This window comes from Eleutherodactylus coqui, chromosome 3, assembly GCF_035609145.1.
Source record: "Eleutherodactylus coqui strain aEleCoq1 chromosome 3, aEleCoq1.hap1, whole genome shotgun sequence".
NCBI lineage: Eukaryota > Metazoa > Chordata > Amphibia > Anura > Eleutherodactylidae > Eleutherodactylus > Eleutherodactylus coqui.
The window spans coordinates 145,045,534-145,117,622 of record NC_089839.1 but is presented as its reverse complement, the minus strand read 5'-3'; the positions used below and the strand labels follow the sequence as shown (position 1 = coordinate 145,117,622).

The 72,089-nt window shown below is 40.5% G+C and overlaps 1 protein-coding gene across 1 annotated transcript; it reads right to left on the bottom strand.

Annotated features, from left to right (window-relative positions):
• Positions 1-13,460: 13,460 nt before the first annotated feature.
• On the bottom strand, positions 13,461-39,688 carry EMP1 (epithelial membrane protein 1). Its single transcript, XM_066596223.1, has 5 exons — positions 39,535-39,688; positions 18,208-18,318; positions 17,182-17,284; positions 16,720-16,863; positions 13,461-15,171 (listed from the first exon to the last, which is right to left on the bottom strand). The coding sequence occupies exons 2-5, from the start codon at positions 18,283-18,285 to the stop codon at positions 15,020-15,022; spliced, it is 477 nt and encodes a 158-aa protein (XP_066452320.1). The 5' UTR covers positions 18,286-18,318; positions 39,535-39,688; the 3' UTR covers positions 13,461-15,019.
• Positions 39,689-72,089: the final 32,401 nt, after the last annotated feature.

Below are 72,089 nucleotides of genomic sequence, written 5' to 3'. Positions count from 1 at the left end.
TACTGTAACCTTTCCTTTTATCTATCCAAGGTGCAGTCAGCACAATTAAAGGCAACCTTTCACCAGGTTTGACACTTTTCAATACGTGGCAGTCAGTAGGATAGCTTTCTAGGCTTGTATACGTTATGGTTCTTTAGCCCATCTTGGCTTTGGAAACTAATTTTTATACCTCTCATACTGTATGTAAATTGGGTTTAAACGGTTGGTGGGTGAACTCGGTTGGTTCCAGGCGCCTGCAGTTTTCAGTGTAATCCAGCCCCCCGCCTCTTAGCAACGCGGATAATGTCACTTACGTCATCCACAGGCCAATGTAGACGCCAATGTCCCAGAAGTCAGAGCAGGACTGGCACATACACCAAAAAGCCTTACCTGTTGTAAGCAGACTCATCAAGCGCCGTTGCCGCTTTGACTTCTGGGGCATTGGCATCTACACTGGTCCCTGGATGATGTAGGGGATGCCATTCCCGTCACTCAGAGATAAGGGGCTCTGGATTACACTGAGGAATGCTTGTGGCTGGAACCACTGACCCTTCGGACCTAATCTGCATAGAGTGTGGGATGTTTAGAAATTAGTTTCCAAAGGTATGGTGGGGTGTAATGTATATATGCTTAGAAAGCTATCCTGCTGTTTGATAACACTGGTTTATAAGGGTCAAACCTGGTGGCAGGCAAGCTTTAACATTTTTTTTTACAGTATACACAGAGCATAACCTTAATCTCCTGGACTTCAATGCAAAATCTGTAACAGGACCCCTATCTACAATTTATAATACAGGTGCCTTCTTTTGTGCCAGAGGGGCCCCCCTCAACACCAGGACCGATGAACAACATCCATCTCTGGACCTTAATTGCATAGGAAAACCATTACTGGCACAACTGGAAAAACTGTTATTTTGGTAGATGTAAGTATTTTACTGTGTAGATGTTCTTCTATTTTTTAATCTGTAGGGTCACATTTATGAAACTTTTTACACCAGCGTCTGGCATAAAAAGTTTTAAGTAAGCGGGCATTTGCAGAAAAATTTGCAAATTTTCCTCTTTCTCTGCTAACCACACCGCTTTGTTTTTAAATAGGGTGGGGCTTGTCGGAAGGGGTGTGGTCACCTCAGACCAACAAATTTATGCATAATTTACATACTCACACGGTGCACAGCACTGTAAGGGATTGCAGGTATTGGTTAGTGAAAATTGAATTCAAAAAGATTTTATGACTAGCAGTCCTGGAATATACAAAGTGGGCCGCTACAATGATCCCAGCACTGCACTCTTATGAAACCTGCTCAAAGAAAAATCTGTGTTGCCCATAGCAACCAATCACAGCCCAGCTTTCATTTAAACTCCGCAGTATAAGAAGTGAAAGATGCACTGTGATTGGTTGCTATTGGCAACACAAATTACAGGGGAAGTCGGTGAGTTTTTAATTCCCCCTAGTATTCGTCGCCTGGAACTGAAGAACGCTCATGCAAAATTTCACTCAAATCGGTCCAGAACTGTGTTTTTTTATACGACACAAATAATAAGACAGAGTTTGTGTTTTATATATAAGATATAGCCAGATTGGACCTGGTGTACATTTCTGAGATGGCGCACGGAGGTGCTGGGATGTGCTCCATACATGAAGAGGACTGTGCCTCTTCGTGTATTAAGTGCCCCGGGGAAAATTGTACCAAACTTGGCATTGGAAATGGCAGGCTTAGTGAATTTTCCATGTAGTGTCTAAAAGAAGATTGTTTGGCTAAATACTCCTGTTACTGATGCAGAAACTTACAGTGTGTTAACAGGTTACAAAATCGCAGCTTTTATTTTTAAGTGATTTTAAAAAATGAAATGACTAGTAATGGCTGAGTATGTGGTCATGTCTAAGAAGAATGAGAGTAGTTATTCAAGCCAACACTCCAGTAATGGTGGTAGGGCAGTGTCGGGTAGGTGGTACAGGAGAAAGTCCAAGCGAGTAGTCAAAAAGTGGAGTCACAACAGCAGTTCATGTTTATGTACACAGCCAAAACATGCATAATTAGTGAAAATATACAACTGCCATGGAAACCAGGGTGCTGTCCCTTTAATTCTACCACTCCTCACTCTGATCTGCTTGGTAGCCATGTGGTCTGTCTTGTGCTGCCCAACGTTTCTGGCAGCCCTAGAGGCTGGCGGATAAGATGCTGCTGAAGCATGACCAGGCAAGATGTATGTTTCAGGATCTGACCTATATTTAACTCATAGGAGATTTGAAAACAGAAATGCACAAAGATAAAATGTTACACCAAGATTCTATCATTTAGTTTCTGACCTTGTTCTGCAGTTCTACCTCTCTGTAGTATTCTACTATTAGGACTACAATGGAAGTGTGAGCCAAGTGTATGTTTATTTCAACATGCAGAGAGGGGAATGAGCTGCAGCTACACAACTCTGTCAGCGGCTTAACTTTATAGGAGCAAGACATGGACCATGTTCAAATCTAATATGCCTAGTCCTTCTGTCCTCTGCCATCTGCCATCATGAACAGTTTGGGAGGTCCCATTATGCATGGGATTTCCAGCAATACTGGGGCATTCTGATGAAGAGTATCTCATAACTATGGTCAACTCAAGGTTAGAGCTAAATGACAGAAAAGAATGTGATAATATTACATACTAACATTATACTCTACCATTTGAAAGAAGGTAATATACAATATGGATCCAACATAATGGGACATAGTCAGGGGCAGATTGGAAAACCAAAGTGGCCCTAGAAAAAAAACTATAAAGTGGCCTCATATAATAGGAGGGCCAAATCCAGCAGTAAATGTGAAACAGTAGTCAGAGCTCAAAAACCGCTAGCCACAGCCACAGTTGGTGGTAGGTTAGGGAAGCCTGTTGGGTATACATAGCTCGCCAAAGTAAATTTTCTATGAAGCCAGAACATGGTATAACTGGGGTTGGGGCTTGGGGAGTGGTATGGATTTAGGCACCACCTATATTTAACCTGTTTAGCCTCCGTGATGTTAATGAATATCATAGATTGGCTTGTCTTAAAACGACAAAGATATCCGAAACAAAGATGGCTGAACCACTTCTCTGCCTACCTGATGCACACTATACAGTTTAGTATGCAGTGATACAACCTTGCTGGCAGACAGCCAGGAAAATCTTGAACAACTGATACTAAAAGTTAAAGGAAGCGAAGAAGTGCCCTATACTTGAATATCAAGAAAACTAAGATCATGACAACAGACGGTAACGGAGCAGGAAAAATCAACATCAACAATGAAGAAATTAAAGCAGTCCAAGACTTCATCTTCCTCGGACCAAAAATCTACCACAATGGAGGATCAGGACACGAATTGCACTAGTTCGCAGCACAGTGTTAAATATGGTTAAGATTCGGAAAAACAAAGACCTAAGCATTGCAATGAAATGCCGGATAGTCAACACGATCACCTTTCTATTCACAACTTCTAGCTGCGAAAGTTGGACACTGAAGAATATGGACTGAAGGAAGATTGATACCTTTGAACTTTGGTGCTATAGAAAACTCCTACAAATTCCCTGGACCACCAAGATCACCAACAAAACAGTCCTAGACTACATCAAACCAAAGCTTTTATTCTGGTAGTCAGAGAAGCTTGTGTGGCTATCTTTGTTTCTGGAAAGGAGGCTTACTTAAAACATTTGTAATGGACATTTATGTCATGAGTCCTGTGCCTGCATGATAACCACAAGAGCCCTGTGTTGACTAACAGCCAGGCTTCCATGGCCAAAATCCAAGAAATATTCAATCCCTGTCATTTAAGTCCCTAGATGCTACGGCATCTAGGTGGTTGAATGGGGAGGGAGCTCCCTCTGGCACATTGGCCCCCTGCAAATATAATCACAGGATTCCGATGAGCAACTGTGCCAGCCAGAGGCCTAAAAAAGCCTCCAATCATGCCACAGCGGTATGCCAATTAGGATGAGCCTTCAGCACACTTTGATAGATATTTTGCAGTTTTAGGCTGGGGTCACATGGGATGGAAATCCCACGGAAATCTCGTGGAATGACCACATCGAAAAACCACGAGATCTCCACGGGATAAACGCAGCTTCAGAACTCACGGCCTTTAGCCGTGGGTTTTGGAGTGGTTTCGCTGTTGGCATTCCACTGTCGCTTTCTGTCCCCATAGAGAGGAGAGAGGCCGCTGCGGAAAAAAAAAAAGAAGCGGCATGCTGCGGAATTGAATTCCACACCGCATGTCAGTTTTCGTATGGCTTTGCCGCAACGGATTGGCCGCAACATGTGGACGAAATTCTTGCAAAATCTTGTCCACTTCGCTGACTAATTTCGAGATAAGGAGCCGCGGGCAGAATTGCCGTGCGGACTTTCCACATGGAAATTCCGCCCCATGTGAAAGAGCCCTGAGACTCACAGGGAATAATTCTTTGCTATACCGACTATACCAAAGCATTCTAAAAGTGATCAAATAATCACACTGTGATGTCCCTAGTCTAGTGGGACTAAATAAACAACAGAATATATGCTACTAAAGTTTATTAAAAAATGTGATTGTTCTCAGCAAGAGAAACCATGTAATCTTGTAGATATGATACCTTTTAATGGCTAACAAAAATACATGATGTAATAATAGCGAGCTTCCGAACCGACGCAGGGTTCTTCTTCAGGCTTAAATGGATTGGATCTGAAGAGGCATGCATATTTATACATACTTATAACATACATACTTATGACAAGGCACAGATATGGATGTGATTGGTTCGCACTTAAAAGCCTGAAGAAGCCTGAAGCCTGAAGAAGAACCCTGCGTCGGTTCGGAAGCTCGCTATTATTACATCATGTATTTTTGTTAGCCATTAAAAGGTATCATATCTACAAGATTACGTGGTTTCTCTTGCTGAGAACAATCACATTTTGCTCTACTGGCTAACACGGTACCAGATCTTTGTTTTCATTATATTAAAAAATGTACACAGTTAAAAAAAAATAAAACTATTTTTTGTTTTATACTCATTGTCAGAAAAAAAAAACAAGCACCTAGGAGGTTGTCAGAATCTAATGAAATTTTGAATGTGTAACATTGATATAACAAAGTCATTACACTATCAGGGCAAAAGGATAATTTATTGTGGAAGACTGACCCTTGGAGGGAGATTTTAGGACCACGCTGTACCACCTCTAGCTTGGAGACAAGATGTGATACAGGGGGGCATGGAGGTTATAGGACACCTCTGAAGCAGGAGCTGCAGCTACATCTGTGTGCTTTTTCTACTGAAAATGTTCTGCTACAGAATGAACCCTGTTATATCGCCACTAGCTTGAGTACAAGATGTGATACGGATGGGCATGGAGGCTCTAGTACATTTTTGTACTGCCTGTAGCTTGGATACAAGATGTGATAATGGTGGACGTGGAGGCTCTAGTACCCTCTTATACCGCCACTAGCTTGAGAACAAGATGTGATACGAACGGGCATGGAGACTCTAGTACACTTTTGTACAGGACTCTAGCTTGGATACAAGATGTGATACGGGCGGGCATTGAGGCATACAGCTGCCGATGGTATCTTGTGGCATATTGGTCCATATATGCTGTAACTGAGCCTATAGATTGTGCAAACTCACAGGCTGTCAAAGTTGGTAGACAAGATGGTCCCATACATGTTCTATTGGTGATACATTTGGTGACCAGGCAGCCAATGTTGTGGAGGCATTCCTGTTACACCCTTGCTGTGTGCGGCCTAACAATATCCTATTGGAGAAAGCCTCTGGGAAGCAATGTAACTGCTGATGTACTGAACATATTGCTGAGCTGTCATTGTCCTTCATACCCCTACGGGGGTGACTAATTGTCGTGTGCAATGGCCCCCCAGACCATCACACCAGCAATGGGGGCAGTGTGCAGTTACACAGCGAAGCAGGATTGAGGCACTTCCCCTGAGGTCTCCACACATAAACATGGCCATCGTCAGTGCCTAAACTAAACCTGAATTCATAGCTAAAAACAACCTGGTTCCCCTCCGTAGCAGTCCAGTTTCATTGTTCACATTACCACTGCAAACAGAGGTGATAGTAACCGGATGTCAAAGTCAGTACCTGAAGATCAAATGTCCTTTAGCCAAGGGCTTGTAAATAGTACTGACAAACACAGGGACCTGTAACAATGGCATCACCAGTCTCTAGATGGTGGACAATGAAACAGTTGAAACTGCTCATTCTTGTTAGATGATGAGATGATCCTCTCAACTAACGGTTGTCAAGGGCATCCTGACCCTGGTGTGTGTCATAACACATCCATTGGTCCCATCACCTACTAACAGTCTGGTCAGAAACAGCCCAGATAATTCGTCGATACGACCACCCAGATTCTAACATCCCAACAATGCCCCCTCTCAGACTCTGGTAATGGGGTGAAATCTCTTCTCTGTGTCGTAGAGGCGTCTAATGGTCAACAAGGTCTACACAAGCGGAAGAAGAGGTCACTACACATAAGGAGCCTCTGAGAGCCTTTTATAGGCCAAGGGGGGAACCACTTTTAGGGCCTCAGGTGACAAGACCGTTCATCTGATCAACCCACAACTGTCATCACCTGGATATCTGTCTGAGATGTAACTGCATGCCGAGTTTTACAGTAAAATGAAAAATCCTTCTAGGTGCTTGAATTTTTTTGAGAGTGTATTTTGTAAAAGTGAAAAAAAGAACTCACACAAATAACATGACCCTTATAATCTCCACCATACTGTCAGTGCCAAAAACACCTAATATCAAGACCAATGCCAGTAATAACACTATATAAGGATCAAATAACATCACTACATCGTGATTTCATATGACCACCTCACAGTGATCCAAAAATACCACCATATTGTAACTGAAAATAGACCATTACAAAAACACTATTACCAATAATAACAACACTATATGAGGGCCATATTATACTCCTAAACCGTGACCTCATAATACCACCATAGTGCTGTTAAAAAAAAACACTATGCAAAGACCATTATTATACAGTGACCATGTGATGATATGTACTAGCTCTACACAGGCGCTCTGCAGACTATATAAGTGATTACAGTACAGTTACCTCCTTTGATCACAAGGTGACACCCCCTCTGACTAGAATCATTTACTTTCTCTTTTCTTCTCCATCTGGCCCAGACCGCTGAGAAATGACTTCTGATCACAACTTGTCTCTTCAGAATTTGAATGACATCTTTGACTCCTGAATTTTCAAACCACCTGGCTCCATTTTCCAAACCTTTGCATAATTATTCAATCCATAGTGCTCGAGATAATATACCACACATGCCGACCTACACTGTAATAGTATCAACTTTTTTGTGTGCCCTGTAGGTCCCACACAGTAAGTGTCACTTTTAATGCTCCACACACAAGTAAAAATGCCCCACTCAAAAATAATGCCTTTTTCGTTCCCTTCATTTAGTAGTAATGCCCCTCTTAGGTCCCCACTCAGTAATAATGCCCCTCAGAGGCCCTCACTCAGTAATAATGCCATCATAGGCCCTCACTCAGCAATAATGCCCCACATAGGTCCTCACTCCAGTAATAATACCTCTCATAGTCATGAGCCTGCACTTGGTAATAATATCTCTCATAGTCATAGGCCCCCACTCTGGTAATGACGCATCTTCACAGGCCCACAGACTGGTAATAATGCCCCTACTAGTGCTGTGTGGACTCCAGAGGCCGGAGGAGTGGAGAAACACAGGTAAATATAACTTTTTTTTTCTTCAGTGCAAGTCAGCAAATCGAGTAGAGGAAAAATCTGCCCCTGCACTGGCTCCAGGACCCAACCAGCCCAATCGGAACTTTCCCAGCGGGTTCAATCGCCAATCCACCTCTGGACATGATAGCATTTCTTCAGTGACCCATGATAACATAGATGGCAAAAGTGAAAACAGCATGTAGGCTGTTCCTTGACTGTAGATGACTTATTGACTAATGTCAATATGTACCCATAGCCTAACAAAAGCTGGCACTTACTATGTATGATGGCAGTGCACCAAGGACACACTCCCAACCCTCCTTTACCTATTAATACTTCTTCAATGCAACATCTTCACCAGTTTGTATGTTCTCCCCATGTTTGTGTGGATTTCCTCTGCATACTCCAAAAACTAACAGGGTTATTTGGAATTTAGATTGAGGACAGGGATTGTTGTGTGCGATTATCTTGGACTGGGCAGTGGAATATGTTACACTCTATGACTATAGTAAGTCAGGAAAATCCAGATTTACTGACAAACGCATTGTCCATATCGGCAACATGTGACTTATCTATGGTGGTCATGTAAGAGGCTATTAAAGGGTTAAAATGTTGCCATAGGTGTGAACTGTGACTTGTACCAAAATCACCACATGTCAAATTTTGAGCACATTGGAACTGAACATGCTCACTAGCAACTTTCCAAAGACTGGAGTCTTGGTTATAAAAGGGACCTTTTTGTGCTGAGCCACAGTGGAGAGAGACCTGGAGTGCTGCTGAAGCTTGGCATAAGAGAGCAGAGGAGCTGCTGTCTATGAGGGGTAGCTGCTGGAGCTGCTAAAAAAGGACAGTGACCACTTTTGACCCTGGACTAGCCTGGATCAGTTGAAGTGAGTGCTCCCATGCGACATATTGTAAGTGAGGCTAGCATCAATCTGACAATAGGTGTGCATAATGAAGATTAAAGACAGTGTTTTGCTATAGGATAGATGGCTGATATCATAGACACTAACATCATACAAGTTTCCGCTACTTGAGCCTGGGTTATGGACTGTTAAACCCCTAAGGAGAAGTTGTGTCACTGTGCCACATAAATATATATATATATATATATATATATATATATATATATATATATATATATATATATATGTATAAAGCTGAAAGCCCTCACTGACTCACTCACTGACTGACTGACTTGCCAAAAGTTCTCCAACTTCCCAATGTCGTAGAAACATGAAATTTGGTGCAAGCATAGATTATCTCCAAAATAGGAAAAGAAATTGGGTCCCAACTCGATTATTCAATTCTAGCACAAAAGAATTGGCGTCAAAATTTAACGTACATAATCTAAATCACTCACTTCCCAATGTCATAGAAACGGGAAATTTGGCACGAGCATTGATTATGTCATAAATAGGAAAAGTTAATGGGTCCCAACTCGATTATTCAATTCTATGCGCAAAAGAATTGGCGTCAAAATTTTACGTACATAATCTAAATCTATCACTTCCCAATGTCATAGAAACATGAAATTTGGCAGGAGCATTGATTATGTCATAAATAGGAAAAGCTAATGGGTCCCAACGCAATTATTCAATTCTAGCGCAAAATAATTGGCGTCGAAATTTTACGTGCGGAATGTAATTTTCGCACTTTCCGGTGTCATAGAAATGGGACATTTGGCACGAGCATTGATTACGTCATAAATAGGAAAAGCTAATGGGTCCCAACTCGATTATTCAATTCTATGCGCAAAAGAATTAGCGTCCAAATTTTACGTACGGAATGTAATTTTCTCACATTCCGGTGTCATAGAAACGGGAAATTTCGCACGAGCATTGATTATGTCATAAATAGGAAAAGCTAATGGGTCCCAACTCCATTATTCAATTCTATGCGCAAAAGAATTAGCGTCCAAATTTTACGTACGGAATCTAATTTTCTCACATTCCGGTGTCATAGAAACGGGAAATTTGGCACGAGCATTGATTATGTCATAAATATGAAAAGCTAATGGGTCCCAACTCGATTATTTAATTCTAGCGCAAAAGAATTGGTGTCAAAATTTTACGTGCGGAATGTAATTTTCTCACTTTCCTGTGTCATAGAAACAGGAAATTTGGCACGAGCATTGATTATGTCATAAATAGGAAAAGCTTATGGGTCCCAACTCGATTATTCAATTCTAGCGCAAAAAATTAGCGTCCAAATTTTACGTACGGAATCTAATTTTCTCACTTTCCGGTGTCATAGAAACGGGAAATTTGGCACGAGCATTGATTATGTCATAAATAGGAAAAGTTAATAGGTCCCAACTCCGTTATTCAATTCTAGCGCAAAACAATTGGCGTCGAAATTTTACGTGCAGAATTTAATTTTTTTTTACTTTCCGGTGTCATAGAAACAGGAAATTTGGCACGAGCATTGATTATGTCATAAATAGTAAAAGCTAATGGGTCCCAACTCCATTATTCAATTCTATGCGCAAAAGAATTAGCGTCCAAATTTTACATGCGGAATGTAATTTTCTCACTTTCCGGTGTCATAGAAACGGGAAATTTGGCACGAGCATTGATTATGTCATAAATAGGAAAAGCTAATGGGTCCCAACTCGATTATTCAATTCTATGCACAAAAGAATTAGCGTCCAAATTTTACGTGCGGAATGTAATTTTCTCACTTTCCGGTGTCATAGAAACAGGAAATTTGGCACGAGCATTGATTATGTCATAAATAGGAAAAGCTAATGGGTCCCAACTCGATTATTCAATTCTAGCGCAAAACAATTGGCGTCGAAATTTTACGTGCAGAATTTAATTTTTTCACTTTCTGGTGTCATAGAAGCAGGAAATTTGGCACGAGCATTGATTATGTCATAAATAGTAAAAGCTAATGGGTCCCAACTCCATTATTCAATTCTATGCGCAAAAGAATTAGCGTCCAAATTTTACATGCGGAATGTAATTTTCTCACTTTCCGGTGTCATAGAAACGGGAAATTTGGCACGAGCATTGATTATGTCATAAATAGGAAAAGCTAATGGGTCCCAACTCGATTATTCAATTCTATGCACAAAAGAATTAGCGTCCAAATTTTACGTGCGGAATGTAATTTTCTCACTTTCCGGTGTCATAGAAACAGGAAATTTGGCACGAGCATTGATTATGTCATAAATAGTAAAAGCTAATGGGTCCCAACTCCATTATTCAATTCTATGCGCAAAAGAATTAGCGTCCAAATTTTACATGCGGAATGTAATTTTCTCACTTTCCGGGGTCATAGAAACGGGAAATTTGGCACGAGCATTGATTATGTCATAAATAGGAAAAGCTAATGGGTCCCAACTCGATTATTCAATTCTATGCACAAAAGAATTAGCGTCCAAATTTTACGTGCGGAATGTAATTTTCTCACTTTCCGGTGTCATAGAAACAGGAAATTTGGCACGAGCATTGATTATGTCATAAATAGGAAAAGCTAATGGGTCCCAACTCCATTATTCAATTCTAGCGCAAAACAATTGGCGTCGAAATTTTACGTGCAGAATGTAATTTTTTCACTTTCCGGTGTCATAGAAACGGGAAATTTGGCACGAGCATTGATTATGTCATAAATAGGGAAAGCTAGTGGGTCCCAACTCGATTATTCAATTCTATGCGCAAAAGAATTAGCGTCCAAATTTGACGTACATAATCTAAATCTCTCACTTCCCAATGTCATAGAAACATGAAATTTGGCACAAGCATTGATTATGTCATAAATATGAAAAGTTAATGGGTCCCAACTCGATTATTCAATTCTAAGCGCAAAAGAATTAGTGTCCAAATTTTATGTACGTAATCTAATTCTCTCACTTCCTGATGTCATTTTATATGAAGGAAACGTCGCATGGTTACCTCCACGTGGTGTTTCCTGGGTAACGCAGAGAACTATGCAAAATGGTGAACATATGTTTTTCCTCAGTATCTCTTAAGTAACCACGACTTCATAAGATTTTCCATGTGAACACCAGATAAACACCAGTACCAAATTAACTCGGGCGAAGCCGGGTATCTCAGCTAGTATATATATATCTCATAACTGGATATTGTGTAAAATGGTGCTGATAATAATCGAATGTTGTTCTTCTGGAATTATTATCTATTGGGCACAAAGTATTCTCTTTAGGCTTTAGGTAGCTATCCTAAGTAAGTTTGGTTATTCCTCCAGCTGCACCTATTCTGAAGCCTGCATTGCACAACCAACTGTGACAGTCATGATGTCCATTGTGATGTCACCAATGACCACCACAGCCAAGTGACATGTTGTCAGTATGGGCAAAACATCATCATGTAAAAGGAACAAGTTGGAGGGAATAAGCAGTTAGCTATGGTGCTGAAACACATTGGAATAGATAGGTACATCAGAATGTTAATACTGTGTCACGTGTCAATTGAAGATTACTGAACTATGTCGGGAGTTGTTCAACATCACTTTTCTGCATGGAAAATTGAATGCATATAGACTCTTCACAATTATGAATTGTTGGCATAAATATTCTGGCTCACACGTCACCTTTTAGAAAAGCCTCTGTTTGACTTGCAGTTATCTAGCTAGCAATATGTTGTATTATATTCAATCATGGCCACAAACCAAACTGTTGGCCAAGTATAAAAAAGGAAAACTAATGTCCAAACAGTATATAATTTTTTTAACATCACCTTTATGCAATATTCATTACAAATGATGCCACTGTGAATAGGAACATAGTTAATAGTTGTACTGTGATTACTAATAATAAAAGTTAATGGAATACCAAGAGAGACATTGCATTCTAGTTAGCAATATTGTATTTCAGTCTATGAATCCATTTAATTCTGTATCAAAATATTTACAATTAGTGCAAAATGTATATGTTTATTCCATTCCACATAAAAGCAAGAGTTCCATTAAATATGCAGAGTGCTAGTAGATTAGAGGGTTCAAGAAGAAACCTCATGTCTATCTAGTTAGTATGTAACAAGAAGTGACAAGGCTGTCAATAGTTTCCAATCACAGGAGAGAGAAATCCAAATATGTTTGCAAAATAAAAAGCAAAAGGATACATTGTAGTTATTTTGGTTTGAACTGTATGCTTTTGGCTGGTCCATGAAACTTTAAAGAGGGCCAGTTTGTTCTCCTGCCATGTATGGTAAAGTTTAATTGGGAAACACACAATGTTGCTGTTAGAGACGAATAAGAGGAATGCTTAAATACTTGTATGCCCCACGACATAACCATACTGGAACACCTGTTCTTTAAACATAGCTTTGTACACTTTCTATGTCATTCCTCTTGGAAATATATAATTTGACAACTGGGGGTTAACATTACTCTTGTCAATTGGGTGTGTCCAATGCAATGTGACACTGTCCAATCAGTGCTGCCAGTATCAGATTACATAGAGATGTATCCCATTGACAAGGAAAGGGTACATCTAGCTGTCAATTTAGGCTCAGTTCACACTAATGTTTTTACTTTGGCGGATCCTGTTTTAGAAAGACCGGAATTGTCTAAAACGGATGAAAAAGGATTGCTTTCAGGTTTGTTTTTTTCAGCCTCCAATTGACTACAATGGAAAAAAGGATGTTTTTAAAAAATGTTGATGTTTTCGTTCCGTTTTTTGAATTGAAAACAAAAGTTCAGCAGTTTGCTCTTTTCTACCAGTGGATTCTGTCTGGAGCCTGGCCGGCGACTCTACATACCTGAATTTACTGCAATAACCGCAGCGTTTTTTAAAAAAATATTCGTATTTCCTGCACAATATTTGTATTTCCCGTGCCATTGTCTAGCGATGACACCGGTACCTGTAGCCCATAGGCAATGTTAATTATCTATGGTCTGTGGGTCGGACGGCCATCATTGACTACAATGGAAGCCGACCACTCAGAGTCCGCGGTAGAAATTCGTATTCGCAAGTGTGAGCGTAAAAGCAAAAGCACATGCTTTTCAATGTCTGCGTTTTGCTGCAGATAATCTGGGCGGATTCCGTAATTGGAATCAGCCTGTGTGAGCCTGGCCTTATTCATACACTTCCATGAGGAATAACAGAGGAACTGCACAACACACAGTTCTAATAAAAGATACTCCAGAATAGTTTTTTCATGGGGAGTAAAACTGAGATATTAGGGGAGTAGGGGATAAATGGCTCTGAACACAAAGATGAAGATGGTTTTCATTCTGGTCTGCCAGGAATAATGCTGTATGATGTGATAGTTGTCGAATCAGAATAAACATTGATTTGTTTTACATCTACAATAATACAGGCTTTTTTCCTTAACCTCATCAGACTCTCCACCGTAATTCTTTAGAAATCCCTTTATTAACCCTATGTGACAATATATTCCGTATATAACCATTCAGAATCCTTTTACAGTAAAACTTAAACATGGAGATGCACTTTATTTTCACATGATACTTTATTACATAAGGCATTCTTGTGTAAATACAGTATGTTCTTAAAAAGCAACAACACTTTCTCCGAATAGCTGAATATGAAAGGTGTCGTTTTCCCCAGTATCACACGTAATACATGTCTGACCTGGGAAATGGGGCACTTTACACGAAGATAAACCAAACATGATATATGTGTTAACAATATTATTTGACTATATTTCGAATGACTTTGATATTGAGGTAAAATTAATGATCCCTTTGTAAACTTTCCTGACAGTAGGACCTTTGTGCCCTGGACACGTGGAATTATCTTTATTGGTCAACTAGACAAATGATATCAATTGTAGGTTGGGTTTTTGCACGCAAAAGTATTTATCATCACAAAGGTAAAACAGAAAAATATTGCTTAATTGTTAAAATGCAACAACCCCTGTTCTAACAAATTGAGTTGGCAGTTCAGGAGGTCTTGTACTGCAGACATGTAGTACTAGGACAATACCACAAGATGTCCTCAGTTCACAACCTGATACAAAGGTTTTGCACCTAAAACTAAAATAAATTAAATTAATAAAAAGACTTTACGTTGTTCGCAGGTCACACGTACTTCCCAATTTGTACCAGTTTTCATTTCAGTTAAAAAGCCCTAAATTTAGAAAACTAGAGGTTTGCTGCAACATATTGTTGCTTATACGTTAGATGGCTTCCCCACTGCCATTCTGCTTTCAAATGGGGGCAATTCTATTAAAAACGTAGTGATTTTTTGTGTGCCCTTCATAGACTATACCCATTGTTTTTGCCCTCTTGCCTATGACATCATGATGGAGCATTTATTATGTTGGCACACTGAGGATTCTAGTGAATTTACGGTTCACAGGCTGTGGGGTAGATGCAGATTTACTGGAAATTACTTCTTCCGCAGAACCATAAAGAGGATTGCAAGTATAAAGCTGAGGCAGAAACAGATCCATGCTAAAATGAAGCAATATGCTTGGTACGTCCCCCTTGTGTGTCCAAATCTGGCTGTGTAGATGGAAACTCCACAAAGAATACAGATGACTGGAAAAAAAGAAAAAATGGCTATCAGATTACATAATGCAGTGCTTAATAAATGTACTAGCTATGCGCCCACTTCTGTCTGTTAAAGGTTATTTTTGCTATTAGCTAAACTGCGAGCAAGGGCAAAAATGAATTAATCCATTCTTATTTTGCCCCTAAGTAACCAACCCTATAGTTGAGTTTTAGGTCACACACAGAGGGGGAGACAGTCTCTGACAGAGAGCAGAATTCATGGTTCCATCATTTATGACAAGTCATGTAAGTCCTGAAGAAGCAAAGCAGCCCCAGACCATTACACTACCACGAGCACCATGTTTGACTGTTGGTATGATGTTCTTATTGTGGAATGCATTGTTAGCTTTACACTAGATGTACGGGAACTCATGTCTTCCAAAAAGTTCTATCTTTGACTATTCAGTTAAGAGAATATAATTCCAAAAGTCTTGGAGGTCATCTAAATATATTTTGGCAAGTGCAAGACAAGACTGTGTTCTTTTCGGTCAGCAGTGGGTTGCGCCTTGCAACTTTCCCATGGATTCCATTTTTGCACAGTGTCTTATTGTAGAATTGTGTACACTGACTAAAGCCCCATTTACACGCAAAGATGATCGCTCAAAATTTGTTCAAAAGTTAGGGAGAATGACAGTTTGAGCGATCATTTTGCATAAGCTGCTAATGGGCACTAATGCCCATTAGAAGCTTATTAGCTTCATTTGCATGTAAATGAGCTTTCCTGGGCTGTATGCAGAGAACAGCAGGTGGTCTGTTATCTGCATGTAACCACCTTGTTCTGTTGCTGAAAACAGTGTTATCAGCGCTCCCATGGAGAATCACAGCGTGTGGTCCCTGCTATCAGCTGCCCGGCCAAACAATGGATTTTAAACTCAACATAAAATCATCATTCGGCTGAAAAGCAAACAATGGTAGCATTTACACGCAACAATTATTGCTCAAAAGACATCGTTTGAGTGAATTTTGAGAGACAATTGTTCTGTGTAAATGAGGGCTTAGCTGAGGCAACTGAAGCCTGCAGTTCTTTAGATATTCATCTGGGTTCATCGTGACCTCCTGAAGGAGTCGTTGATGCAATTTTGGTAAAATTATGATACACCAACCACTTCTGGGAAGGTTCACCACCATTTCAATTTTTCTCTATTAGTGGCTAATAGCTCTCACTATGGTTAATCAGAGTCCCAGAGCCTTAGTGTGACTTTGTATCCTTTCTAATCTAAGAATTCATGTAAAAGCTGAAGGGCTTGTCCATTTAAAGAGAGCCATGGACACTGAGACGTAACAACAGGAAGTGGATGCAGTTTTATTTAGTTACATATTTATGATCTAACAACCGGAAGAGAAGCCCTTGATTTTTGTTTTAAATGAAAGTTTCTGCTGGTGAGTATTGGTAGTAGCAGTAAAATCATACAGAGTGCAATGACCTATTCCTTTTAGTTTCATTATATAAGACTATAATCAAGTGCCCATATGATTAGAGGCTAACACAAGGACGCATTCCATTTATAGTATAGTCTGTATAGTATGTATACTCACAGCAGACAAACATCAAACCTCCAGTAATGTAAAAACGACATCCTTTTCCCAGTGTGAAGAGCTGCGCAATAAATGCCATCAATGAAAAGCAGCAGAAGATAATGGCCAGGATCATGAAAGATTCCACTGCCCTCATTGAAGGGTCTGCAAGAGAAGAATAATAGCAGTGGATTAGCTGGATACCAACAGAAGCTCTGGCCCTACCAGGCATCAGAGAAAAGTTCTAAACTTATGTGTATCTGATGATATACAATTATCTCATGGTCTGTGAACATTCTAGGAATAATCTTTCCATGATATGTACAGAAATAAATGTTGAATATATTTGGTTAGCCTTAGTGAGGCACTGTATGTAGAGAATATATAATGGTAAGATCCATAGCTGTAACCTATATATTACTCTTTGTTTGGTGGTGTCACAACGAGGCAAAAGTAATCAGAATAGTAACAATAGTTACTTACGCTGAGCACCGTCAATTTGGTTAAGTACGTTTACACATGTCCCATTGGTGCAATCCATCCATATTCCTTGTGACCAATTGCCTGCGGCATTTTTTAGCCAAACCTGGAACACAGAAACCAAAATATATACAAGTCAGTACATATCCTTGTATCTTTCATGTCAGTCAACATATCGTTTATATGAAACATTATAAGCCGCCATTTCCAAATTCAGATACATATTAAACCGTCATTTTGTAAAACCAACTTTTCTGAAAATATTACCAAATCGCAGTTGAATTTTTCTGGAGTTTTTTCTTTGTTTGTGAGTATGATCTGCACCTGCTCTTCTGTCTTTAGACAGGTCAATTAATGTAAACTATTGACGGCCTATTTGTAGGATAGGCCAGCAATAGTAAATTGTCAGGTGTCTGAAGTCCAGGACACCCACTGATCAGCTGTTCACTGGCCTGGTGTGCTTATGTAGAGATCTGATTTCTGCAGGAGGCAGACAGCTCTGTTCTTACTGCAGTGGCCCAGCTTGGTATTACAGGCAATCTTGTTATTCACTTCAATGGGCACTTTACTAGTAATATCAAGCCCGGCCACTGCAGTAAGAACGGAGCTGTCTGCCTCCTGCAAAAATCAGCTCAATACATGAACACACTATCCTGGCAAACAGCTGATCAGCAAGATTACTGGGCGTACAAGCCAACAATAGTTTACAGCTGGACAAACCCTTTATTATTATATGTATTATTTTGTCTCTGTTCCCTTTGATTTGTAAAGTGCTATAATATAATATGTTGGCGCTATATAACATTTTTTATTTTCATAGCAATGCCATATTCTGCAGCGTTCTACAGACATTCTATTGATTCACATCAATCATTGTACCCCCAAATTAGTAACTTGCTGGCTGAAATATTTTACAAGTTTCTCTGTTCATTCATTTCATCTCCATAGCATATTCATGCAAATTCGTAATACACTATTGATTAACATAAACACACAGGCAATTTATTTTACTACTGTTTTAGTACCTACATTGGAAATTGTGGCCACATAAAGCATGATGGTGACGGCGACATGAACCACTAACACGGCAGCTAGGATGACCAACATCTTGGTTTACTGCTGGTGATAACACAACAGGCCCTGAAGGAGATAGAATAATACTGATGATCTCACATGAATAATGAAGAATCATTGGACATTGTCATACATATTAATACATAGCAGAAAGATGTAGTAAATGACTGTGCCAAATACCCACAATTGCCTTAGCCATGCAATAAAACGTACTGTTTTTGGGTGACAGCTAACAAATATAGGTAAGGCCTAGCTAAAATAATTGCATAGTGGGTCATTGTGAAATATTAGACTAGCATACTCATTTGTCAGCTAATATACACAACCAATCATGTGACTAAACTCTAAAGTGCTCATTATGGTAATAGATAGACCACGCATGGTTGGGGGGTGGGGGGTTGGGGGGAGGCAGCGTTTTTCCTCTGGTACTTTTGTAGCACAATTTATAGCATGAAATAGAATTATTAACACATTTCCACTTGTGATGTGCTTGTTACATAAGTACAACCCTCACCAACGCAGATTATTATTTGGGATACGCCGTCACTGTGGCCCGGGTCCAGCTGCCAGGACCCCAGCGACCCAAAGAATTAGGGGTCAAAGCACTAACCCATTCACAGGATTTGTAATGCACAGCAAGTCACCAGAAGGGTCACTCAACAGTAGAAATACCAAAAGGACCTCGGTCCTCCTTTTATTTTCAGAATCTGTTAGGGTTCCAAAGGTTGTATGCCCCGCTGAACATAATCTAATGGTTTATCCTAGCGATATAACAATGCAAGATGGATGAATACCCCTTTAAGATTAAGAAAGTAGATGCAGGACAGTAAAGGAGTAGGGTAGGAGCCTAAGAAGACCAACAAAAGCAAGAATAACGGGGGTAAGATGAAGGGAATAGAAGAGGGAAGGACAGGAGGATTTAGGGGTTTGGAGCTCTGTAGTGTTTCATTGCATAAAGTCAAGAAGGTTGAAGGGAAGAAAAAGACAAATATTATAAACAGGTTAACTTAAAGAATGAAAGATGGAAATTCAAATTGTTAATTATGAGTAATGAGATGGCATTAGAAAGGCAAATACTGACAGATAAAGATGGAATACTGGGTGAGATCTACTGTAGATTGCTCATTAAAAACCTGAACTTGCAACCTCAAGGAGTGTCCTTATGGGTGAGGTAGTATCATTTCATCACTGGTATGTGTGATTCACGGACACACCTCCTACACTGAAAGTGAATTTATTTATGCGTTCACGGCTCCTTCACACAGGTGTATTTGTACGTGTGCAAATTTTGCGCACGCAATACGCAGAGAATAGAACCCATTGATTTCAGTGAGTTCACATCTCTTTTTGTGTGTGCATTTCCTGCATGTGGGAAAAAAAGCAGTATGCTCTACTTTTGTGCGCATTTATGCACCAAAGGTAACCATAGACGTCTCTGGGGGATGCATAAATGCATGTGCAATACGCTGAGCAATTCTGCGGAAGAAAAAACATATGTGGAACTCATTAGGCTAAATACTCATTTAAATTGTGGTGTGTTCATCTACTACAAAAAGTACGGTAAAATGCACCCCTATGAGTACATAAAAGGGTCGTTCACAGCTCAAATACATTGCGCCCGTGTGAAGGAGCCCTTTTTTTTTACATCATAGCCAGACCCCATTAGGCTTTTATACAAAGTCAGTTCTCCTACAGTTGACTGAAGGTATAGACAACTGGGTGTCGAGAAAAGGACAAAGTCAAAGCAATTAAATTAATTATAATAATTCTTGTTATTCGTATAGCGCCAACTTATTGCACAGCACTTTCAAGTAATTTATTTAATAACCCCACCAAGCTGGGTACTCATTTTACCGACTTTGGAAGGATGGAAGGCTGAGTCGCCCCTGAGGCGGCTACCTGAACAACGCGGGGATTAAACCAGCAACCTTTAGCACTCTGCGCCACACGAGGTTCAAAAGCATCATTTTACTCCTTGTGCCACTAAAGACCTTTACCAGTATATTCCTCATAGCTTTCTACAATATACACTATATTTCTAGCAATATCCTCATCACTAGTAGCTGATACCCAGGATCATTCATCAGCACAGAGACTAGGAGAGCACAGACAAGCATTCCTAGTGAGAAGAATTATATTGGCGGATATGTGCCTAGTTTATAGGGATGAGCGATCCCTTATCTTTAATGAATCACCATTGATTAGGTACAGGTGTAGCAGCACCAACATGGATGTTAGGCACGTTACTTTTATTGCTCTGTCACATGATGCACGGCTTTGCTATTTATGTAGCACGACTGCTGTGATTCGCTTTGAATGGTTATGCCCACTATACAAATAGCGTAGCCACACCTCTCTAATTCAGTAGTGCGCTAATGCGAGATGCATGGGTGCTGAACATTTTATTTACCGATGTAGCAAGCTAATACATCCCCAAAATATGTAATTTTTCAATATTAGAACAAAAGTCTGGTACTGTATATAAAATACAGCCTTTTTACCCCACTAAAGCAGATTTCTACTTTTAAACTCAGTTGGAGACATATATAATTAATCTACATAAAAAGTTAAGAATCTTTGCATGTACATTGCATATCTTATCTTGTACTGATCCCGAGTTCTCATCCATATTATATATTTCAAAGCTGCATTCACAATTTTACAATTTTCAGAGCTGAAACCTACCAGCATTCATTGTTGGTTCAGCATCATAGCTTGCTCTTATTCTGTACAGTGTCTGATATAAGAACACCCTTGTAGTATAGGAGCTACGCCAAACTCTTATGGTTGTGTATGGTCACAAACTTGTCAGCTGTTTCCAAGATCAACCCAGCAGAATTATGAATGCAGCACTGGGCTTTAATTCAGATTGTGATGGAGGATGCAATGCATTTACAAAGTTACTCTAGTTCTTATGTTGTTTATATACCCCCAGAAGTAATTAGGAATAAGAAACTAGAAGCAGCATTGTATCCATATTGTAATATTCAAGCTATTGCTACACTCCTAGTGTTTAATTTAGATTACCCATGAGCTTTGCATGCTCAGGAATGAACATATTGTATCATATTGATTTTTCTCGGAAAAAAAAAAGTCCTCATAGGAAAGAATAACTTCCTCACCAAGCCTATTCATTCGTGTGTATTCTGCTAAGTGAGAAACTTAATAATGCAAAAGCATTGGAGACATTGCTCTATCGCTGTAAATCAGAGTGTCTACAGTAAACAGTTCACAATAAACTAGTCACTCAACCACAATAGTTTGATGAGTAAATAGATTTATCCCTTTAAACACCATGATGATTACATCTCTAAGTAGGGTTCATTGCAGTGTTTAAGCCAAGTCAAACACTCATCCTGTCTGCTTGCTCATCTGAAAAGTAAATGTGTGGTGTTCTCATTATTGTTCTACTCAGATTTGCTGTTTGCTGCCATTTAATGAGAAAAAGCAATGTATAGTTTCATTTGTCAACTATTGGCAACTCAAAAATCTAGACATTTTGATGTAAAGAGCATTTAACATGCAAGCTATAAAAATTGGATGTCCGGTCTAGGAAACCCATTCTGAATTAGAGAATTCTGAGTTAATAGGAAGGAATATGTCAGAGCGGAAAGCCGCTTCAGTGTTTCCTCAAAAAGCCCATTGACTTAAAGGGACTCAAAATACTTAATTCTGCCAGGGAGCCAAACACTTGTATTCTGCACAGAGCGGGGGGTTGGACCAGATCACCCTGGAGGTCCCTTCCAACTTTACCATTCTATGATTCTATGACTTTCTGCCAGATTACCCCACAGATTGCAGCTTTTACCATCACACATTATGCATTCGCCGTAAGCTTTTGACAGTGGGAAACCCGAAGAAAATATGTTAAAAATCTGTAGTGGTCAAAATGGTGTGGTTTTGGCTGTGGTTTTTCTGTAGAGCTACTGTGTGTTTTTTACCATTGTACTTCAAGGGGTGAAAACTGCACCAATGGCACACTGCAGAGTTAGAACCAGATATACCAATCCTTGCAGATGTTGCCCTTGGTCAGATTTGAATTAGGACCCCAGTGCTGCAAGGTAACAGTGCTAACCACTGAGCCACTGCCGCTGCCCCTTTGGCAGAGGAGGTGTGACAACAACTATGACAAACTTTTTCCATGAAGAATAGAATAGATTAGTGAATGAGCAAGAGGCTCCCATAAAAGCCTGGTCAGAATTAACATCAAATGTATAAATCAACCAATGACAATGCCATATACTTTGGGTGGAGATGTCATATTATCTTTAACAGATAAAATATGGAGTCGAACTTCATTTTAGGAAGAAGTAATATTCTATTATTTATGATCTATTTGTTTTGTAGGCTTTTTTTAACAAGAGCTGTGGAGTTCTTCTACATGCCACACCCCGGCTTAAATCTGTTCTGGGCCACGTCCAGTAGTTTCTGCAATAACCTGCCAAAGGGTGTGTTCTGGCACACTGCAAGAAGTTACATGGTTAGATGGGTTGTAATTTTATATATATCATAGCAGTAAGAAGAAACAAACTATTTGCTGCTTCCATGGGTGTTGATGTAACACTTCGTTTCAGAGAAGTTAGTTGAAGGTAAAATAGAACTATAGCAGCTACAACATGAGCTGGCATCGAATGTGGTTCACATTATGAAGTACTTGGACTAAATTAGAATGTTTGTGCCGTACTAAGTATCTAAAACTGGAAGAAATACAATATCTTCAAAAAACGTCATTTAAAATAGAAAATCTGTGTGTCATAAACCCTCAGAAAGTAAGTTTTCAGATGAGTAATAACCAAATTCTCATTGTAACCGGCTGTATTGCACTAAGCAGAGAACAATGTCTTGGATTGGCAGAGTCAAGTCTTCTTTCAATGTCTACATTTATGTTATTTGTCTCATGTCGAAATGGCAGACCGTTTGACTTTGTTGCTGTGTAGCTCTGTAATTACCTCTTAAAGGAGATATTTGTGATAATAGCTGCATCCAGGGTCAGAGTAGGTTTTCTTGAGCCCACCAAAAGAAATGTTTGAGGGCTCACCCTTCATCTGTGCAAAATATATATACATCCTCTCAGTTGTAAACCTCAGTGCTATTATTACACATATCCTCTATAAGATTTAGTCTGCTGCAAATGATGTATTTTACTGGACAAATGGGGACCCGGTTATATTAAGGGTTCATTATTGTGTAAGAGGTGTGAGCAGTGCCTTCGCTCGCCTCTTACTGTAGCGGCTCTGCAGCTTTGACAGGGCCCTCTGACTTAAACCCCACCCCTTGCTAGTGATGCAATTGGGAGGGGACCTGTGAGAAGAAGAGGTGCTGTGATAACCGGGTGTAAGCCCCGCCTCCTTTCTTTGAAGTGGTCAGGCAGGGGGAGGGAAACAGTACAGAGGCACTGCAAGTGTCGGAGGTTGAGTGCCATGAAGTGCTGTGGAAGAGGCTGAACCCCTCAACATCATCAGCAGTGATGCAGCTAGCATGTCACTGCCCCAGAACTCCACTTTTTTAGGGAAGTTAAAAGAGGCTAAGCCATACCTTCTTCCCTAATAAGTGAGGAGGTTCTCTGCACCCTGCAGGTGCACTATTAAAGGCAAGTAGCTCTGCCACAAGTGGTGTTGATGCAGCAACAGTAAGAAGCAGCAGAGAAGAGCCACAACAGCCCAGTTCTTAAGGTGGTGGAGGCCTTTCCAGAGAGGCACCACACCGGCAGCATCCCCATGTTGGCTAAGTGACTACTACCACCAGGGCCTTAATGCATAAAGGGCCAAAGATGACAGTTAAAACTGCGCATCATGTGGTAGGGGAGGGAGACTCATTTCCTGCATGGCACTTGATCCCAGAAACCAATGACAGTACCATGGATCTGGGACAAGGAGCAAGCTGCCAGATATGTGAAACCGGTCTCTGGTGGACTAAGTGTGCACACTCAAGGGACGATAACAGTGATGTCTGTCTAGTGGGGGAGTACCTTCCCATAAGGGACTCTGGCAGCATGCAAAAGCGACACCCTGAGTTTTGACATAATGTTAAATTTAACTGAGTTAATATTGAAGTGACAGGAGGACAAGGCACTCTGTAGTAGTGGCATTATGTGCCAATAAAAAATGAAGTGAGACAAGCGTGAGGGATTTTAATTCTATGCAGTCGTTTGGATGTTAGTGGGTTAGTCCATAGAACTTCAAAGTTACTTAGAACCACTGGGCAAAACTGACATGGAAAATGACTTGGGGATTTTAATTAACTGTAAACTTAACTGGAGCAACCTGTGTCAGGCAGCTTTATAGGATGAATCAAAAGAGGTCTAAGGGCACATGACGGGCACATTTACCTTTCTCTTTACAAGTCACTGGTCAGAATACACAATGAATATAGTAGACAGTTTGGGGCACCGGTACTCAAGAAGGGCATATCAGAGCTTGAGCGGGTACAAAGGCGGACAACTAATATAATAAATGGAATGGGTTGGACTACAATAACCAGAGAAATTATCAAAATTGGGGCTAGTTTTGTTTACAGAAAGGAGGGCTGAGGGGCGACCTAATAACTATGTTTAAAAATATCAGGGGACAACACAGACATAATCCTTTACATCTAGAGGAAAGAAGGTTTCTACACTAACATAGAAGGGGATTCTTTACTGTAAGAGTAGTGAGACTATGGAACTCTCTGCCTGACGACGTGGTGTTGGTGAATTCTATAAAGGAGTGTAAAAGGGGTCTGGATGTCTTTCTTGAATGTAACAAAATTATATGTTATATCATTGATTACTTCAGAACAGTCGGTGATCTGGTATTCATTCTGATGGCCATACTGGAGTCGGGAAGGAACTTTTTCTCTCAAATGTGGAAAATTCGACCTCATTGTTTTTTTTCCTCTAGATCAACATTGGGGTGTAATAGGCTGAACTGGATGGACATATGTCTTTTTTTCAGCCTTACATACTATGTTACTATATACATAGAACCAATAGATACATATAGTTATACAAACACTGTAGCACGATACAAATATTTGGATGTATATCACTTCTGACTCATTTCAAAATAGCTTTAGGTTGCTTTTACACGGAATTAGAAATCGTTGGAACGAGCGAATGATGACAGAGTCGTTTGCTTTAAAATGTAGTCAGCTTACATAAACAGATAATTGTTTAGATCTGTTGGTCAGTCACTCGATCCTTGGTTATTCAGAGGACTGTAGCAGTGAATGGGAACAACTGAACAATCGCGTTTTACACGTAATAACTTGTGAACTACTGAACGATAATTTTTATGTCTGAACGACCAACGATAAGCAGATGGGTTATCGTTCCTTGTTCAATCGTTGGCCATGTTTACAATGAAAGATTATGGTTCAAATGATTTTTTCCGAGCCGTAATTGGTTACAAAGAATTCTTTCAATCTTGGTGCCACAATAATTGATACTTAGAACATCTGTATCAGTCATCTTCTCTTAATTACCTGTGTGCTGTGTAGAGCTGAATATATGTAACTTAAGTGAGAATACAAATCATGTTCACAGATGTAGGTGTTGCCTGCAGTTTGTCATATTTCAGGATTACCCATTTGCACATGTAGTTCCCATGTGCATCGTGAGGCAAGTCTAAACACAGCGTTCTCATCCCCTCATTAAATTGAAATGACTTTACAGAATACATTTTGCTGCTCACCTGGTTTTCTTTCCCATATTAACAGCAAACTGAAGTATATTTAATGTGCAGCTCGCATTTAAAGGATATGTGTGATTGTGCTGCCATTTTTTATTTCTCCATCTGCCTCCTCATTCTTGCTGCCTGTATGCTATCAAGAGGAGGGAGTGGAATAACACATGATTGTAATGTATGTAATTATGGAGACACATAGGTCTGCACAGATGTTACATACATTAAATGGTTGGATATTTTTTTAATGTGACAACATGTTTTCATTTTCTATTACAAATGCACTACAGCAATTATTACATTGTATGAAAGCATGAGCTTAAACTAAACTTAAAAATTAACATTAATAATCCTTCATGATATGTCACTCTTGGCTTATTGCATCTTCTGTAATATAGCAACTAATCCCCTTGGAATCTACAGTAAATACACCCACAATCTGGGGTGGAGCAAGAATCCTGTAAAGGAAGTTGAATATAAGAGAATTGTTTCTGAATGTCTAGCTTTTTTTAATATTTGTAGTGTAAAAGCTGGATACCACCTACTGGATAACATGGGCAAACAAGCCTTGAGTCTATTAACCCTTTCCAATCCACTGTCTGACGTCTTCAGACATTCTTATTGCAGGCTGTACAGCTCCGATGTCAGACGACATCTGGCAAGGTATTCTTATTGTATATTACTGGCCGCTCTGTTGTCAGGGTCCTCTCCAGCATGTCCCATACCTCAGTACTGGCTCTAGCCAGAAGATGGCGCCATTGTATAATGGCAGAAAGAGAAAGCCCCCTAGGAAACCCTGAATCCAAAATTGGATTGCAAAGGGTTAAGCACTTACACACGTATAAATGCAGTGATAGCACATTCCTTCTATTATGAATGTATTAAAAATAAACCAAAATTAGTGACACATACTGTACGGTTAATCTTTAGTCATTAGCGTAAATGAGTAACTGAATAGTTCCTATTGTCCTTTGCGCAGTATTCTTCTGGATCACATACATCAGTATATAAAGTACAAACAGATAATAAAGTGATCTAAATACCTAGAATTGTAAGCCATGTACATAACTATGCATCAATATCAAACAAGGATAAATGAATGTAAATCAGCTGTCATTGCTCACATGTCACATCATCTCCTCAATGATACACCCTGCCTTCTATTTTTGTGATGGATCAAGTCAGTAGTTCATGTAACTACTACTCTCTGTGTGGGAAAGGACACTATGATATATTTTGTCTAACATGCTTGGTTATGCACATTGGCTTTTGTAAATGTACCAACATGTTACCATAACAAACACAGGTCTTCAACAAGTTGTTATAGAAGAGCCTAGCATTGTTATTGACACAAAAATCAATAGCAACGTTTGCTGTAACAAAGTATCATAACAAGAGACAGTCTCTTGGGAGTCTAGAAAGAACTAACCCTTACATTCTGGCAAGTCTTTACCCAGAGTAATAGTTAAGTTCTCCTTCTCTCAGTGCTGCCCTAGCTGGGTATCCAAATCCATTCACAAAAGCAGAATGGCTATTTAGTAGCCTTCCCGGCATTTAACACCCAGGGCACATGCTGCAATCATTTTTTAAGCTCCTATGAAATCACTAATTAGGACATATTTAACTTATGAGCTGAATAAAGTGTATGTAAATGGTTGAAACAGTATGACATGTGATTCACATGATGTGAACTATTTTTGTACATAGAGTTGCCAGAAAGTTCTTATCGTCATTGCCCAAGACGTATAACTTCAGACAATACGAAATCACCCTTTTCTTATAAAGTTTTTACAACTATAAAAGCTATATCACTGCCAGCAGTATTGACAGAAGTACATCCAGGACTCATAAACTTTTATGCTTACTAAGTACACTTTTAGTACAGCTATTGTATAATTACTATATATAGCACTGTATATATTTAAAGGGAACCTGTCAGATCCCCTAAGCTGTCCGGGCAGTGGGTAGAAGCCTAGGTTTAGTGGTTTTGCAAATCTTACTTTTAAAACTTTGCAGGGTTGGACTGGAGATGAGCCCAATGAAACTCATGCATATTCATATATATGCTCCCCACACCCTCCTCCTCCCTTCAAATGCTGATTTGCAGGTCCCTCCAAGGACCTGCCAATCAGCATTTCGAGAGAAGAGGGGGGTGGGGGGGTGGGGCTATATATATAAAAAAGAATATATATATATATATATATATATATATATATATATATATATATATATATATATATATATATATAAACACTTCACAGGATTTATCTCCAGTGAAGAAAAGTTTCAAAAGTAAGAATTGCAGAACTACTAAACTGATCGGTATAAGTGACATAACGTTGAAATCAGCACGTCTGTCACTATACTGTGCGGCCTGCAGTCTGGTCAGCTTAGTGGACCTGACAAGTTCCATTTAATGTGTGGTATTAAATGCCTCGGCTTGAGAATATGTAAGGATTTCTCTGATAAGATCTAATTACACTCTTGAAAACGACACAAAAATATTTCAGCGCAGTGCGTTGTGTACCTTACCAAGTAAGTTGGTTCTGGCAGATCAAACACCAGCTAATATATCGTATGTACCTTACATGATGTAAATGGCAATGTTTTACTGGGATCTGCAGCGAATGTCGTTCTCATTTTAACAGTGAGCATTTCCGTAAGATCATAATTGGACTATATAAAATGTATTATTATTCTCATACATAGTGAATAGTTTTTCCTTTCAGTCTTCACAATGACAACGGTCATCTTGTAAATGATCCTATGCAGTGAATCATCTCTACTGCAGAATATATTCTCTGTACAATAAGCCGCAGGCATCCAGCCTTTCATCTTGAAAATGACAGAAATGCACCCGGGGCTGTTAGAGAGTAAGACTTATTTTAGCAAACACGTGGCCATCATTTTCTGAGCCTGTATTATATTATATAGAATTCCCTTCATTTAAAGTGGGTAAAAAGCCAGAGGTATCGCTCATATCTCAGGGTCCTTTGTTGATTTCTAAATCTAAACTTGTCACAGACATTTCTTTTTAAATTTTAGCTCAAGGAACAAAATTAAATTTTCTTACTGACTAAAGGGATTGATAAATTCATGGACAATTGCAGGGTATTTGCACAATTTGTTTTTTGGTGAGTACAGTGAGGACTTTGGTCAACCTTCAGGGAAAGCCAAAACTCAATGCCCACTGTTTAATTACCAGAACAGGATCACTCCCAGCAGCTAATTGTATACAAGGCCTGTGCTGAGCATAAGGAACAAGCTACTTTGTGGTTTGCACCCCACCTTATATATTTCCTTTCTACAGAGAGCTGATAAGCACCATAGGCTGTATATTACTGTGCAAATGACAGAGATATCAAGTCAGATTGCCTGTATGTTTTCTACCATATTGCTAATTATACCCCACTACATATATTATACAAGGGCCCTGGCCAATATTCTCTTTCTATTTCATGATTGTGATAATGTGACAAATAAGCATACACAACTGGCATTATTAGAGGTATTTGTGTAATATATATATATATATATATATATAAAAAAAAATAAAAAAATAAAAAAAATATATATATATATATATATACACGTACACACACACACACACATACACACACACACACACACACACACACACACACACACACACACACACACACACACACACGGGGCTGGTTGTTGAGATCCCCATCAGCTCCATGGCTGACTGCTCCTGTGGTCAAGGGACGACTTGTACTCTAATATTCCTCTTTGTTTTGTGGGCAGTTTGTTGAACATTGGGGAATGACCTGTATTATTTTTGCTATGCTTTATATAGATTTGCTTTGTGAAGCAAAGCAATATATGATAATTTCCATGGTGATTGTGGAAACTAGATGATCTGGTTTTAGTGTATATGCCCCTATATCATTTCATAAAGATCTGATACACACAGTGGAAGAAACTGAGCTGAACTGAAACATGTGGTACATAGTAATTCTGCCTTGTAATTCAGAATCCAGTACCGGAGAGTCGCTATAACAAATCACAGGGTACACGAACAGAAAAAATCAGACATTACATACAAAATTTAACAAGTAAACATTTTGATCAATAGGAGTGATGGCTCTGTTCCCAAGAGCTTACAATTTATGAGGAAATGGGGCTGACACAAGAGGCACAACTGCTTGTTCTGTGTAATGGTCCTAGGTACTGCAAAGTCTAATTATTGCTGTGTTTATAGTATGGTTTTGGAAGTTACTAGATTATCAGACACATTTACAGTTCTTGGTGTATGCTTAATGTGGCTGCAAATGTTCTATCGTTAGGCTATGTAAAGCTCTGTGTACATGGTTGTAATGTGGCAATCCATAGACTTCAATTAGGCTTTATTAGATTTCTATGCTTCCAACTTTATACTGATGCATATAGAAGTTTTTTGTTGAATCTTGTATGAAAGCTGTACTGCAGAGTGATTCTTGGTGCCATAAAGACAATCATACAGTGTAAATGGAGTGCCTACACAGACATTATCTGTATGGCCTCCAGTTTTGTATTGCATTGAGGCTTAAAGGGGTTGTCCCGCGGCAGCAAGTGGGGTTATACACTTCTGTATGGCCATATTAATGCACTTTGTAATGTACATCGTGCATTAAATATGAGCCATACAGAAGTTATTCACTTACCTGCTCCGTTGCTAGAGTCCCCGTCTCCATGGCTCCGTCTAATTTCGGGGTCTTCTGGCGTTTTTAGACACGCTTGCGCAGTCCGTGCTTCTGCCTGGTGAATGGGGCCGCTCGTGCCGGAGAGCTGCTCACCGCGTCGTCATTGTAGCTCCGCCCCATCACGTGTGCCGATTCCAGCCAATTAGGTGGCTGTATAGGCAGTGGAACGCAAGGAAGGAGAAGAAAATCCACGGTGCACCATGGGAGAAGACCCGCGGTGCACCGTGGGAGAAGACCAGCGGCGCCATCTTTAAAAGAAGAAAAGAAGAAGCTGCAGAACGCTGATGCAGGTAAGCGCAATGCCATTTTTAAAAACTAACCCATGCTTTCTTTTTAACAGGGCAGAATGCAGGGGTAAGTGAAAAAAAAAAATTTCGATTTCACCGCGGGACAACCCCTTTAAATAACACAAAAATGGCCACATACTTATACTTCAATTATGCAGTATTCTTAGAATAAATCAGCAAATGTTTATCTATGACTAAAGATTATTGCTTTATACTGCAGCTTTTTTTAGAACTTGCTAGGCTATGCAAAAGCTGTATTGTCCAAGTCGTGCATATGACGTCACTAAATTGTTGAAGAATATAATGCCTTTATTATTTAAAACTACTAAAATCATCAGGTGTATTTACATTACGAGTAGGGAGAGAACACTTGCTTCACTGTAAATTAGTATAAACATAGTAGCACAAGAGTACTATTGTAACCTGCATCTATTTAGCTGTGAGTCTAGTTAGGTGTTATTTTTAGATGAACCTGGTGTCATTGTCATAGTCACCTATTTGTATCAGTTGTCAATGAGGAATAGACTGACGATCATTGTTCAAAGTATTGCCTGTACCTGAGTAGAGAATGATGCCACCACAATCTACAGCATATCTATAGAGAATGGAGCCAGAGCCGAGACAATCTACAGTATATATATATATATATATATATATATATATATAATGGAGCTGGATCCACCACAATCGGCAGCATATCTATATAGAGTATAGAGCCAGAGCCAAGACAATCTACAGTATATATATATACAATGGAGCTGGAGCCGCCACAATCTACAAAAGATCTATATAGAATCGAGCCGGAGCCGCCACAATATACAGCCTATCCATAGTGCGACTTCTCAAAACTTTTCTACTGGGGAATCCTGGTGACACCTGACCGTCATTATTGCTTGTAGACAGTCCATGACTAGCATAAAAGTAGTGTGTTTTGTTGCTAAACCAGAGATTTGTGTAGCCATATAAAGTCTTTAGAAGGATGTTACCACTTTTGTTAAAACTGCTTCTCTGGCTGCCTCTTACCAACAACTAGGGGGCACCTTGAATACTGTGAAGCACTGCTTTACAGAACATGTATTGGCACCATCCCAGTCTGTACTCATAGGGTAATGTAAGCCCCTAATGTGTCCGCTCAGCTCGATCAGCCTGCTGTGCAGAACACTTCCTAATATTTTTTTTAGCATGAGCCAACACCCAACTGCAAAGGGTTTGGTCACTCATGTTGGCCAAATTCTCAGCTGTTTTTCTTTCTTTCTTTCTTTCTTCCTGGTGACCCATCTCATATTTTGTGCTTTTAACAACACACGTCTCTATACGTAGCTAGAAGTGTTGTTGAAAAAGAAAATATTTATCACTTATCTCCAGGATAGCTAAATGTGTATTCTCCAGGGCTGAACTAAACTGCTGGGGCACCTCTCACTGTAAATAGGGGATAAGTCTTTTGTGGGAGAACACCTTTCACCAAGTTGGGCAAGATCCAAGCATTTAGTATAAAGTAATCTTATTTTCTTTTTGCTATAGTTTGAATTAATACGTCCAAATGCCATTAATCTTTCATAATGTGTAATATATATATATATATATATATATATATATATATATATATACTACATATATCGTCTTAGCAAGATTAGATTTATGTTGAAGTTTAGCATTGACCTGTGAAATGGCTTGCTATATGGAGAAAACATTAAATATTTAGGCTCCTAAGTCATGGAAAGGTAACATTTCACTTTTTAAAATGTAAACTGTGAAACTTATCCTGCACGGATAAATTGCCATCAGCAAAATAGCATGGCGGACATTTGATCTTGTTACAAAATAGCCTAGTCGTGTATCAGTTACCCATCTACCTCACTGCACTTGTCAGATTTAAGTACATGCTGCGTGTCGTGATGCTTGTCAAAACATTGTTCATGAGTTTTACACCTCAAGAGTGAAATAATAATTGAAGGTTTGGTTACCAATCAAGACAAAAGTAGGACATTATGAAACTCTAGAAGTCAGTAACATCCACTGTTTACTGAGTGGTACTGGGTAATATTTCCTGATAACTAAATAAACTCAACATAACGATGTTTCCTATGTAAACTAGTAATAAATAAAGACACGAGTGAAAACCAAGAACAGGAACCACATGCATATGTCTATGCATATTCTGTACCTTGTAATAATTAGGAAAATAGAAGACACCAACTTACAAAGTCTGAACAAGAACTTGAACTTTAAGTATAAGCATTCAGCCCTGACTAAAAGTATCCCAAGTGTAGTAATAGTTGTAGAGCTCGTGAAGGATTTAGCTGGTTAGGTATTGTTAGACTACAAATGCACTATACCTGTTCTCTGATTGGTCCGCACTGCTCATGTGATCATTGAGCAGCGTGCAATAGGTGGCTAGAAAATTATAGTGGCCATCTGGGCTGTGTGCAAGTGGGATTCTCAATTAGCATGTTGGAGGGTCATTGATAAAGAAGAACAACAGCAGGTAATATAACCCCCTTCTAGTCCTGGGACAGAATTTTGTCCCAGGACCAAGAGGGTCACTTTAATTTTCTGGTTTAAATATAACAACTTACACTGAACATTATGTTGCTAACAATAAACATACAAATGAATTTTGAAGCTAAGACACACAATGGTAGTATTGTATTTGTTGTAATGTTGGGGCACGGAATATTAAAGGTACAGCAGAGGCATTGGTAAACTGCAACTATCAAGTATTGTAAAAGTGATGTCTGTACTATGGGGCCACATGTGGCATGATACAAGGGGTGAACAACTCAGAGCATATGGCACCTAGCGGGGCATGCGGATAGGGACCACAGTGAGAGCCCATACAACTGGTTTTATATATAGCGGTGTGCATGAGACTGTACTACAGTATGGGTACTCAGTGGGGCATTATAATAAACAGTATACTCCTCTATGTGTGATATGTTATTGGACAGTATATTTCATTCTGCACTTTATTGAATGTTAACATATCTCAGTACAATAACCACACATACGAATGAAAGATTGTCATTGAACTCTATGGGATGGAATTACACTGCAGGACCTATCCAAATCCACAGTTGCGTAATTTACCGCAGCTTACAGGCCATTCTGCCCCATATAAAAGGTCCCTATAAGTTTCATGTAAATGTAACTGTTATAATACAAAGTAGTGTGAATGAATATGTGAACAGATGTTCCCAGCACCTACAATAGTTGTCATTTTGTAAACTCCATCATATGGTCAAAACTAATTTGCTAACAGTGGTATACAATGTTCTTTTAAAAGCCCTCGGCATTACAAGAATCCTACTTTCTTAAATGGAGAGATGAAGTTGAGACGTTAAGTCATACTAGTGATGTGTAACTACCATGTGATAACAAGCAGCACATATCACACTAGCAACCACCCCGCCCTTCTGTCAGATTTGCAATTCTCTGACTCACTGTGTACTGCAAAACAATATCCTAAGCAACCCAGCCTAAGTTGCGAGATATGTGCTGTCAGCCACTCGGAAGCCACCCTGGTTGTGTGGTTAAACCATGTGCAGAAAGGAGAGTGTCATAGCCACTGGAACACTCCCCTCCCGCACGCCATGAGCTCTATCATATGATACAACCTCTTATAGGTACGAACATTGAGGGATACAACACATAAAAATTGCAGCTTGGATTTTACGCTGCATGTGATTTCCATATCTATACTGACAACGAACTTAGATACGTGTTCTTGCCTGCTAGAATATCAGTGCACTGAAGAGAGTTCTCCTAATGAGACTGCTGTAGCCCCGAGGTCATTGTACACTTAAGGCTTCAGCACATACCTGCTAGGAATAATGCTGAACTGCCTGGGGCCATCAGGCACATTTTGCAGTCAATTAACTGGCACAGCTGACATCTAAGTACTATCACACAGGACGTCTGCATATTAATGCTTAAAAGTGTATATATATATATGGTATAGATTAAGTCGAAATAACCAAGGAAGTTTTTATTTACTTTTTTCTCAAGTTTATCTTCCTCAGTCTCAGTAACAAACCAGTATTATACCACATCTTACACCCTTATAGAAGGGGGATTCCAGGAGTTTTTTTTTCTATTGATGACCTATCCTTGATCATCAATATCAGTTCAATGGGGGTTCATCATGAAGTGCCATAGAATCGGTGTTGCCAGTATGTACAGATGCAGCAGTTGTTAACATGACTGACGTATGAAAAAATCTTACAGCATTGTAGTACATTGTTGTAAAGTTATCATAAGGTAATGACAAGTATCAAGTTAATGCTTTCTACAGCTCTACTCTTCTTCACAGTTAATGCTATAGTAAGTCAATGGTTCATTAATTAGGTAATTAGATGACTAGTAGGTTGGTACTTTTATTGCCATGACTGAATGTCCAATAAATGTAAGCTATGGAAATCATCCCTCACTGGTAATTATAATATAAGCGCCTAATATGACATAGTTGGGGTATTAACGTTTCTAAACCAGGCAGCAGAAGTACAATGTTCTACATTGTCTGTGACTATACCAGTTATGCAAGTTTGGCAAGAAATAAGCTGCACACCACCTTGTCTTGTCTACGTGATTTTTTTTTCTCTCTCTTATAATTTATACTTTTAAATTGCTATGTTAACGCAACTTTTATTTCACATAAACATCTTTATTACACTGACTTACCAATCAGCCTCCACTCATACTACATATAAATGTGAGTCAGCACTTTACTTGGAAATTAGTGTTGTTCATTATAGAATTACTGCAAACTATGGGTTTGATGGGAAAAACATAGTTGTTATTATTTAATTGTTGGCTAATTTGGATGAACCTGGTTCGGGAGCTGTAATATCATGGTAGTGGCGGATTCACACTAGCAGGGGAAATAGAACAGGGCAGCACAAGCATATGAAACTGTTAACTGGTCATTAAATTGATTTTTGGATACAACAGTAGACAGTGTTGCACATAAGTATTTAGTCTTAGGGTTTCGACAGATGAGTGTGTAACACTTGCTCCTGCGCAATTTTTTTGCCCAGTGAACGAGTGTATTTAGCGCTTGTGCCTACACAAATACGGAGCTCATTCACAAGGGCAAGAGAGGAATCATCCCAACCCTGATTTAAAAAGGTAATTTGCCTAACCTGGTGCTAACCCGATGCTGGTGATTGGGGGTATGCACTGCGCTTAGTGCATAGTGCTGGCAGATGTGCATATTTGTGCACCTCCCATACACACACAAGATAGAGCAATGGGTTCTACTCTCCATGTCATGCACATGGCAAATTTGTGGTATATCATACTCATCTGTCCTTAAATAAGGTTAAGTTAATTTCATGAGGGCGGCTTCACACAAGTGCATTTGCGTATGCATTGAGCAGAGAATAGAACCCATTGCTTTCAATGGGTGGATCCAGACTTTTGTACGTGCATAAAAAAATATGTGACATGCTTTATTTTTGCACACATTTTTGCACCCATGGCACCCGTTTCTTGCGAAATTGCACATTGAGCTGTGCAATTTTGCAAGTAAATCGAAAACACTGGGACTAATTTAGCTACACAGCCTCTTAAAGCACAGAGCGGGTTTGTCCTGCGCCAATGTGAATGGTTTCTGGCAGCACAAAAAAGTCCAGTAAAATGTGCTAAAACGTGTGCGATAGCCTAAGGCTGCTTTCAAACAGCTGTGAAAAATGCGCAAGTTTGTGCATTGTGAGATGCACGAATATGAACCCCATTTGTGAAGAAAACTTGGCAAATCCTATCTCTGTGCATTTCATTGAAATACATCGCCCGGCGTGTAATGCAGGGTTCCCTATTGAAAACAATGGAAAACACTCGCTGATCCTCTGACGCGGGGATTGCAATCTCACCAAAGTGTTGGGAGTTTTGTTTTTTACAGAAGAACATCTTGCATCCACCAGTGCATTGCACGTACACGAGTGCGATATCTGGACGAGTTTCACGGCCCGATATCCTGCTCGACCATGTGTAGGAAGCCTATGGAGATCCTGTCATGTGGTAAAGTCAGAATGGCTGGCTGCATAGCTCTGCAGTTGTGGCCCCACTGACTCTATCCCTGCCAGTCTTTTCGAAACAGTCTCCTCCATTCATCCACATGTGTTCTTCTTAGATCTGGCTACCAGTGCTGTGAATCTGTCAAGTGGGTGGACCCCAACGCTCACTGTCAATGGGAAATGTGGAATCATTGATCAAGTATGACTTCACCCATTGACAGTGAGTGATGGGAACCACCCATTTGACAGATTCACAGCAGTAAAAGTTGGATCTAAGAAGAGCTGTACAGACAAACAGGGGTATGAGTATCATGAAAAGCAGCAATAGAGTTAGCAGGACAGTGGCTGAAGAGTAGCCAGCCTCGTTGGCTTTACCACATGACAGGTCTTCTTTAAGAAATGGCATCCAAACTAGAATGCGGAAAACACTTGTGCCAATCTGTGAGCATCGCCCAGTTCTGAGCAACCCTTGCACTAATTTCCATCCAACACAAGGGTCACCGTGCTCTGTACATTTTACTTGCATTCTTGCCCAAAAATCATTTTGTATATTCAATAAATGAACTAGTAAAGATTTAGATTCTTATATAAACAATCACGTTGCCTAGATTTTTGTTTCAGAGAAAGAAATCTCTAAAATTAAGGAAATGTATCAAAACCTTCTGCTGTCAATTTCCTTTCTAGTAATTGTAGACCCTTCAGTATTATTTATTATGATACTTAACCCTTTCCAATCCAATTTGTATTCTGGTTTTCCTAGGGGGCTTACTCTTTTTCTACTGTTATACAACAGCGCTATATGCTGGCTAAGCCAGTACTGCATGAGGTGATATGTTGGATAGGCTCCGACAGCAGAGAGGCTGGCAATATACAGTAAGAGAACCCCGACGGACGTCTTCCAACATCGGAGCTGTACAGCTTTAAATCATAATGTCTTTAGACGTCAGACAGTGGATTGGAAAGGGTTAATATAATTTACTGACATAATCAGAAACTCTTCAATCCCTTTGCTTGCTAAATCTCCTATGATTTTCCTCAAATTGGCCTAAAACCAAATGTTTCACCCTGTTCCTAATGATATTAAACCATATTCTCTGGGCCAAGCATCCCACATTCACTGCACCTGCAGGATTAAGCATCACTATATGAGGTAGCAACTGCATCATCACCCATGGCAGAAGTCCAGCAATCAAGGTAGCAATCCTGATCCACAGCAGAATGTGGAGTCATCTTGGTAGTGGCAATTTTTTATTTGGGCAACAAGACCCTGGGATTAAAGAAAACTCTATATATTGTACAGGTAGTATACAGTCAAATCTCATTGAGATGACCATGAAAGACTGCAGTCATAAACAGTCTTCTAGAGGTGAGGTCTTCTCATGAGAGCCAAACTCAGGTCTAGACGAGGGGCAGGCTTCTTAAAAAGGTCTCTTAGAGAGGTTTCACTATATATACATATCCACACACATTCGAGAACATACAGTATATATCATTTAAAGAAATTGCACTACATTTACATTTGATAGCACACATTCACATTACAGTGATGCCACTGGCTTTAAAGGTCCCATTGAAAACAATGTGTGAGACATTACAAGGGAACGCCAAAGGATAGAACATGCTGAGTTTTTTCCCGCTGCAATGAAAAGTAGAAAACTAAATTTTAAAAAATGCTCATATGAATGAATCCATTCACAAAAATAGAGTTCATATTTGTGTGAGTTTTGTGAATAAGCCCTAAGATTGTAGTTGTATGTAAGTATATACAATTTTCTGTATAATCATGTATGGGATAAAACCAAAAATGGCGAAGCTGTCAAAGCTCCTGAAACTGACATATTAGAGATGGTCAATCATATATGGTGTCTCGGGGCGGCACCTGCTAACGCCTTTTTTTTAGGTTGTCATGGGCAACATTCAGTATTCCTAGACAAATACAAGGTATACAGACGTACTTTCTGCATAAATTAATCCAAAAACACTGTTTTATATTCCTACTTGGTTCACTGAAACAATTTAATGATAACAATAGGTCTAACAGTAACAATAATGCCAAGAAGAACTAAAACACAATAAGGCTCATTCACACACTATTCTTTCAAGGATCTTAAAAGCTTGTAAAAAACACCATAAATTTTGAATGCTTTTCACAGATTTTTTTTATAAGTGTCTTTTGTGTCATTTTTTTTATTTTGTAACATTTAAAAATGCATTTTCTGATGTTTTTCAAGTGCAATAGAAAAGGCTACGGGAGAAATATCAGAAAAACACCACACCCAACGCATATGCTGCGTTTTGAAAAAAACATAGAAATGACAAAAACAGAAATGCTGTGTAGGCAGACTTTTCAATAATATAATAATATAATATAGTTTAAAGTAACACCTGAACACAGCATAAAAAAACATTTAAAACATCTCAAAATGCAGCAAAGATGCTGCAAAATCCTGTGTGTGAATGCAGCCTTACACAGACAAGCAAAAGAGAAAAACGAAAAAGAAAACTAAAGTCAAACACATTCAAACTTCAGATAGACATACAAGGAGTTGGACCTTGTGGATATGCTGCTCTGCATTAACATTGTCACAGCTTGCATGATTTCTCAACTAGAGCTTACCCTGAAGAGTTTGTTTCCTGAAGTCCTTGCTCACTTTAAGTGTGAATGGCAATACTTGCATAAAGATACTTCCCAAGCTGTTATAGGTTCTCTATGATGCAATTAGGGAGGTGCCTGTGTGGGTTTTATAGGAACATATATGCAGAGAAATAGCAAGGAATTCAGCTACACCCAGTATTTGGCAGCTGTACAGTTGCAAGGTATGGGAGGAGGCAGACAAGTTGTATTACCTTCTGTACAGTATGAGTCACAGTTACATTTTTAGGTGGAAAGAAAATGAATGACTAAAACATACACAATGAGGCACAGAGAATCCTTGGGAAACAGATTTGTTTATAAAAACAGAAATTTACAACATAGAAGAAAAAAATGAGATGTGGGTGACTATGTGGTAATGAAGTGAGACGTTTATAGTAGTAACAACTGAAATCGTGGGCTTAAAGTGCTTGTCCAGGATTAAGCCATACTTTAGTATTGGCCATAAGGGGTTATGTTAATGTAAACATATTACAGCAACTTTTTATTAACTTTAATTGTATATTCATCCCCATTTATGACCACTGTTTCCACTAAAGGAAGCTTTAATAACAACATATTAACGAGGTTTAATGAGCCCAGTAACAGATCTAGTTCTCTGCAGGGTTTAGAAGTTTTAAAGAGCGCAAAGTTTTCCAGGAACAGTGTTTATGACTCTAGAGTCCCCCCAGATGTAAATGCTTCAGCTGTGGCTCCGGCTATAGGTCCCCCCTCCCATCACCTGTACATTGTACCAAACACTGTTCCTTCCATGTAGCAGTCGTTACCAAAGCTGCTTCATCACATATATCTAGTGCTGTACTTGTACAGCTCCACATCCATTACTGCCAGCCGCCACGTGATGAGCTCCTATGGTCTCCGTATAGAGCTGTGCTTCAAATCCATGTGCCATGACCAAAAATATGAGAAACTCAATGAGCATAAAGGGAGAAGAATTTTTAATACAAGTAAAGTAGAAGGTCGGTTTCATTGTAACATGTCCACATATGACCAATTAAAAAAAAAAAGACATTAGCTTGGTCAACCCTCTTAACAATTAACTGTATGATTATACAAACAAGCTACATTTTTTCGAGTGTGCATGTTTTTGTAAATGAGAGAAACTAACAAGCAACTGTTAAAGCTGTCTGACAGCGGCTTACATCCCACAGAGAAGATACCCTTCCATCTGCCATTAGGAGACAGTTGGAGAACCCTAGAATTATTAAATCATTGGTCAACCCTGCTGAAATTGGCCTATTGATCTACTGTACAATACCTTTATCTCATGTGTACGGCCAACCGATCAGTGGAAGCTGATGTTCTTATTGATTAGAACAGGACAGATATAGTAAGTCTGCCTGCATATGAACCTAGGTAATAGAGTAATTAATACAGTGTCCTAAATTGGAACCCAACAACAGCTGTAATACCTTTGGACACAACCCAGAAATTTAATGGCACCCAAAGATGATGTCAGTTCTCTTATTCTACAAAAGAGGAATTAAACAGAGTGATGACAATCTGCAATGGTAAAAGTCGTTCTAAATGTAGATATACATGTAATGAGAAAATATTTCGGAGCATCTAATATTAAAAAGCCTACAAGCTTTTTCTTGCACCACACTCTGACCCCTTTGCATGACCTTTGGTGGCTGATTTTGGTGTTATTAAAGGGGTTGTCCCGCGCCGAAACGGGTTTTTTTTTTCCCAACCCCCCCCCCCCGTTCGGCGCGAGACAACCCCGATGCAGGGACTTAAAAAAAAAAAACGCACAGCGCTTACCTGAATCCCCGCGCTCCGGTGACTTCTTACTTACCTGATGAAGATGGGATCTTCTCACTTGGTGGACCGCAGGGCTTCTGTGCGGTCCATTGCCGATTCCAGCCTCCTGATTGGCTGGAATCGGCACGTGACGGGGCGGAGCTACACGGAGCCGGCATCCAGCACGAGCAGCCCCATTGAAAAAAGAAGAAGACCGGGACTGCGCAAGCGCGGCTAATTTGGCCATTAGACGGCGAAAATTAGTCGGCTCCATGGAAACGAGGACGCTAGCAACGGAGCAGGTAAGTGAAAAACTTTTTATAACTTCTGTATGGCTCATAATTAATGCACAATGTACATTACAAAGTGCATTAATATGGCCATACAGAAGTGTATAGACCCACTTGCTGCCGCGGGACAACCCCTTTAAATTTGTGACATGATAAAATATGATGTCCTCCCTTTATTTTCAATGGGGCCAGCACAGCCGCGGCCCCCATTGAAAACAATGGATGATATCGCAAAAAGAAAGGACATTCTGCAATTCTTTTCCCTGCATAGCATTGCAATGCGGTGCCATGCAGGGAAAGATCAAAAATGTGAATGAACCCATTTTATGCTTGCGTAATGAATAGAGATGAGCGTGCGTACTCGCTAAGGCAAACTACCCGAACGAGTAGTGCCTTATGCGAGTACCTGCCCGATCGTCTCCAAAGATTCGGGTGCCGGCGGGGGAGAGCGGTGAGTTGCGGGAGTGAGCAGAGGGTAGCGGGGGGGGGGGGGGGGGGGGGGGGAAGAGAGACAGAGAGAGATCTCCCTCTGTTCCTCCCCGCTCTCCCCTGCCGCTCCCCGCCCCCCTCCGGCACCCGAATCTTTTGAGACGAGCAGGCAGGTACTTACATAAGGCACTACTCGTTCGGGTAGTTTGCCTTAGCGAGTACGCACGCTCATCTCTATTCATTACGCAAGCATAAAATGGGTTCATTCACATTTTCGATCTTTCCCTGCATGGCACCGCATTGCAATGCTATGCAGGGAAAAGAATTGCAGAATTTGCCTTAGCGAGTACACTCGCTCATCTCTAGTAATGAACATCCCGTCAATCTAGTTTTTCAAACATACTTACTTTTATGAGTATTAAATTACTAATGATTGTGTCCATAAATACATACTATTGTAGTAGAAAGTGTTACAATATTTTATTTGTGGTGGTAAAGTATGCTCAAAAACTAGCTAACTAGTTAAGAATCAAGTCGTGAGACAAGAGTATGATCTGATGATCTCAGAAGGTCAAACCTGCGAAAAGAGTTAATACAAAATAATCATATAGATCAGAACACACTATGAAGGCTTGAACCAAGATCAGAGTTGGAATATTCAGCACTCAAAAAAAACTTCAGGATAGTAAAAGACATTATCTCATGCTAATACTAATACTATTATTAAATTAAATTAAAGGTTGACAAGGATTTAACATCCAAAGCATTTATCTCATATCCACAAATACTCTGGGACCCCCATCTTTTGGAGTGATAGAGGTCCCTGAGCTCTAATGGAATTACTGCACTTACACAGCGGTATTTCCTTGGAGGTCCAGGGGAGTTGCAATAAGAGTTAAACACTACTCTCCTGAAACATGGGGATCCCAGAGGTATGAATGACCCTCATGTATCAGGCACGTATGGTATATCTGCAGCAGAAAATTCCATTGCAAAATCTGCAGCATTTCCACAAAAAACTAAATCTTCACTGTTTCTGCAGCTGATTTTGGCAGCCACAGCGCTCCTCCTCAGTTCTGCTGTTCGCACTTCCTTCCCCTGGTGGTTACTTGATAGTGCAGCGATGTTGGTCAGGTAATTCGGACGTAGCATCACCTGATTAGCAGCACTGCGCTCACAAGAGGCCGCCAAATAAAGAAAGGGTGGACAGAATTTGAAGGTGAGGGGTGCACAAAGGCAGCTGATTTCTAGTCAAATCTGTACCGATGGTGCAACTAAATATGTACAGGAGAGGTAGCAGCATAACAGGTGCTTCCAAAGTATTTAAGAACAAGAACTTTATTGTTTCATCCTTTTAAAACAGGCAACGTTTCGGCCTTTTACGGTCTTTCTCAAGCCGATAAGAAAATGAAACAGGGCAAGAGGTTCCTGGAACATGGACCTCTTGCCCTGTTTCATTTTCTTATCGGCTTGAGAAAGACCATAAAAGGTCGACTCGAAACGTTGCCTGTTTTAAAAGGATGAAACAATTAAGTTCTTGTTCTTAAATACTTTGGAAGCACCTGTTATGCTGCTACCTCTCCTGTACATATTTAGTTTTACTAAGAGTGGTTGATGATCCACAACCTGCTGGTGGCTTGGTGTAGTGCGCGTAGGTGAAATGCAATTTTTCCCCCCCTGGTTTTGCTGATTGCACTGGGGTGATCTGAGTGCTGCTGACTGCTTTTTTTCTCTTGTACCAATGGTGCAGATTTTGATTGTGTCTTTTGCAGAAATGCTGTGTATTTTACTATGGAATTTCCCACTGCGGGAAATCCGCAGCATTTCTGCTATGGGTGAATGGACCCTAAATCAGTTATTTCAGAAGTATGCTCACAAGAGATGAGGAAGTCAAGCTAAAATTATTAAGGGCTTTACTAATGGGGAATATGAATACTACACTTAAATGCTGTGGATGTATTCACACATAGCGGCCGGCCGATATACGCTATGTTGGGAGAGATAAAATTGGTGAACAGGTGCATAAATCAAACGTTTGTGTGCCCGTTCAGATGGCATGGGTCCTGGCGCATATGCACCGAGATTACCATGCCGTTGCTCCTTTTCCCTCTCTCCCCATCGCAGGCTCACCTCTCTTTTCCTCCCGGCTCGTTCTTTGCAATGAGAGGGGGCTGTTGGGGGCGGAGCTAAGCGGCAACCCATCCCGCCTCCTCCCATTAATGGCTATGAATAAGGGGTGGGGGAAGGGCGGGAGCTTAGCTCTGCCCACGTTGCGCCCCTTGTCCACAGCCAGCAATGGGAGAAGGAGGGTTGGGTCAGCACTTAGCTCCGCCCCATCCAACCACCTCCCATTGCAAAGAGCCAGCGGGGAGGAGAGGACAGGTGAGCCTGCACGGGTGGAGGAGAGCAGAGGGAGGGTGTTTAGCAGCCACGCTGCTAAACTCCCTCCCACCTGCGGTGGCTGCCATTGGCTCCCATAGGAGCCCATACAGAGGCTGACGTATTCCGGCCCAAAATATAGTTCCAGGACTATCTTTTGGGCCCGACGTAAAAACGCCCGGCGCTATATTGGACTGGCCGGGCGCTTTTACGTCACAGAAATACAGCTATGTGATCTGATGCATTGGAATCCAATGCATCAGATCACAGCATATATCGGCCGACCGTGAAAACGACGGGCTGATATACACTTGTGGGAAAGAGGCCTTATGTATACTAATTATTACTATCTATTTATTAAAAAGATGGTGGACCATTATACAGAACAAGCACTGCTATAGCTTGCGTCTCCCCTATTTCCTCATAGATTGTAAGCTCTTGCGAGCAGGGCCCTTACTCCTATTGTACAGATTGTTTGTTAGTCTAATACTGCATGTAATGTCTGACTTTGTCTGTACATATACCCTCAGACTTCTAAATTGCCGTGGAATATGTTGGCGCTATAGAAATAAAGATTAGTCTTAATATTGATATCCTCCGATGATCACAAGTGACTGCTGGGGGTCAGAGAAGCCAGATCCATGGTGATCAACTGATCGCTCAACCAACTACCATTCAATGTAACTGTATCTGCAAGGAGGCTATTCAAGGACCTACAGTCTCAACATCAACTGATGGGTGATCAACTGATCGCCCAACCAACTACCATTCAATGTAACTGTATCTGCAAGGAGGCTATTCAAGGACCTACAGTCTCAACATCCTGTTATAGTATAAGCTTTACTACAGCCTGTCCAGGAGAGAAGGATTTCATATTGGCATTTAGGAGTACAGAGAAATTAGAATTTTTGCCCAGAAGAATACTTTAAATAACGGCAGAAACTATCAGCGGGGATTACTACAGCATGAAAATGAACATAGATAATATCCAGCCACTCTTGTTATGAGATATCCTGGGGATACCTTGGCTCATTATTACAGTACCAGAGCTGCTAGTGAATGACACAGATACAATCTTTTAAGTACAGAGCAAAGTATTTTAACTTATATACAGCTGTTTCAGGCTTGTTCACCTTCATCAGTTATTGGAAGCATAGAAAGCATGGCTTTATTAGGAATGGTTCAGATAGTACTTTCACCGGATACTCTACAATATCACAGATCCCCATTACATATAGCTATTTGACCGATACAATGTTATATGTTGTTATCATTAATTACTTCCGAAGGGTCTGTGATCCGGGAATTACCGGTAATCCGATTGCCAGATTGTAGTTAGGAACGATTTTTTTCCCTTAAAGGGAAAAATAGTTTTTTTTTCTTCCTCTGGATCAACATTGAAGGTAATAGGCTGAACCGGATGGACATAGGTTTTTCCAGCCTTACATACTGTGTTACTAAGTTACTAAATATACATTGTGCTAAAAATATAGATTTGGGTTTCCAAGGTCTGAACAGAACTAGTGTGAATATCTCTACTACACACACGGTGACATTTCCCGTTACAAACAGTTGAAACAATGATGTGAGCGTGGATTTGCAGAGATTCAAGCTCTTTTGAGTTAATGATTCACAGGACTATCCCTGTATTGTATATTTCATCTCAGTCATGAATAATATTGGGTGTGGCGAGAGCAAGTATCAGATTCTTTAAGGCAGAGTAGTCAAGCAAGGATTATAGAATCTCTGGTAAGATACTGTGGATCCAGTGAAGACAATGCAGAAATCCTGGCAAATAAAGGAGTCATCTTTTCTGTCTTGTGTCTTATTGTGATCCTGAAGAGAATCACAGTGAGTGTCCTTTTATACACTTGGCTTTACAAAGCTTTGTTTGATTGTTTGCTGTACTCAGTTTTGATTTGACAGATTATCAAACATTGCAAACTATGTGAACATTACTAAAAAAAGCAATTAAAAGTAGAAAATCATTTAGAAGAATGTAAAGAGATTTTAAACTTATTGATTAAGAATGAGCTTCAGAAAATAACCAAAACCATCATTTTTGGCTTTTGTCATGTTAATATCTATATAAACCAATTCTTAACTCAATCAATTTAAACGACAGATAGATTTTCTTGCAAAGACCTAGATCTTCCAATATACCTCGGATCCAACAGAATGACGCAGCGTAGCCATCATGATGACCGATAAACTCCTATTCATAGAAACTAAAACAAAAGAAAAATTTTAGAGCTCTTGAGAAGCCGGGTTTTCCCTCACTCCCTATAGACATAAGATTACACTAATATAAATGCATCACAGAAGGGGAAATATAAAAAAAATTAAACACAATCACAGAAAACGGCCATTACTTACTGAGTGAGGAGTGCATATAGCTGCATCCTCTCACCATGCAGGTAGCTGACTACCAAATGAGGGAGCGAATTACACCTGTGCAGGACACCGATGAGACAGCCACTCACACTGCCTGTTGATACAGAGGGGGGTGGCTACTCCCACACATAGTGGATACAAAGTGCCAGACCATTCTGATATATGTAGTTCACCATGCAGACCAGCAACCTATTAATGATGCCATGATAATTCAGGGGGTTGCCTTGCACTTCCATCAGTGAACCACATTGGTACTGCCACCCTGGGCTTCCCCTGGAGTCTTAAAGGCACTCTGATGGAATTGCAGGGCAACCGCCGAATTATCATGTCGTCATTAATAGGTTGCTGGTCTGCATTGTGAACTACATATATCAGAATGGTCTGGCACTTTGTATCCTCTATGTGTGGGAGTATACGCCAAGCAGCCACTCCCCCTTTATATCAAGAGGCAGTGTGAGTGGTTGTCTCATCGGTGTCTTGCACAGGTGTAATTCGCTCCTCCATTTGGTAGTCAGCTACCTGCATGGTGAGAGGAGGATGCATTTATATGCACTCCTTACTCAGTAAGTAATGGCCATTTTCTGTGATTGTTTTTAATTTTTTAAATATTTCCCTTCTGTGATGCATTTATAATAGTATAGGGACCCACTACAACGCAAGGAACCGTGAAGTGGTTAGTGGGCTCATGTATCTTGGCCAACATCCAACCAATGCCTTGCATTTATTATCTATCATTCACATGCAGTGTGGCATTAGACTCCAGGGGGAGCCCAGGGTGGCAGTACCAATGTGGTTCACTGATGGATATGCAGGGCAACCCGCCGAATTATCATGGCATCATTAATAGGTTGCTGGTCTGCATGGTGAACTACATATATCAGAATAGTCTGGCACCCTGCATCCACTATGTGTGGGAGTTTACACCAAGCATCCACCCCCCTCATTATCAAGAGGCAGTGTGAGTGGTTGTCTTATCGGTGTCCGGCACAGGTGTTATTGGCTCCTCCATTTGGTAGTCAGCTACCTGCATGGTGAGAGGATGCATCTATATGCACTCCTCAGTCAGTAAGTAACGGCCATTTTCTGTGATTGTTTTTAAGATTACACTACAAATGCGTTGGAGCAATGCCTGGATAATCCCTTTAAAGGGGTTGTCCCGCGCCGAAACGGGTTTTTTTTTTTTTCAACCCCCCCCCCGTTCGGCGCGAGACAACCCCGATGCAGGGAGGTAAAGAAAGCTCACCGGAGCGCTTACCTGAATCCCCGCGCTCCGGTGACTTCTCTACTCACCGCTGAAGATGGCCTCTTCCTCCGTGGACCGCAGCTCTTCTGTGCGGTCCATTGCCGATTCCAGCCTCCTGATTGGCTGGAATCGGCACGTGACGGGGCGGAGCTACACGGAGCTACACGGAGCCCCATAGAAGACTGCAGAAGACCCGGACTGCGCAAGCGCGGCTAATTTGGCCATCGGAGGGCGAAAATTAGTCGGCACCATGGAGACGAGGACGCCAGCAACGGAACAGGTAAGTATAAAACTTTTTATAACTTCTGCATGGCTCATAATTAATGCACAATGTACATTACAAAGTGCATTATTATGGCCATACAGAAGTGTATAGACCCACTTGCTGCCGCGGGACAACCCCTTTAAGGCTTACTACATGACCAGTGGGCCACATGAAATAAGGCAGTGGGCCGGATTTGGCCTGTGGGCCTTGTGTTTGATATGTGTGATTTAAAGGGAATGTATTATATTTACTAATTAAAGCAAGATAGTGAAACATATTCCATTTTGTTGTCTGCTTCTATTTTATGATTGCAGTTTTTTTTTATTCCATTGTCTCCAATGAATATAGTAGATGACATCTTGCCTGAGCTTTTAACACAATAAGGGGAAACAACCCTGATCACAAATGAAGCCTGTATGTATATATACTGTATAAGCTACACCAAACCACTAAGTCCAACACATAAGACGCAGAAGCATAAGACATGGAATTCATTAGAAATCAAGATTACTAAAATAATATTAAAAACAACATAGTATACAGTGTCCATATAAACAGGCTCACACAATCTGCCAATAATACCTGTAAACAAGCCAATACATTGGCATACAAAATAATAGAAGTAGTCAGTCCTTGTATATGTAATGATTCAATCACAATATGCATAAAGTAAACATGGAGGACTATTGTAGAGCGCAGATGTGAACTAGTCCTAACACGCACATGACACAGCATGTGCATATAAATGTGCATATATATTTACAAAAATATAGCCACATTTTAACACATACATCCAAACAGCATTGGTATGTTTTATACATACAGTACATACATACCAAACTGTTACACACAAACACAGACACATAAATATACATACACTCTTTGTCAAAATAAATCGCATCCCTAGAAGAAGTTGTCATTTTGCTGCAAGACTTGGCATGCAGTTCCATCTCAGGCAGATATGCTAATGATGAGAGTTGTGGTGTGATTAGATGAACGGTCTTGTCACCTGAGGCCATAAAAGTGATTCCCACCTCAGAGACTATTTGTGTGTAGTGACCTCTTGTGTAGAGCTTGTTGACCACTAGACGCCTCTACGACGCAGAGAAGAGATTTCACCTCGTTACCAGAGTCTGAGAGGGGGCATTATTGGGATGTGAGAAGCTGGATGGTCATATCGATGAATTGTCCCCCACCTGGGCTGTTCTAACCAGACTGTTAGGAGTTGTTGGGACCAGTGGATGTGTGAGTCAGGGGACGGACAATACAGAAGCCTCTCCAATCATCTATTTATACCCAGGACTGTAACAAGGGGGCGCTCTAATAACAATGTATAGATATATTAGGGTTCAGTACAGAAATCTCTCCCATCATCTATTTATACCCAGGATTGTAACAAGAGGGCGGCCTAATAACTATGTATAAATCTATCAGGGGGCAGTACAGAGATCTCTCCCATCATCTATTGTACCCAGGACTGTAACAAGGCAGCGCTCTAATAATACATTTATTCAGAATTGTAAATAATTAGAAAATATATGTCTATATAAATTAGATATTGGACCCTTTGTGGTTCCAGAGCACCCAAGAACATTCATCAAAGGGTGTTGGACCATAAGCACAGATACTGACCGGCCTGAGCAGCAAACGCATGTCGTAGTTAAAGGAACTGGAAAAAGTAGCTATGGGGATTATTACAGAGCTCTCTAAATTGTTTACAGCTATTAAAAAAACAGAATGTACCTGTTCCAAAAAGATTACACCTCTCTTCTCCCATGGTGAAAACCCCTTTGACCTTAAACTCTGGTAATTCAGGGTTCCTCCAGATGGGGGGGGGGGGGGGGGGGGGTATATTGTGTATATCCATCTAGTTGCAAAATCTGCTTAAATTTATTCCATAATTTAATCATTAAAGTAATTGTAGGACACAATCCCTTTTTTCCTCCATTTATCCCTCTCTCGTTATATGGGAACCTCAACCTGTCATTTTAGAAACTAATCTACCATTCAACCCCACATTATTTCTTTCTCCCCACCCTTTCAGCTGGTGCAATAAGATACCAAAAAATATATCCAAACATTTGGAATTGCCAGACCATTTATCTATTTGAAGGGTTTCCAATTTAACCCCTTAGTGACGGAGCTTTTTTGCTTTTTTCCATTTTTGTTTTTTCCTACTTCCTTTTAAAAAATCGTAGCTCCTTAATTTATCCATCGATGTCGCTGTATGAGGGCTTGTTTTTTGCGGGATGAGTTGTATTTTTCAATGGCACTATTTATTGTACCATATAATTTACTGAAAAACTTTTAAAAAATTCTTAGCGGAGAGAAATGGAAAAAACCGACATTCCACCATCTTTCGGTGCGTCCTGTTTCTACGGCGCACAAACTGCAACAAAAGCGACCTGATATTTTTATTCTATGGGTCAGTATGATTGCTACGATACCAAAGTTATATAGTATTTTTTTTGCTGTAGTACTTTTATTTTTTTTTTTAAGATATTTAATTTTTTTCAATTATTTTCTGCGGTCATTTTGTGCGCGCAATACCTTTTTTATTTTTTCGTTGATGTAGTTGAGCAAGAACTCATTTTTTGTGGGATGTCCTGAAGTTTCCGATAGTATCAATTTGGAATACATACGACTTTTTGATCGCTTTTTATTGCGTTTTTTCTGGGAGACAGGGTAACTAAAAAAGTGTATTTCTGGCGTTCTTTATTTTTTTTTTTCAGACGACATTCACTGTGCAGGAAAAATAATGCACTACTTTGATAGATCGGACTTTTACGGACGCGGCAATATCAAATACATATTTTTTTTTTATGATTTAGATTTTTTAATAATAGATATGGCAAAAGGGGGGTGATTTAAACTTTTATAACTTTTCTTTTTAACAATTAAAAAAACTTTATTGATTATTTTTTTTACATTACTTTGAAGTCCCCATGGGGGACTTTAACATGCGATGCTTTGATCGCTCCTGCAGTATGACGTAATGCTATAGCATTACGTCATACTGCTTTTTTACAGGCAGTCTTTCAAGCCACCCTGTGTGGATGGCTTGATAGGCAGTCTGCTAAGGCAGCCCTGGGGCCATTCATTAGGCCCCCGGCTGCCATGACACCTGCACGGCTCCCCCGATCTCACCGCGCGGGGGGGGGGGGGGGGCGTGCTGTTCGGGGGATTTAAATGCCGCTGTCAGAATTGACAGCGGCATTTAAAGGGTTAATAGCCACGATCGTCCGAACGGCCGAGCACAGCTATTGCCCGCGGGTGTCAGCTGTAATAAACAGCTGATGCCCGCGCTGTATGGAGGGAGATAGCGCCGCTAGGACGTAGTTTTACGATAGGGCCGTCACTAAGGGGTTAATTCTGGTGGATTTCTTAATCCACAATAATCTCCTACATATTGTATGAACTCTAAAAATATTGTGATGGAATTCAAACCATTTTGAAGCATATAAAGGAGCTGTGGCATTAAAACCTTTTCCCCTGCCAATTATCAACAAGTGGAGGTGATTCTAAACCTCATGCTCAAACTTTCATATCAATAGAAGCAAATTGGCAGAAATAAGGTCTTGGTGGTTAGAAGATACCACAACTACCAAATATTTAAATTCCCTTACCATTGGAAGTTGCATATGTTCCAATGAAAAGTCCATTGGATCTGAGGGAAGAATTATATATTTCCTCCAATTAATAGTAAGATCTGTCATCTTACTAAATATATCCAAAATAGACATATTAGGACCCACAGATTTACATACATGCCCTGTATACAACAACAGATCTGCTGTATACAGCATATAATGTATACAGAACATAATAATGCTGTATACAGCACATAATGATACACATTCCTCAATTTCCACATACTGCAATCCAACTATATCAGGCAATTGCCTTATTAAACCAGCCAAGGGTTCATTTGCCAAGGCAAAAACAAGAGGGAACAGGGGACACCCCTGCCTTGTTCCCCTATCTAACACCATCTGTTCAGAAATATGACAATTTACTCTCACGTTTGCGCCAGGCTTCGAATAAAGCAGTTTAACTTATGCCAAAAATTCTTCACCAAAGCCCACCCTATGAAGAGCAGCCCATAAATAATTATTCCACTTGACGCTCTCAAAAGCATTGACAGTAGAGATGAGCGAGCGTACTCGTTTAGGGCTATTTCGCAATCGAGCATCGCTTTTTTCGAGTAACTGCCTACTCGGACGAAAAGATTCGGGGGCGCCGGGGGTGAGCGGGGGTTGCAGAGGGGAGGGGGGGAGGGGGGGGAAGAAAGACAGAGAGAGCTCCCCCCTGTTCCCCACTGCTACCCCCCCCCTCCACCATGCCGCCCTCTGCCCCCCGGCGCCCCCCGAATCTTTTCATCCGAGTATGCAGTTACTCGAAAAAAGCGATGCTCGATTGCGAAATAGCCCTAAACGAGTACGTTCGCTCATCTCTAATTGACAGTGTCAAGTGAAAAGACAGCCCTGCTCCCAATGACTCAATAGTCCGCTGGGAGATTCAATTATAACCTCCTTAAGTTATAGTTATTGATTTGTTCGGCATAAAGCTGGACTGATCCTCATGTATTAAATAAGTCATAACCCAAATAATCTGTTCGCAAGTACCTTCTCCAGAATTTTCCCATCAGTGGTCAATAAAGATATTGGATGTAAGAATGAGAAAGAGATAATTCCTTTACCGTTTAGGAATTAATTATAGCATTTCTCAATGATAGTGGAAGTATAACTTTATGTAGTGAATTATTAAGGCCGCTTTCACATGGGTGACAAAATCACACAATTTTCTAGCGATGTTACAGTGTTACAAATTGCACGTATGTGAAGCCCATGCTTTCCTATGGGTTCCTTCACATTAACAATGTTTTATAGGTTGCTACACTGTGAGAAAGAAAAAATCATGGGTTGCTAAATTTTGCTGCGATTTGCAATGTTTTGTAGCTCATGTTTTCCTATTGAGCCTTCCTTTTTGTTGCATCGCATGAAAACGTGTCTTTCGTGTGGTGCAATGTAGCATTTACAGTAGGAAGTCCCACTGTTTGTCCCTAAACTAAGCCCTATCGGCATCAAAGAATAAAAAAACACAATATATCACCTAACAGGCACTGTCCGCTCTGTCGCATTTCTCCCTGCAGGTCCCCGGCACTTGTTTGAAGTCTTCACTCCCTGGATTGGAGGTACAAAATCCACACCTCCAGGAAGCGCTAGCTCTGATTAGTTCTCGAGCTTCACAGCTCAGCCAATCGCCGCAGCACTCGATGAACAAGGGCAATGGGAGCGTTGTACCGCAATTACCACGGCATTCGAAATACTGTGGTAATTGCATGTTTGAGAGTGCCTTAACCCCCTCAGTGGCAGGTTTATTATTACCATGTCATGCCTCACACTTTGGCAGTTGGTATTATGGAAGGAAAATCTCCGGGGCTTGCTGCGCTGAATATGCAGTAAAAACCCCAGAAGATTTCAGATGACAGCTCAATGCTCTGCACATTTCAGTACTAGAGCTGTCCATGGAAATCTTCTGGGGTTTAACTACATGGTCAGTGCAGCAAGCCCCAGAGATTTTCCAGGCGTGCCACTAAAGGGGATAAGGTAGCTGTAAATCCCACAACCTTCTCTTAACATCTTGAAACTATATCAGTTTTTTTTTTGTATGTCCACTGAATAACCTGTAAAGAAAGCTATACGATGACCATTCATAGTTAACTCTTTCATTCCTCTTACTCGTTAAGATAGTGTCCTGATCTTTATAATGCAGGAGTTTTATTGAAACAGTTTTCAGTGTTGCATTGGGAGGAGGTGGTGTAGCAGGAACTCTATGAGCCCTTTCCCCAGCAAAGAAAGATGACAAAGTATCTTCCCCAATTACTGATTTCAGCCATCCCTCCATAAATTCTCTCATATCCAATCTTTACACTTTTTCTCCAACCCCCACCAGTTGCAATTTTTTTCTCCTTAGTCTTTTTTTTCAGATCATCTGCTCTATATTGCAAAATACGGACAAACTGCTTCCATTTACTAATGTATATATCACATAGGACATTTGTTCCCTCCATTTCATTAATATATGTTTCTGCTTTAGACAATCTCTCTCTAACTTTCTGCAAATTGTGTCTTACGAATCCAACATGCTCTTTCAAGCTACCAGCCTGAGCAGAAAGCCATACTATTCCTCCAGAGGAATATATAACCATACTGCCCCATGTAATAAAATATTGCTATAATATACCCCGGTAGCAATAATGTCGCTCTGTAGTCATAGCCATACTGTTCCCCTGTAGTAAAATATAGCCATGCTGTTCCCCAGTAGTAATATACAGTATAGCCATAATGTCCCTTTGTAGTAATATACAGCCATGATGTCCCCTATAGTAATATATAGGTGTTCTGTCTCCATGTAGTAATACATAATACAGCCATATTGCCCCATGTAGGCTACAAAGGCTACATACACTGTATGGCTACAAAGGGTCTGTACGGATATATATATATATATATATATATATATATATATATATATCTCCGTACAGACCCTTTGTAGCCATACAGTCCCCTGTTAGTAATATAAAGCTATAATGCACCCTTGTAGTATAGTAAAGTATTGCCATATTGCCTTCTTTTAACTATTTGTCTCTGCCATTTTTATTTGGCAGACAGAGAAGATAAAGGAGTTGTCCCAGTTAGTAAATTTGCAAGTAAACTCCCCTTGTGTAAAACAGCAAGCAAGCTGCCACTCATTACTCCCTTCTCCCGCTGTGTCCATCGCCACCGTTTCGGGTCTGCCCTCTGTCATAATGTTTACATCCTGCTGCAGCCAATGACAGAGGTCAGCATTTGATCGCCAGCTCTGCCATTGGCCAGAGGTTTAACTTGAAGCTTCTGGGCTATAATGCAAAATATGTAACAGTACTGGGCTCCCTATATGTAGAAGAGAAGCCTTATAGGCCTCCTAAGGGTCCTGGGCCCATATGCAACCGCATCCCTTGCATCCCTTATAGTTACGCCCTTGCCATTGACTACAGCAGCCTGCTACATTCTGTTACAGGCTGCAGCTGGATGTAAACATCACAACATAGGGGAGACCCGGAACGGTGGCGTTGAACACAGCGGGAGCTGGGAGAAGGGAGTAATGTGTGTCAGCTGGTTTGTTGTTTTTACACTAGGAGCTGGTTTACTTTGCAAATTGGCTACCTTGGAGAACCACTGTAAGAGCATTTTACACCAAGCGATAACACTGTGCAACACAATTTTTGTAACAGATAAGCAGCTCACAGTAACTTTAGTGCACTGAATTCAAATATGATATCCATTTTTTTCTGCCACGTAAGGTTTTCCAGTTACGGGGAATAATGTAATCCAATTGCCGTTGCAGTTTATTTCTTGGAAATCTGCCTATACAATTAATCCAGTAGGCTCACCATTAACCTTGCCTAATAAAAAGAATAACAAAAGTGATTGCACAACTATTTCGCAATCACTGTTACACACCATGCGACTGAACACTATAAGGGTAGGTTTATGTAACATATAGGGTATGTTTCCACGTGGTGGAAACGCTGCGGATCATCCACCAGTAACTTGTAATTAATGAACTGTGTTCGTACAGGTCATTGGTTAGACTGGGACTATTTTTCATAATGTAATAACAATATGGCTGAGCGTCGCGGATGTCTGAACAACCCCGACAATTTCCGCTATGTCTGCAGACAGTTCACAACAAAGATACAGCGGAGGAAAATAACATCCTTGGTAGAGTGGGCCTATCACAAGTATTTGGGAATAAAGCTTAGCGACCAAGATAGGAAGTGGCACCGCACATCATCTGTGTGTCATGTAACACTCCTCTCACACAGGGGCTGGCAGGCAAGAGAACGCCATTCGCTATCCCGATGGTATGGCGAGTACAAAGAGACCCCCACACTGACTGGTATTTCTGCAGGACATCAGATATGAACAATTGCCTGATCATCAGGCAGTGTAAAAAGGAAGAAAAATCGCACTGCACTGGTATGAAGCTCGCATATACAATGCACATTTTTTTCCTCCTCCCATAGGGAAGAACAGGTGATTCTTAATCAGAATCGTTGAAGAATAGGACAGGCTGCAATTTTTTTTGTCGCAGCGCTGAGAGCGAAAAATTGCACACGTGAATATACTCTTGAAAATAATGGGTTATTTTCCCATTATATAATGTGATTTCTGCACATCCCACAATGCACAGAAGTCGTGTGGGAAATTCGCTTATTGTGATATGTAGGACTGAGAAAATATAGTCTGTCTTATTTTTTGCCTCAATTGTCAGTAAAAAGGAGAAAGTGCGGCTGCTAACCTTTCTGCAGAGAGAATTGGGTATGGAATTCTAGTCTATGACAATGCAGAGAGGCAGCCGCCTCACCGTACCAGAAAGGTATGTCCTGTATGATAAATGGATGCATCATGACATTCCAAGGTAACTCAAGATAGAAAAGGAGTTTCTACTATTACGTGACCTGTAATAGATTGCTCTGAAGTTTCTGTTAGAGGAGTTGTGAGCAGTGCAGGACCGAGGAGAGGATGGATTCTGTTTCATAGGAACTCCGAGGGCAGCATAAGATAGTAACAGGCATGCTAATTACAGCTGTACACTGCATTTATGCAATAGTTTAGGAGAACCTAGCATTTTACTAGTAGCATCCACACATAGAGGACTAGTCCTTGATATTCATGAGCTCTGGTTACCACTAACCACATTTCTAGCTCCGCCCATAATGTCACTGATTGACAGCTTTCTCCACATTACTGTGCTGAGTTTATTAATTAATAAAAAACAGCAACATGCTTCACATTAGTCCCATGTGCCACACTACTCATGAACTCTTTGGCTATCAATATGGTGTTCAATTCACATCTTAATGCTGCTTTAAACGTTTAAAGAGAGCGTATCATATCCTCATGTTAGTGGGGCCGGCCACATAGCTCTGCAGCTGCAGATCAATGACATCAGTGATGTCTTTCTTTTGTTTATACTCACCCCCTTTCTCCCTATTGGCTCTCTTTAGATTCGGACCATGAGATTTGTAATATGTCAAGTGGGCGGTCCCCAGTGCTCACTGTCAATCAAGCCTGACATCACTCAGGAACAGTGAAGGGTAGGGACCACCCACTTGACACCTTCATATCACAGCAGGCTTAATTCAAAAAGGAATGGGGGTGAGTATGAACAAAAGATACTTATTGGAGTTAGTGGGGCCGCGGCTCCAAAGTTATATAGCTGGCCGTACTGCCATGAGGAAAGGACAAGCCCTGTTTAAGTAAAAGGTGCTTTTCCACAATGCCACACTGACTGCTTAGGACAGAACTAACTTTCATTTTCTTTTAAAATTGATTTCCATGAAGGATAAATTTTTATATGGTTATAAAGTACAGTGCATGCAGAACAATTAAGTCACTGTTAACACACCTGAAGTGAAAATATTCCATAGATGTGCTACAATTTAACCCCTTAAAGCCACAGGATGTAAGTTTACGTCTAGGCAGGGTGGTAGTTAACACAACAGAATGTGAGCTTACGCCCTGTGGATGGCTTGGGCTCAGAAGTGAGCCTGCACCATCCCCGCAGTGGGGGCCAGCTGTGACTAATAGCCGGCCTTCGACTACAACAGCAGGGATGAATGAGAACACTGATCTCTGCATAGGAGCATGTACAATCATCGCGGTATGTAAGGAATTAGGATTCTTTACATGCCACGATAAATGTACATCATGGCATGTAAAGAGTTCACAGAGGGAGTGTACTCACTCTGTGACATAATCAGCCCTCCGTGGTGCAATAGTGGAGGGCCGATGTATTACCATGGCAACTGGACACTGGTGTCCAGGCCTGTCATGGCCTGTGATCGTTATTCTGAGCTATAATGCATTGCAGTAAATAAGTACTACAATGCATTATCATAGAGATCATAACTTTTATGATTCAAGTTTCCTACAGGGATATAAAAAAAATATATATAAAACAAAACAAGTAAAACAAATAACAAAAAAAACTTTTTTGTGCACTTTCTCGTTTGTATAAAAAAAGTTTAAAAGTTTACAAAACCCACATATCATTGTATCCGTAATGACCTGTACAATAAATTGAACAAACTATTTATCCTGCACATCAAAAAAACATAACCCCCGACCCTCTAAAAACTGAGTCAAAATGCTTATTTTGTTAATTTTGCCATCCAAAAAATGCAATAATAGTGATCAAAAAAGCTGTATATACGCCAAAATGGTACCAATAAATCTATAGCTTGTCATGCAAAAAACAAGAGTTCCTTCCATGGAAAAATAAAGAAGTTCTAGGACTTTTAATGCAACAATGTAAAATAAATAAATAAAAAAAACCATAAAAACAAATACTGGTATTGTTGTACTTGTACCAGCCTGCAGAAAAAAATGATCATGCCATTTATGCTGAAGATTAAGGCCTCCTTCCCACGAACGGATTTCCGCCGCGTAATTCGCGGCGAAAATCCGCTGCGTTGCCCGCAGCTATTAGGTTCTATTGAACCTAATAGCACAATGCTCACGATGCGTAATTCCACCGCGGAATTACGCGCCGCGATTTCTCCCGTCCTCACCCGCAGCATGCTCTATTTTCTGCGGGTGAGGACGGGCTGTACGCACTGACGGCTTCCATTGCAGTCAATGGAAGCCGTCCATTCACGCTATCTCCCGCTGTAACCAGCGGGAGATAGCGTGAAAAAACGCTTTCCCGCCCACCGCCGAGCGTCATATGACGCCAAATGACGCGGTCCGGCCGCGTCACGTGACACGGCCGGCCGGGCACGTGACACGGCTGGTGACGCGAGGGCGACGGGCGGTGACGCGCGGCGGTGGGCGGGGAAGCGATTTCACGCTATCTCCCGCAGGTAAGTATAGGGGCTCTGGGGGGCGCCGTGACGGGCTTCACAGCGTAATATTACGCTGCGGAGCCCGTCACGCTCGTGGGAAGGAGGCCTAAGGCTGTAAAAAGAGAAAAACAACAACAGAATTGATGTGTTTTCTCCCCCCTGCCTTCAAAAAAAAATTATATGTACCCCAAAAATGGTAGCAATAAAAACTACAGCCCGTCACGCAAGAAACAAGCCCTCATACGGCTGTGTCGACGGAAAAATAAAAATGTATGGCTTTAGAAAAGTGGAGATAAAAATTCCAAAAACTTGTCGCATCGTTATGTCCAGAATAGGCCGTGTCACTAAGAGGGCTGATGAAAGAACATATTGGAGATTTCAAACCAGGTAGCTCACTACTGCAGTACAGCAGAATGTTTGCTATATGTGTGACTAGATATCTATGTGCATGCATTCAGCATGACTAACATTACTTAAATTCCATTACATTGCAGTAAAGGGCACGGCTTCATTAAAGAGGCTTGTTAATTTCGGTACACTAATAGTTAGCTAAATATTCTTAAGAGCTTTGAGATTCTTAGAACTCACCCCTTCCGTAAAGCTTTCTTGAGCAATGGGATAATTACTAGCTATGATAAACCATGAATCACCAATCAGAACAGGTGACTTCGATATGAAAAAATAATGAACTGCTAAACGACATATGATATTAGTTATTTCTAGAACAATCGTTGTATGCTGAAAGCAGAACTCTATGGAAAACTGGTAATTCTTTCTGAAGTCCCCAAAATGTCAACCAGAAAAAAGGAGGACTGAAGCAAAATGAGCACACAAATAAGACAGATAAAGCAAGTCCAGACTTATAACACGCAGCAGGACCAGCTGAAAACTAGTTAATCAGGCGTTGTCCAGTTGTAACTTATTGATGGTCCATCAATGGTCTACCAGGATAGGTCATCAATAGTTGATTGGCAAGGGTCTGCTGCACAGGACCCTCACTAGTAAGGTGTTCTCTAGGCTGGTGTGTTTGTACACTGAGCTTATTAATGCAGGAAGCAGACAGCTCTGTTCCCATTGCAGTGGCCAGGCTTGGTAATGCAGGCATTGAAGTGAATGGGAACATAGCTAAAATATTGTGATTATGACCAATAGTTGTCGTTTGTAAATGATGGGTCCAATAGGGTGCTGAGTAGAGATGAGCGAGCACCAAAATGCTCGGGTGCTCGTTACTCGGGACGAAATTTTCGCAATGCTCGAGGGTTCGTTTCGAGTAACGAACCCCATTGAAGTCAATGGGCGACCCGAGCATTTTTGTATATTGCCGATGCTCGCTAAGGTTTTCATTTGTGAAAATCGGGGCAATTCAAGAAAGTGATGGGAACGACACAGCAACGGATAGGGCAGGCGAGGGGCTACATGTTGGGCTGCATCTCAAGTTCCCAGGTCCCACTATTAAGCCACAATAGCGGCAAGAGTGCCCCCCCGCACTGTCAGCATAAAGATCGTTCTCCTCTGCCACAGCAGTAACAGCTGTGGCAGGGAAGAACGATGTTAGCCCATTGAATTCAATGGAGCCGGCAATACAGCAGGTTCCACTGAAAGCAATGGGCTGCCGGCGTGCGCGGGATGAATTGTCGGGAAGGGCTTAAATATAGAAGCCCTTCCCTGCAATTCATCCAGAAATGTGTAAAAATAAAAAAAATATACCGTATATACCGGCGTATAAGGCGACGGGGCGTATAAGACGACCCCCCAACTGTCACCTTATATGCCGGGAATACAGCGGAGCAAAAAATAAAAATCATTACTCACCTCCCCCGGCGTGCCTTCAGCCAATCACAGCCAATGACAATGATGTCATTGAATGGCTGTGATTGGCTAACGGCGTGTGTTAGCTAATCACAGTAGCTTTCTGGAGGCGGGGATTTCAAGCCCTGCGTCCAGAAATCAATGCTCTGCCAGGGACCAGGAGGGAGCGACAGCCTGCAGCAGCGCCGCAGAACGCCGGGGGAGGTGAGTAATTAATTTTTTTTTTGACACTTTCTTTTTTTTTGTATTACCGGTGTATAAGACGACCCCCGACTTCAGAGCAGATTTTTCGGGGTTCAAAAGTCGTCTTATACGCCAGTATATACAGTATATACTTACCTTGTCCCGGCAGACGGAGTTCAGCGCGGTCGGCCTACAGTGGGTGTGAAGGGGGTGTGAGTCAGACCTGCCCCCTGATTGGCTCAGCGCTGAGTCTGACTCACACCCACTGCCAGCCGCCGCGGCTGCACTCCGTCTGCCGGGACAAGGTAAGTAATAGTATATATATATATGTATATTTTTATTTTAACACATTTCTGGATAAATTGCAGGGAAGGGCTTATATATTTAAGCCCTTCCCGACAATTCATCCCGCGCTCGCCCGCAGCGCATTGCTTTCAGTGGAGCCTGCTGTATTGCCGGCTCCATTGAATTCAATGGGCAAACATCGTTCTTCTCTGCCACAGCTGTTACAGCTGTGGCAGGGAGGAATGAATGGGCTTCTATATGTTCTCAATGGGGTCGGCGCTGCTGCCGCCGGCCCCATTGAGCGCATATAGAGAAGAGAACAGGAATCGCAGATCGCAGATAGGTGCGATCTGCGATTTCTATGGCCTAAGAAGGACCGTTGGGGTTCTTGAAGCCTAAAATAACTCCTAACGCTCTCCCTATAGCAGCTCCGGCATCAACAGCATTTTCCGTGAACTATGTCAGAATGCATCTGTGGCGAGCCGCGGGCGGGCAGATTTTAATACTCGGGTGACACCTGATCTCGCCAGCCACTCACTGCAGGGGGGTGGTATAGGGCTTGAACGTCGCAGGGGGAAGTTGTAATGCCTTCCCTGTCTTTCTATTGGCCAGAAAAGCGCGCTAACGTCTCAGAGATGAAAGTGAAAGTAACTCGAACATCGCGTGGTACTCGTTTCGAGTAACGAGCATCTCGAACACGCTAATACTCGAACGAGTATCAAGCTCGGACGAGCACGCTCGCTCATCTCTAGTGCTGAGCAAGAAATTGCTCATTAGTTACTAGTCACTTTGTTTCAGTGAGCTGAAACAAATTCACTAGTGAGTGAGCTTTGCTCAGTATAAACAGGCAGTCATTCATTGTTGAATGGTTGCCTGTTTGCAGTGAATGGAGGTGGGTGGCTGGAGGAACTCTCCAGTCACTGAACGGCTATCCTTATGTGAAAGCGCAGGAGGGAATGTCGTTGGGAATGACTGTCAGATGCTTCTACACCCTACACTTAGGCCTTATTCACATGACCATATATATGTGGCTATTTAGCTGCATCCAAAAATTGGGCAAAAATCGTGACCGTCTGAAGCATTGTATTCCAATGTATTCATTCAGATGAGCGATTTTTAGCCACATAAAAAAAATTGTGCCATCAAAAATAGAACATTGGCGTCTGTTTTCGTTCGTCAATTTTTTTACGCTGTGTCCAAAGATAGGTCTTGCTCTATCTTTGGACGAGATACGCTAGAAGCTTCCATAGACTCCTATAGGAGCTGAGAAAGAAGGAAGGGGGAGGGAGTTTACCTGCGTACAGCGGTGAGAAAAGAAGACAGCTGCCTCTATTTAAGCATTATAAACACATTATGATGTGTGTATAATTACCCACATTATACACTCTTGGTAGAAAAAGAAAATCAATCACCGAGAAGGAGTTGTCATTTTGCTGCAAAACTCAGCATGCAGTTACAGATTTGCAAATTATTAGAGTTGTGGCATGAGTAGATGAACCGTCTTGCCACTAGAGCCCTTGACCTAGAAAAATGCTCTCAGAAACTAATTGTGTGTAGTGGACCTCTTTTTCCGCTTGTGTAGAGCTTGTTGACTATTAGACATGCCTTTATGATGCAATCAATAAGATTTTGTCCAGTTAACAGTATTTCAGAGGGGACGCATTATTGAAATGCGAGAAGATGGATGGTCGTATTGATAAATTGTTCCCCACCTGGGCCATTCTGACTATACTGTTAGAAGGTGTTGGGACCTGTGGATGTGTGAGGGCACACAAGGTGACTAGGCTCAGGATACCCTCAACAGACCACTAGCGGGGAGGATCATCTGATAGTTTTAGAAGCACGAGCATCTCCAACTTTTTGATTGTCCACCATCCACAGACAAGTGGCACCATTGTTATACTGCTGTGTCTGTCCGGACCATTTCCAAGTTCTTGGCTGAAGGATATTTGGTCTAACAACTCCCATTTGATCTAACAGCTGACTTTGACATCCACCCAACATCAGTCCCGTTTGCAGTGGTGTTGTGAACGACAAAACTGGACTACTACGGAATGGTTGTCTTCAGTGACTAATCCAGGTTTAGTTTGAGAACTGATCATGGCTGTGTTTGTGTCTGGAGACCTAGGGGTGGGCATCTCAATTCTGCCCCCACTGCTGTTTTGATGGTCTGTGTGCTATCGCATATGACAGTCAGTCACCCCTAATAGAGTTACAAGGCACAATGACAGCTCAGCGATATGTTCAGGACATCCAGCAGCCACATGTGTTCCTCTCATGGCGGCTTCCAAAAGGCATTTTCAAGCAGGATAATGCTTGACCACACACAGCAAGGGTGTCACAATACCTCTACAACATTGTCACACTTCCATGGTCTGTTTGGTTGCCAGATGTATTGCCAATAGAACATGTATGGGACCATCTGGGACGCCAACTTTCACAGCCTACGAGTTTGCATGATCTAGATGCTTTGTTACAGCAAATGTGGACCGATATATCGCAGGATGCCATACAGAACCTATATGCCTCCATGTCCACCTGTATCACATCTTGTATCAAAGCTAGAGGTGGCCAAACATGGTACTAAAGGCTTCATGCCCACTCATATTTCGTCTTGTAGCTAAGCTAAAGGCAGTACAACAGGGTACTAGAGCCTCCATGCCTGCCTGTATCATATCTTGTATCCAGGCTAGAGGTGGTACAACAGGGTACTAGAGCCTCTACGCCTCCCCGTGTCACATCTTGTACCCAAGTTAGAGGTAGTACAACAGGGTACAGAAGCCTTCATGCCTGCCCGTATCACATCTTGTATCCAAGCTAGAGGCAGCTCAACGGGGTACTAGAGCCTCCATGCCCGCCTATATCACATCTATATATATAAAGCTGAAAGCCCTCACTGACTGACTGACTCACTGACTCACTGACTCACTGACTGACTCGCCAAAAGTTCTCCAACTTCCCCATATCGTAGAAACATGAATTTTGGCACGAGCATAGATTATCTCCAAAATAGGAAAAGTAATTGGGTCCCAACTCGATTATTCAATTCTAGCACAAAAGAATTGGCGTCGAAATTTTACGTACATAATCTAAATCTGTCACTTCCCAATGCCTTAGAAACTTAAAATTTGGCACGGGCATTGATTATGACATAAATAGGAAAAGCTAATGGGTCCCAACTCGATTATTCAATTCTATGCGCAAAAGAATTAGCGTCCAAATTTTACGTACGGAATCTAATTTTCTCACTTTCCGGTGTCATAGAAACAGGAAATTTGGCAGGAGCATTGATTATGTCATAAATAGGAAAAGTTCATAGGTCCCAACTCGATTGTTCAATTCTATGCGCAAAAGAATTGGCGTCAAAATTTTACGTGCGGAATGTAATTTTTTCACTTTCAGGTGTCATAGAAACGGGAAATTTGGCACGAGCATTGATTATGTCATAAATAGGAAAAGCTAATGGGTCCCAACTCGATTATTCAATTCTAGCGCAAAAGAATTAGCGTCCAAATTTTACGTGCGGTATGTAATTTTCTCACTTTCCGGTGTCATAGAAACGTGAAATTTGGCACAAGCATTGATTATGTCATAAATAGGGAAAGCTAATGGGTCCCAACTCGATTATTTAATACTATGCGCAAAAGAATTGGAGTCGAAATTTTACGTACGGAATGTAATTTTTTCACTTTCCGGTGTCATAGAAACTGGAAATTTGGCACAAGCATTGATTATGTCATACATAGGAAAAGCTAATGGGTCCCAACTCGATTATTCAATTCTAGCGCAAAAGAATTGGCGTCAAAATTTTACGTGCGGAATGTAATTTTTTCACTTTCCGGTGTCATAGAAACGTGAAATTTGGCACGAGCATTGATTATGTCATAAATAGGAAATGCTAATGGGTCCCAACTCAATTATTCAATTCTATGCGCAAAAGAATTAGCGTCCAAATTTTACGTGCGGAATGTAATTTTTTCACTTTCCGGTGTCATAGAAACGTGAAATTTGGCACGAGCATTGATTATGTCATAAATAGGAAAAGCTAATGGGTCCCAACTCAATTATTCAATTCTAGCGCAAAAGAATTGGCGTCCAAATTTTACGTACGGAATGTAATTTTTTCATTTTCCGGTGTCATAGAAACGGGAAATTTGGCACGAGCATTGATTATGTCATACATAAGAAAAGCGAATGGGTCCCAACTCGATTATTCAATTGTAGCGCAAAAGAATTGGCGTCGAAATTTTACGTGCGGAATGTAATTTTTTCACTTTCCGGTGTCATAGAAACAGGAAATTTGGCACGAGCATTGATTATGTCATAAATACGAAAAGTTCATAGGTCCCAACTTGATTATTCAATTCTATGCGCAAAAGAATTGGCGTCAAAATTTTACGTGCGGAATGTAATTTATTCACTTTCAGGTGTCATAGAAACGGGAAATTTGGCACGGGCATTGATTATGTCATAAATAGGAAAAGCTAATGGGTCCCAACTCAATTATTCAATTCTATGCGCAAAAGAATTAGCGTCCAAATTTTACGTACGGAATGTAATTTTATCACTTTCCGGTGTCATAGAAACGGGAAATTTGGCACAGGCATTGATTATGTCATAAATAGGAAAAGCTAATGGGTCCCAACTCCATTATTCAATTCTAGCGCAAAAGAATTGGCATCGAAATTTTACGTGCGGAAGGTAATTTTTTTCACTTTCCGGTGTCATAGAAACGTGAAATTTGGCACGAGCATTGATTATGTCATAAATAGGAAAAGCTAATGGGTCCCAACTCCATTATTCAATTTTATGCGCAAAAGAATTAGCGTCCAAATTTTACGTGCGGAATGTAATTTTTTCACTTTCCGGTGTCATAGAAACGTGAAATTTGGCACGAGCATTGATTATGTCATAAATAGGAAAAGCTAATGGGTCCCAACTCGATTATTCAATTCTAGCGCAAAAGAATTGGCGTCGAAATTTTACGTACGGAATGTAATTTTTTCACTTTCCGGTGTCATAGAAACGGGAAATTTGGCACGAGCATTGATTATGTCATAAATAGGAAAAGCTAATGGGTCCCAACTCCATTATTCAATTCTATGCGCAAAAGAATTAGCGTCCAAATTTTACGTACGGAACGTAATTTTTTCACTTTCCGGTGTCATAGAAACGGGAAATTTGGCACGAGCATTGATTATGTCATAAATAGGAAAAGTTAATGGGTCCCAACTCGATTATTCAATTCTATGCGCAAAAGAATTAGCGTCCAAATTTTACGTGCGGAATATAATTTTTTCACTTTCCGGTGTCATAGAAACGGGAAATTTTGCACGAGCATTGAATATGTCATAAATAGGAAAAGCTAATGGGTCCCAACTCGATTATTCAATTCTATGCGCAAAAGAATTAGCGTCCAAATTTTACGTGCGGAATGTAATTTTTTCACTTTCCGGTGTCATAGAAACAGGAAATTTGGCAGGAGCATTGATTATGTCATAAATAGGAAAAGTTCATAGGTCCCAACTCGATTGTTCAATTCTATGCGCAAAAGAATTGGCGTCAAAATTTTACGTGCGGAATGTAATTTTTTCACTTTCAGGTGTCATAGAAACGGGAAATTTGGCACGAGCATTGATTATGTCATAAATAGGAAAAGCTAATGGGTCCCAACTCGATTATTCAATTCTAGCGCAAAAGAATTAGCGTCCAAATTTTACGTGCGGTATGTAATTTTCTCACTTTCCGGTGTCATAGAAACGTGAAATTTGGCACAAGCATTGATTATGTCATAAATAGGGAAAGCTAATGGGTCCCAACTCGATTATTTAATACTATGCGCAAAAGAATTGGAGTCGAAATTTTACGTACGGAATGTAATTTTTTCACTTTCCGGTGTCATAGAAACTGGAAATTTGGCACAAGCATTGATTATGTCATACATAGGAAAAGCTAATGGGTCCCAACTCGATTATTCAATTCTAGCGCAAAAGAATTGGCGTCAAAATTTTACGTGCGGAATGTAATTTTTTCACTTTCCGGTGTCATAGAAACGTGAAATTTGGCACGAGCATTGATTATGTCATAAATAGGAAATGCTAATGGGTCCCAACTCAATTATTCAATTCTATGCGCAAAAGAATTAGCGTCCAAATTTTACGTGCGGAATGTAATTTTTTCACTTTCCGGTGTCATAGAAACGTGAAATTTGGCACGAGCATTGATTATGTCATAAATAGGAAAAGCTAATGGGTCCCAACTCAATTATTCAATTCTAGCGCAAAAGAATTGGCGTCCAAATTTTACGTACGGAATGTAATTTTTTCATTTTCCGGTGTCATAGAAACGGGAAATTTGGCACGAGCATTGATTATGTCATACATAAGAAAAGCGAATGGGTCCCAACTCGATTATTCAATTGTAGCGCAAAAGAATTGGCGTCGAAATTTTACGTGCGGAATGTAATTTTTTCACTTTCCGGTGTCATAGAAACTGGAAATTTGGCACGAGCATTGATTATGTCATAAATACGAAAAGTTCATAGGTCCCAACTTGATTATTCAATTCTATGCGCAAAAGAATTGGCGTCAAAATTTTACGTGCGGAATGTAATTTATTCACTTTCAGGTGTCATAGAAACGGGAAATTTGGCACGGGCATTGATTATGTCATAAATAGGAAAAGCTAATGGGTCCCAACTCAATTATTCAATTCTATGCGCAAAAGAATTAGCGTCCAAATTTTACGTACGGAATGTAATTTTATCACTTTCCGGTGTCATAGAAACGGGAAATTTGGCACAGGCATTGATTATGTCATAAATAGGAAAAGCTAATGGGTCCCAACTCCATTATTCAATTCTAGCGCAAAAGAATTGGCATCGAAATTTTACGTGCGGAAGGTAATTTTTTTCACTTTCCGGTGTCATAGAAACGTGAAATTTGGCACGAGCATTGATTATGTCATAAATAGGAAAAGCTAATGGGTCCCAACTCCATTATTCAATTTTATGCGCAAAAGAATTAGCGTCCAAATTTTACGTGCGGAATGTAATTTTTTCACTTTCCGGTGTCATAGAAACGTGAAATTTGGCACGAGCATTGATTATGTCATAAATAGGAAAAGCTAATGGGTCCCAACTCGATTATTCAATTCTAGCGCAAAAGAATTGGCGTCGAAATTTTACGTACGGAATGTAATTTTTTCACTTTCCGGTGTCATAGAAACGGGAAATTTGGCACGAGCATTGATTATGTCATAAATAGGAAAAGCTAATGGGTCCCAACTCCATTATTCAATTCTATGCGCAAAAGAATTAGCGTCCAAATTTTACGTACGGAACGTAATTTTTTCACTTTCCGGTGTCATAGAAACGGGAAATTTGGCACGAGCATTGATTATGTCATAAATAGGAAAAGTTAATGGGTCCCAACTCGATTATTCAATTCTATGCGCAAAAGAATTAGCGTCCAAATTTTACGTGCGGAATATAATTTTTTCACTTTCCGGTGTCATAGAAACGGGAAATTTTGCACGAGCATTGAATATGTCATAAATAGGAAAAGCTAATGGGTCCCAACTCGATTATTCAATTCTATGCGCAAAAGAATTAGCGTCCAAATTTTACGTGCGGAATGTAATTTTTTCACTTTCCGGTGTCATAGAAACGGGAAATTTGGCACGGGCATTGATTATGTCATAAATAGGAAAAGCTAATGGGTCCCAACTCAATTATTCAATTCTATGCGCAAAAGAATTAGTGTCCAAATTTTACGTGCGGAATGTAATTTTTTCACTTTCCGGTGTCATAGAAACGTGAAATTTGGCACGAGCATTGATTATGTCATACATAGGAAAAGCGAATGGGTCCCAACTCGATTATTCAATTGTAGCGCAAAAGAATTGGCGTCAAAATGTTACGTGCGGAATGTAATTTTTTCACTTTCCGGTGTCATAGAAACGGGAAATTTGGCACGAGCATTGATTATGTCATAAATAGGAAAAGCTAATGGGTCCCAACTCCATTATTCAATTCTATGCGCAAAAGAATTAGCGTCCAAATTTTACGTACGGAACGTAATTTTTTCACTTTCCGGTGTCATAGAAACGGGAAATTTGGCACGAGCATTGATTATGTCATAAATAGGAAAAGGTAATGGGTCCCAACTCGATTATTCAATTCTATGCGCAAAAGAATTAGCGTCCAAATTTTACGTGCGGAATATAATTTTTTCACTTTCCGGTGTCATAGAAACGGGAAATTTTGCACGAGCATTGAATATGTCATAAATAGGAAAAGCTAATGGGTCCCAACTCGATTATTCAATTCTATGCGCAAAAGAATTAGCGTCCAAATTTTACGTGCGGAATGTAATTTTTTCACTTTCCGGTGTCATAGAAACGGGAAATTTGGCACGGGCATTGATTATGTCATAAATAGGAAAAGCTAATGGGTCCCAACTCAATTATTAAATTCTATGCGCAAAAGAATTAGTGTCCAAATTTTACGTGCGGAATGTAATTTTTTCACTTTCCGGTGTCATAGAAACGTGAAATTTGGCACGAGCATTGATTATGTCATACATAGGAAAAGCGAATGGGTCCCAACTCGATTATTCAATTGTAGCGCAAAAGAATTGGCGTCAAAATGTTACGTGCGGAATGTAATTTTTTCACTTTCCGGTGTCATAGAAACAGGAAATTTGGCACGAGCATTGATTATGTCATAAATAGGAAAAGCTGATGGGTCCCAACTCCATTATTCAATTCTATGCGCAAAAGAATTAGCATCCAAATTTTACGTACGGAATGTAATTTTTTCACTTTCTGCTGTCATAGAAACGTGAAATTTGGCACAAGCATTGATTATGTCATAAATAGAAAATGCTAATGGGTCCCAACTTGATAATTCAATTCTAGCGCAAAAGAATTGGTGTCAAAATTTTACGTGCGGAATGTAATTTTTTCACTTTCCAGTGTCATAGAAACGGGAAATTTGGCACAAGCATTGATTATGTCATAAATATGAAAAGTTAATGGGTCCCAACTCGATTATTCAATTCTAAGCGCAAAAGAATTAGTGTCCAAATTTTACGTATGTAATCTAATTCTCTCACTTCCTGATGTCATTTTATATAAAGGAAACGTCGCATGGTTGCCTCCCCGTGGTATTTCCTGGGTAACGCAGAGAACTATGCAAAATGGTGAACATATTTTTTTCCCTCAGTATCTCTAAAGTAACCACGACTTCATAAGGTTTTCCGTGTGAACACCAGATAAACACCAGTACCAAATTAACTCGGGCGAAGCCAAAATGGATACCCCTGTTTGTCCTGTTTACAGAAATATACCCATTATGGCTCTAATGTTATGTCTGGATGCACAATGGGGCCCAAAATGAAAGGAATAGTCGGTGGCTTTCAGAACACAAATTTTGCTTGAAGGCCTTTTATGCCCCATTGCCCACTTGTAGAGTTCTTGAGCGGCCAAAACCATAGAGAACCCCGACAAATGACCCCATTTTAAAAACTAGACCCCTTAACGAATTCATATAGGGGTGTACTGCGTATTTTGACCCCACAGTTTCTGAATGAATTTAAGCAAAGCAGAAGAAAAAAATTATGAGTTTCGTTTTTTTGGCAATTCTGTCATTTTAAAAACAGCTTTTTTTGTACAGCACACATATGAATGAAGACTTGCACCCCAAAATGTATCCCCCTGTTTCTCCCGTGTTCAGAGACTTTCAGAACAGAAATTTTGCATGAAGGTGATTTAAGCCCCATTGCCCACTTGTAGAGCCCTAGAGCGGCCCAAACTATAGAGAACCCCCACAAATGACCCCATTTTGAAAACTAGACCCCTTAACAAATTCATCTAGGGGTCTTCTGAGAATTTTTACCCTACAATTTTTGAATAAATCTAAGCAAATAAGTAGGAAAATTACGATTTTCATTTTTTTGGCAAAAGTGTCAATTTAAAAACATTTTAAAAACAAAAATTGACTACTTAAAAATAATTCCCCCCCCCCTCTGCGCCCTTTTTGGCATTCCCCAAATCTTAGATACAAGTAATAATGTAAACTGTGTGTTTTTTTTTCAAAGACAGGGGTAATTACGGGGGCCTGGTTGGGATGGGTATATGGGACAATAAAATCTGGTATCCCCCTCCTCTTATCCTTTTTGGGGGTATTTCTTGCCCTCAGTGGCAGGGACGGGGTGTAAAGTGGGTGTAAATGAGGCTCGTAAGCTTGCTGAGGTGCGACGGTCTCACACAGAAAGCGTTCAACAAGCTGCTCCTGGGACTGCAGGAAGGCAAGCGTTCCCGGGGCTTCTGGTAAATTACAGATTACAGGTAGCAGTCTGAATAACGCTGGGTTCACACGGCCGGATGTGGAATCTGCTTGCAGAGGTCCGGAGCGGATCCGTAGCGCTGCATAATGTACTGCGCATAACTGCCTACTCACGCAGACAGTCATGCACAGTACTAGAGATGAGCGAACACCAAAATGCTCGGGTGTTCGTTATTCGAAACGAACTTCCCGCGATGTTCGAGGGTTCGTTTCGAATAACGAACCCCATTGAAGTCAATGGGCGACCGGAGCATTTT

What these genes read in the sequence shown, in the direction of transcription:
- EMP1 (XM_066596223.1), bottom strand. Translation starts at nt 18,285, where the DNA reads ATGTTGGTCATCCTAGCTGCCGTGTTAGTGGTTCATGTCGCCGTCACC. An exon ending in ATGTGGCCACAATTTCCAAT is followed by an intron (nt 17,285 to 18,207) that starts GTAGGTACTAAA and finishes TCTGTGTTCCAG; the next exon opens with GTTTGGCTAAAAAATGCCGC. An exon ending in CCAAATTGACGGTGCTCAGC is followed by an intron (nt 16,864 to 17,181) that starts GTAAGTAACTAT and finishes CTTCTCTTGCAG; the next exon opens with ACCCTTCAATGAGGGCAGTG.